This window comes from Lytechinus pictus, chromosome 9 (genome assembly GCF_037042905.1).
Source record: "Lytechinus pictus isolate F3 Inbred chromosome 9, Lp3.0, whole genome shotgun sequence".
Classification (NCBI taxonomy): domain Eukaryota; kingdom Metazoa; phylum Echinodermata; class Echinoidea; order Temnopleuroida; family Toxopneustidae; genus Lytechinus; species Lytechinus pictus.
In genome coordinates, this window is record NC_087253.1 from 3,013,676 (window position 1) to 3,085,764 (window position 72,089).

Below are 72,089 nucleotides of genomic sequence, written 5' to 3' on the forward strand. Positions count from 1 at the left end.
TCAGAGATGAATAACTTCCACATTATAGATTTCATTTAAATTAAATTCTATTAATTTGGCAAATATTACAATCCAGAAAATTTACCATTAATACAGATATGTGTACATATAAATCAGCCAGGACTAACTAATAAATGATAAAGTAAAATGATTTTTTTTCAAGAAACTTTTCAAGTCAATGATATAAACATGTGTTAGATTATAATTAGGAGTGGGCTATAAATGGGTGATTTTTGGTTTTACTGTGGGAACAGTTTTTTTGTGTTCCTTTTACCTTATCTCAACATGAAATGACAATATTTTTTGTCTCGGGTCCGAGAAAAAAGTGTGCCGGGCCAAAATCCAAAATGGCCGCCAAAACCCCCCAAAATCACAGTTTTGGCCACAACTTTTTTATTTGGTGGTCATTTTCTCTGGTTTTGGTGTCTATTCATATGTTTTTGGGGGCAGGCAATTTGTTTTTCCTATAATTAGTACTTTTAAACCATTATTTGTAGAGTTAAAAGGTAATTATACCTAGATTTTCCCATTTTTGTAACCTTTTTTCAGCCAAAAAGTGGGTTTTATCATCCTGGGGTTCTGGGATATTAGATGGTACGAGGTCAACAATAGCAAGCAGCTTCATGTAGCTATATTGCTTTTATTCCTCCACTTTGGGTTTTACGGATATTTGTGAAATATATCATATCAAATAAAAGAAAATGTCATTTATCCATAGGGGCTATACGGTGTACAATGCACTGTACATACTACACTGCATATATCCATGCATTGACCACCATGGCATATGACAAGGCCTGTATATAAACTATAGTGTCATAGAAATGAGCTTCAAAGGTTTAGAATTAGATTGTGAATTTGATTCCTTGTCAGCTGATGTACATGGTGAAACCAGTAACGTAAATTAAACTTACATGTAAATATCACATACATGTATATATACGTACATCACATTTTTAGCCATATCTTTTTTTATTTGGAGGCTTTTTTAAAAACCTGGTTCTGGTGTCTAACTGGCCTATGTTTATGGGGTCAGGTAACTACTAGTATCATGGTAACGCTGATCAACAGCCAATCAGAATAAAGGATTGCATGCAAGTTACCATTAAGTTAAGTTAACATAATGGTAAATTTTTATGCAACGGGGCCCAGAATAGCTACAATGTAAATTACCTCTCTCCGCCCCCTGAATTAGCATATTTGACAAAACATGTCCTCAATTTCTGAGACAAAACATATCTTCAATTTCTGAGGCATCTAATTCTAAACCTGAGAGCTCATTTCTATGACACTATAGTTTATACAAGCCTTGTTATCTGTCATGGTGCCCAATGCATTTATGCAGTGCAGTATGTATGTACAGTACATTGTACATATGTATACTGTATAGCCCCAATGGATAATTGACATTTTTTTATTTAATAAGATATATTTCACAAATATCCGTAAAACCCAAAGTGGAGGAATAAAAGCAATATAGCTATATGAAGCTGCTTGCGATTGTTGACCTCGTACCATCTAATATCCCAGAACCCCAGGATGATAAAACCTACTTTTTGGCTGAAAAAAGGCTACAAAAATGGGAAAATTTAGGTATAATTACCTTTTAACTCTACAAATAATGGTTTAAAAGTACTTATTATAGGAAAAACAAATTGCCTGCCCCCAAAAACATATGAATAGACACCAAAACCAGAGAAATTGACCACCAAATAAAAAAATTGTGGCCAAAACTGATTTTGGGGGGTTTTGGCGGCCATTTTGGATTTTGGCCCAGCACACTTTTTTCTCGGACCCAAGACAAAAAATATTGTCATTTCATGTTGAGATACATTACAAGGAATAAAAAAAAACTGTTGTCATATTGAAATTACAAAAAAAGTATTTTTGACCCATGTATAGCCCACTCCTATTATAATGAGCATTTGTTCTCAACATGTGAAAACTTGTACATATCCAAAAGGGTAACATTTTATTTGAAAATCATCAACATGTTTTAAATCATGAGTGCTCAAAAAGGTGAAAAAATTGCCCCTTCCAACTCACTCAATATAATTAGGTGAGGAGCAAAAGACCGCCTGCTGCTTAACATGAAATTGCTCATTTTAAAGTGTAAATGTATAGTGAATCCTTCAATTTGAAGAGGTTTAAAAGTCATAAAAATACTAGATAAGAAAATACAAATCATTTGAAATTGATATAACCTGGTCGTTTGAATGATCTTTAAAAAAAATGTGCCAACACTAAAACCGTGTCACACCTTTCATTATCAACAAAATACAAGCAACTTTTTCATCTGAGAATTGCATTTTTTATTTTTCAAAGCATCCTCGTACTGTGCATATGCAGAAAACTTCATAAAATTGCCAAAATGTACGGTAGGTTAGATCCCAACCTGTAAGACCTTTAAAAGTTTATATAAGGCAAAAACAACAACCGTGTTGCCTTGCCTCGACCCACAATCCCTCAGCCAATCATATGGAAGGATTTCAGTAGCTTATAACAGTTGCATGTGAAAATCACACATAAAATGCTTCTTGAAATGCTCCCTCAAGTCCATAACCTGATACAGGCCTCTCTACTGATTTAATTAGGTGTAATCAACAGAATGCTGCCGAGTGATGTAGAAGACATTGCCAAACTCCATTGCTGCGCTACATGTACATGTACTGTAGATGTGCAGAAGTGCATGTTTTTCAGGTATGTTTCGAACAGAATGTTCAACCTCTAACTTAATTCCAAAGGGCTTTCTCTTGAGGAATTTTTTGTGGGAGAGTGGTTTTGTCAAATGTTTTAAGCATGCTTGCAAGGCAATGATGAAAGCAGTTTGGTTTCCTATTGAACTTGAGTAAAAACAGTACAATCATTACCAATAGCGTATCCAGCATCAACTAAGACAAAGAAATGTATGGGCTCATGGACAAGCATAATAGAGTCACTATTGTCCCCAGACAATTTGGCCTATGAAATGCTTTGTAGGATCTGATGCTGGATATGCGCCTGATTACTAAATGTACGCATGTGCATACGTGTATTAAAAGAATTCTATGTCAGCAGTGTGTGGACGAGTGACCAAATTATGCGCAAAGTATGGTCTACCTACGCACATGTACATGTAGGCCAAACATGTACCTTGGCATGCCATTACAAGTTCCCCTTGGTTCCAGTAGGCATTTTTTTTTTATATCACCCTCTTTCACAAAGTTTCAGAGGGATGAAGATTTGGAGTGATTTACCACCAGTGTGGAAGAGCCGTGGTGTAGTGGTTCTGACTTTTACCTTGTAAACAGAGGGTTGTGTGTTCGAATCCCACCACGGTCTAGCGTCCTTTGGCAAGGTGTTAATCCACACTTTGCCACTCACGACCCAGGTGCTAAATGGGTACCCAGTAGGATGCGAAAGATATTGTATGTTTGAATTTTCCAGCGCCATAATGAGGCTGCGATGAATGCACGGAATGCTCCCCAGTGAGTGGAAATTGTGCACTTTTCGTGCGGGATTGAAATGAATCCAATGACCGGGGTAATAATATGCTGTAAAGCGCTTTGAGCCATTCTGGGAAAAGCACTATATAAAAATTCGCTATTATTTATTTATTATTAACAAGAAATTATGGGCTTGACAATGATTTGTGAGGAATGCTAGGTCATCTAGTAGCGTGCTTGCAATATAATGGGTTGTGACCTTGTCTAAGGGTGACCTCACCTACGCTACGTTGCATAGACCTGATCCACCATTGTGTTGCCTATGGGAAGTTAAGATAGAAAAAGAAGCCGAGTAGAAATCCCTGGTATATCTGTCAGTGGTATTCGAGCATTTCCCCACTGTTTTGTGCATGTTGAAATGGGAAAATTCATCAGGAAAAAATGCAAAGTAGGAATCCGGCTAAAGCATTGCTCACAGGTAGCATTCTACCATTGTGTTTCCTATGGGTAGTATGGGGGTTAGAAAAGAAAAGATGCTGAGTAGGAATCCTCAGCATCTCTGACAGCAAGTGGTATTCAAACATTCCCCACTGTATTGCGTATACTGAAATGGGAAAATTGGTGAGGAAAAGATTCTAATATTAAGCACTTCTTACAGATGGATTTTATCACTCCACATGATGAAAAGAGAGCATTAGTGAGTTAAAGATGCTTTATATGAAGAATACCACTTGCATTTCTCACACAGCATTCCTCCAATCATAATTGTTGTTTTGTATGGAATGGGAGGATTATCTATAAAGGAAAAGATCCCCTCTCAGCATTTCTCAAAAAAGGCCATTTACCACTAAAAATGGGAGGATACATGTATGTTGTGACACTCAACATTTATACTTTACTTCTATTTTATAACAAAATTGTATGATCACAAACGTACATGTACTCATTGAAAACCAATGAAAACACTGATCTACTGAAGATATTAACTCATTAGCTGTAAAATTAATCAAACACCAGCATGTTCCAATCCAATAGAATTGGCCCCAAAGTAAAAGGTTTATAAAATGTACATGTACCTGACATTTAACTCCGTAATTTTAGAGTGTGAAGTAAAACCCAACTCCTGAATATAAAAGTCAAATGGATGGACACAAAACGCTTTTAATTAAATGTTGCCAATTCACATTTTAAAAAAAGTGACTTTGTTTATACATATATTTTTTGACATTTTAACTCTTTGCAACCAAGAATTACATGAACAGTAATTCTGGAAAGACAATCATGACAATTTATATTTTCTTTGAATTTGAGATTTCTATATTGCATCATCAAATAGCTTTTGTGTAGATGTTATCAAAGAACTATAGCATTTTTTAAAGCATACATGGTATTAATGTCACAGATAGACTAATTTATATTATGATTGATGAATTGCAACATCAGTGTGCCAAGGATCATTATAAGACCATGCTATGATTATCTTGATACAGTAAACAACTTGTCTATTTATTAATTCACAAATGGCACGACAGACTACAGCGTAAATGTCACCGATCATTTTTAACATAATTTTTTTTCTATTTCTAATCATATTCCAGTGTGAATGCATGAAGGGTAAAGAGAGATTGATGAAGGAGATAATGTCTCCACGGAATACAAGAAAACCTACATTCATCTGAAATGCAAGATGCATGCCATCGTCATGACGATGGGGCAGGACCTACCTTCATAAGGACGGACTCACTGAGCTTCTCTTTGTTGATGATTTTTATTGCCACTTTTTTCCCTGAAACGCAATGGATTCCCAGCTTGACCAGTCCTGTAGATGTTATGGTGGGAGAGAAAAGATAAACAGGGAAAAATAGAATTTAGTTAGAATTCAGAGGAACAAAAATTTGGAAGAGAGAGGGAAACAAAACCATAGGCGAACCCAAGAAAATTTGTTTTTGTAAAGGATTGAAAGGAGTCAAGGAAAAGGTCAAAAATAATTACAGTAACATAGAAAAGGAGAAAGAGAAAGAAAATAATTGATTTTAGAATTGAGAGGAAAAAGAGTATAAAGCAAGGGAAAGGGAAAGAGAGCTCAAGATAATCAAGAAAGTAAAGTACCGTAAGAAAAAATATGAAAAAAGCGGAGAAAGTGAGGGAGAGTGAAGAAACATACATGTAGAGAAAGGGTAACATTCATGGAAGAAGTTACATGGGGGCTCAGGCAACTGCGCCCGCAAAATGCTCATAAGAGCAATCTCAATGAAACTTCTAAGCATTCCACAAAAAATGGTAACAAAGAAACTCTGGTATGTACAGTGCGTATCAAAAAACAGTTTACACACTTTGAAAAAGCCCTGGGAATTACAAAATATACAACATGTGGGTATTTTTTTCACATATAATCTTGGGTTTGGGTCTCATCTATCCAATGAAAGTAAAAGTTTTGACAGAATGTTACACTTGAGTGAGCACTGTCCATTTTTGTAAAGCTTGCAGAAATCTGTTTGTGCAGAAATGCTCGTTTTCACGCTGTGTCAAGGGGAAAGGGCGAAATCAAACTTACCCTGCGAAACATTTCTCATACATTTCCCTTGCACTTTTGGTCAATTGAAATAAAACGGATACATTCAAGCATTTTGTAATAATTTTGCCACCCAAATTTTGTAACTTTGTAAGCACAACCTTTACCTTTTTGTACCAGCTGGATCTGAGGACATAACTGAATCTGAACAAAAGTTTATATCAGAATTCTCCAGCATTTTTCACTAAGTTTTTATAATTTAAAGTGGGTTTACATTTCATTTTTCATTAATACTTGTTTCTCCACACTTTTCCCAAGCTTGACAATGATTAACAAAATGAAAGTCAAACCTAAGCCATTTCATGTAAATCACAGCTCAGTGTAAAGCAGATATCGTCACGATGGCCTCGGTGTGTGGGGGAGTGGGGTGGGGCGCAATGCACTCTTCAAAGTGTTTTGGGCAAGGAAAGAACTTAAAGAAGGTAAAAAATATCTTTAAATCAATTTTACTAGCTAAAATCAACGTGTTCTTCATGATTAAGGTCTACTTTTATTCGGATTAAAACTATTTCAAAGTTCTGCGCAAATCATTTTCACTAACTTTTCAAAAGTAAGTGGTGCTCACTCAAGCAGAAATATTTTTCGACAGTTATATCGTCATTTGCTTAAATGGATCTGTACCAATGTTGAAATGTGGAAAAATCTTCAGGATATTACAAATGTATAATTTTACAGGATTTCTTCAAAGTGTAAACTTTTTTTTGATACGCACTGTATAGGTGTTTCTTTTATTAAACTTTTACAACTTGAAATTTTCAATTTTCAAAGAAGAAAAATTATTCTTTCAGATAAGCCAATTTTCTAATTTTTACTTTTTAAAAGACCAAATTAATATTTTGGCCATTTACAGAGAACCTCTCATCCCAAAATGTTGATTGAGTGGATGATGTCATCAGTCTCCTCATTTGCATACCGACCGGGATGTGCATATAACTGTTTTGTGAAATTAAACAAAACTTTGAAATGTCATAACTTTCTTATTTTACATCCGATTTTGATTAAACTTTCAGTGTTATGCTTGTTGGATTTTTATCTTTTTATTCAAATTAACTTTTTGTTGGGGTGGACTTGTCCTTTATTGGATAGCGTGACTGCAGTACCTCCCTCTTGATTTTGAAGTACTTATATCACATTATTAAAGATACAAGGTGGTTGGGGATATTGATTTCATTCTAAATACTGTACAGTATACATCTGGGCAGTGAAAAAGTGAACGTACAGAAACAAAATATATATACCTCGATACACACTACACTGTAGGGCATGGTGTATACATACAGTGTGCACATGTACATGTACGTACATAGGGTACTTGTCAATTTTATCTATATTATGACCAGGGGATGCTTCACAATGACTTTAAGTATGACTTAAAGTCACACTTAAATGATCTCATGTTCTCTCCCCTCTCTATCTGACTATCTGTCCTTCTTTTCTTAATTTCCCTTCCCTTATCCCTTCTTTTCTCTCTCCCTCTCTTTCCGTCTTTCATTTCCACATTCCCTTTCCCTTCTTCCCCTTCCCTCTTTGCTCTCTCTCTCTGTCTCTCTCACCTCTCTTTGCTCAATTACTCTCACTTCCCCTACTTTTCATTCCTCTCCCCTTTTCTTTCTCTCCCTCTTATATCCCTCTTTTCTTTCCTCTAAACAACTTTCTTCGACCAAGAATGCGCAGATGAATACCCGAGGGTATTCAGCCATGGGCAGAACCTCGTCCTCTCCCTTCAAATGCCCTCGGATAGACAAGGGGTTCCCTTGGGTGTTCGCGAGCACAGGCGTGACGTTTCCCGTGGCCGGCACTGTAGGCCAACATGTCACTGGCGTAACCCGCAAGATAATGTTTTGAGGGGATGACTTATTGACTGTACACTTGTAAACAATACAGCCCCTGATCCACTAGGCTCGATATGCTAATGACAATATATTAATTATGTACAGTAGTCAAAGGAAACAATTTACAAAGTTTTAATTTTAATTGTAATGAACTGTGCCATGTGAACATGGCCAATGCACTACAATGGCAAACTAATCCCATGTAAACACAACTGGAAGTAACACACGGACAATACACACAGGGCTTTCAACACATGGGCAGAGCCTTTTATTACTATTGATTGATCTAGTTTTTGCTTTAATGCTCTTTAGTGCAAACAATCAATATACTTTTCTATTGAAATTTGAAGCAAGAGTAGACGCCATGAAGTGGAAAGATAATACTTGTGTTCGATATATGTCAAAGTTGGTTTACCCGGAACATGATACAATCAACATGCATTGTATAAGAATACAAAGTCTACAATGAAGATGAAATCGGATGGAACCAACACGTCTGATGAAATATCCATTTTGATTTGAACATACATGTATCTGACCAAGGCAATCTAGGGACCTACAGATGAGATGATGATAATGTACATGATGGTAATGGTGACATTGATGGTGTTGATGATGATAATACAGCAGCTGCTAAAGATGATGTTGATTAGTGTTTCTACTTTGAAGGAAATTACCGAATTCCGGGTGATCCGGCTCATTTTCGGGTAATGAAAAATTCCAGGTGATTTCGGGTAATCCCAAAATAACAATAAAAAACAATTAAACGTTGCAACTTTTTCAAAGAATTGTTTACCTCGATATGTAGCTCAAATTTTTCCGCTCGCGCTCCGCGCTTGCATTCCGTAATTTAGTTCCTATTTTCAAAGAGGGAATAAACAAAAGAATCTTAAATTTCTTGATTTTGGTCTATTGGACCAAATTTAGGCTTGCTGTATTATTGCCACACTTTTGTCAAAAAATCAAACTTGAAAATTCCGGGAAATGTCTATGAATTTCAGGAATTTTGGGATTCAGTTTTGGCTTTTCGGGAAATTTGTATAGATCTGTGGAAACACTGATGTTGATAGTGAAAGTGATGAATGATGATGATAATAATGATGATGATGATAATGATGATGATGATAATTATGGTGATGATGATGATTATGATAATGATGATGATGATAACGATGATGATGTTCATGATGATGATGATGATGATGATGATAACGATGACGGTGTTCATGATGGTAATTATGATGATGATGATAATTATGGTGATGATGATGATGACGCTGATGATGTTGTTGTTCATGATGATGATGATGATGATGATGTTGAATGATTCAATGATCCTAACAGCGAAGATGATGAAAGGTGATGACTGCTGTCATGCTTTGTCACTCAAAATTCACCTTTTAAAGATCTCTTTTCAATAAAAATCACTTAATAGTGAAAAGGCAGGGCCTTTTATTTACTATTGATTGAGTTGGTTGTTGCTTGAATACTCTTTAGTGCAAACAATCAATATACTTTTCTATTGAATTTTGAAGCAAGAGTAGACGCCATGAAATGAAAAGATAATACTTGTGTCCGATATATGTCAAAGTTGGTTTACTAGGAACATGATACAATCAACATGCATTGTATAAGAATACAAAGTCTACAATAAAGATAAATTCAGATGGAACCAACATGTTTGATGGAATGTTCAGTTTGATTTGAACATACATGTATCTGACCAAAGCAATCTAGGGAACCACAGATGAGATGATAATGAATGATGACGGTATTAATGATGATATTGATGGTGGTGATGATGATGAGTGATGATGATGATGATGAATGATGACAGTATTGGTGATATTGATGATGATGATGATGATGACAATGATGATGATGAATGATGACAGTATTGGTGATATTGATGATGATGATGATAAAGCTGCAGCTGCTGAGGATGATGTTAAAGGGATGGTCCGGGCTGAAAATATTTATATCTTAATACATAGAGTAGAATTCACTGAATTCACTGCTGCAAATTTCATCAAAATTGGATAACAAATAATAAAGTTATTGAAGTTTAAAGTTTAGCAATATTTTGTGAAAACAGTCGTCATGAATATTCATTAGGTGGGCTGATGATGTCACATCTCCACTTTCCGCTTTCTTATGTTATTTGAAATCATTATTTTTTCATTATTTCATACTTGTGTGAATAATATGTCTCCTTCATAATTAAATAAGTTGCAGCAATAAATATCTAATGCACAAAATCAGTTGTCAATCCAACTTTTCGAGTTCTTGGAGGAAAAAATTTGAATACCGGTAAACCTAATTTCATATAATAAAATACAAAAGAACAAGTGGGGATGTGACACCATCAGCCCACCTAATGAATATTCATGATGACTGTTTTCACAAAATATTGCTTAACTTTAAAATTCAATAACCTTGTTATTTGTTATCCGATTTTGATGAAATTTTTCGGCATTTTGCTCAGTGAATTCTACTCTATATATTAAGATATAAATATTTTCAGCCCGGACCATCCCTTTAATAGTGAGAGTGATGAAATGATGATGATGATGAATGATGATGATGATGAATGAAGATGATGAATTATGATGTTGTTCACAATGATAATGTTGTACATGATGATGATGATGATGATAATGATGATGATGTTGAAGGATTTGATTATCCTAACAGAGAAGATGATGAAAGGTGATGATTCCTATCATGCTTTGTCACCCAAAATGCACTTTTTAAAAATCCCTTTTCAATAAAAAATCACTTAATACTGAAAAGGGCTGAGCCTTATATTTACTATTGATTGAGTTGCTTTGGTGCTCTTTGGTGCAAACAATCAATATACTTTTCTATTCAATTTTGAAGCAAGAGTAGACGACATGAAGTGAAAAAGGAAATAGTTGTGTTCGATATGTCAAAGTTGGTTTGTAACCAGGAACATGATACAATCAACATGCATTGTATATTAAAGAATACAAAGTCTACAATGAAGATGAAATCGGATGGAACCAACACGTTTGATGAAATGTCCAGTTTGGTTTGAACATATCTGACCAAGGCAATCTAGGGACCTACATGTACAGATGAGATGATGATAATGCTGCAGCTGCTGAGAATGATGTTGATAGTAATAGTGCTGAATGATGATGATGATGATAATGACTTATCATGATGATGATGGCGATGATGATGATGATGCATGATGATGATGATGCATGATGATGATGATGATGATGATGATAATTATGAAAATGATGATGATGTTAAAGGATTTAATGATAAGTACCGGTACTAACAAAGATAATAATGATGAAGATGGTAATGGTTGCGAACTTGCTATGAGTATGATGCTAAATTTTAACCATGATGCACTTTTTAATGATCCCTTTTTTTTTAAATCACATAATAGTGAAAAAGAATGTGATCTTTACGTAGCCAGGAGAACTCTCCCCAAAATGACCAGCAAGTCTGTCTAGTACAGGTACATACACTAGATGTATGTCATTGACATCCAAGTCATTGACATGCAGAAAGCTATTGACATGCAGGAAGCTATTGACGTCACTTATTGATCAATATCGGCACAACGCTTTTTGGCTCTGATGCTTTTAATGACTTTTAGGTACTAGTGGGCCATTTTGTTGTCAATTCATCTGGACTCTAAATGCATCCAATACTATGATACTATTAATCTACTGTATGTGGAACCTCTGTGATGAATAAAAAAAATTCTAAATGACAATAGAATACAACATATTGGAGAATGCAGAAAAGTGCACATAGTATTAAAACATTTACTAGAGACATATTTAACGAGTGAAATGCCTCTGGTTTATATCACGCAATTTATGGAGGAACTGATCCAGTGGCATACGCAGGATTTTTCAAAGGAGGGGGGGGGGTTCAAGCTGCATGAAATATTGACAACCCCCCCCCCAAAAAAAGGTCTTAATCACAAATTTTAGGTCGTTTTGTACCTCAAAAAAATACTGACGCGCATAAAAAAGGTCTTCAAAAAAAATTTAGGGGGGGGGGGTTGGGTCTCAAAAAATTTAAGGGGGGGGGGGTTTGAACACCTTTAACCACCCCTCTGCATACGCTACTGAACTGATCGTGTGCATGGCGTAGCTAATTTAACTTTTAGAAATTCATAACACCATTATTCCTTGATGGGTTTCTTTAAAACTTCACCAATATTTTTTTCCCAACGTTAGAGTGTACATCAAACTTTTTTAGATTTCTAGATCTAGTTTTCCCGAGTTTTATTCAAACCGACTTATCGTCAGGGTGAACTTCCCCTTTAATGTGCATCCAACATTAGATCATGGCTCAACCTAGGCTAGATATATACAAAGGACCAACAATTTACATCCTTTCCAATAAACGACATATTCTCCAAAGTCCTGTTAGCTGTGAGCTGAGCCTGGCCTGGGATGCTTAATATTAATAAGACAAGTAGGTAGGACAAAAAAAAAAAGAAACAGCATTCCTTCTAAAAAGCATTACCTTATTTATTAGCATTGTTATCACAGACATTGCTCAAAATTTCCTAAAGGCTTATATATACTCCATAAAATGTGCCCGGAAATGCATGTAGCATATTGGTCCATCCCTACAAGCGATAGGCTAGTGGCTAAAAATATGCATCTTAAAGTCTTTATAATGCTGACCTAGACTGTTTGAACCTCTGTGAGGAGCCGTGGAAACATTTAACATTGATAGATTATCAACTTGGCTGCCAGAAAATGTGAAGATATTGTTACATTTTACTACATTGTTCACTCAAAATATAGAAAGAAAATTTGAGGCCAACTCACCTATGTCTACAGCACAAATCTAGTGTAGAAATGCCACATGATTTTTTTAAGTACTCTCAGAAAATGTTTATCTTGTGACCATTCATTTTGAAGCTTATGACTTGCTCTACACTGAAAGAGTGCGGGTTTTTTTAACATTTATCTCGAATATGCAAAATAATGCATATTAAATGGTCAAAATTTGCATATTTTTCCACTGAAAATTTTGAATATTTTTACTATTTTAAGTGATTACCGGTACATGGAGATACTGATAAAATGTGTATGTCATGACCATTCATTTTGAAGCTTGTAGGATGCTCTACATTTTAAAAGTATGTTTGTTTTTTTACATTCACCTTGAATATGCAAATTAATGCATATTTAATTAGGTGCAGTTTGCATAATTTTTTGTCAAACTTAATGAAGATTTTCTCAGTGATGAGGGGGTCAGTTTCGAGCTGTAGGCCTAAGCCCTCAAAGATAAGTTTAGCCTAAAATTACTCCTATTTTTAGTTTAATATTCCAATGAAAATCATAGGGAAAAAAAATTGAATTTTTGGGGAAAAATAAAGTTCATCATCTTAGCTTCGATCGAAGCTATCTTGCAGCCTATATCACACTCTTCATCCCTCGCAATGCATGATTGTTGTTGAATGTTGACCTTGCAAAACCGGAAAGTTAAGCCATGTTTTCATTTTACAGTAAACACGCTCTACAGCGTCACGATATGCCCAATATACGTCACAGAAAACGAAAATGACCATAGTACGATGAATTAACAGTGAAATAACGAAAATTGTAAGTTTTTCTTCTGTATTATTTTAATTAAATACTTTATACATCGCGTTTAGCCTCTAAATGAAGGCAAAATAGAGAGGCCTCAGTTGAGAATTTTTGTGTTGTCGGACGCGAGAGTTAGTGTTCCGTGGCCAGTGTGGCATCGCTATCTCGTGCCATTGCCTTACCTAACATAAGTAACACTCAAAAAGTCAACAATCATTTTTTTTTGTTAAAAGAATATTTTTGTTTAGCATGAACAGGACTCGAGCCTAAGTAACATTAACACTCTGAATTAGACCACAAGCTTCGGTCTCTGTTAAATTGGTTGTTCCGCTGAACTTCGTTGGCTCCACTCACCAATTACAGAGACCGAAGTTCTAACTCGATCTGTACAGGGACTCAATGGTCATGATGTTTATGTATTAAGTTCGGATGAACCAGGGAAGTGGGAGTTGCGCGACAGCCGAAGAAAGTCACTGTTTAAAATTGTACTCTTAAGTTTATTTTTTCCCATTTTGGTGCATTTCAGGCCAAAACGGAATAATCTTTATTTTGGTCCAGTTCTTTTTATATTTTTTTATGAAATATAATCGATGAGCCCCGTCGGGTTATTTTGCATTGTTAACTCCCTAATGGCGGCTGCACGATCGCGAGCTGTCTGTGTATGGTTGGAACTACCCCTTATCGACTACCTAATTTTCTAAGCATCGTATCTGCGAAAATATTTATCAGTTTTACCTAGTTTTCGTCTCATTTGTGCAGAAAATTGAGCAGATCAGATTCCCATGTTTCGATCGGCGACTCTGATTCAATTTGCGTATATATCGGCGAACAACGAAGACGACGATTTTACATATGCTCATTTGCACCCTTCTTTTGAAACCGACCACCCACGATACACAAAGTTTACGGCCGATTCTTGTTGCAGTGGCGAAATATTTTGACTCTTCCAAATCAGTTCTATGAGTATGATGTCAACATGATATTAAAATGATCGTCTCACTACTTTCACTGCGAGCTCCGGCACATGATTCGACGATGGATATCGGATTTCTTGGTATGAACAACTGTTTTTCGTCGGGGTTCGAGTCTAGTCAAAACAATTTGGATAAATTCTACTAAATTTTTACCTTTTTTCTCTCGTAAAAATCGATTCTTACCGTTCCTATGGACGTATCGTTTGTAATACGCAATAATTTTAATGCGCGCAAGGTGGTCGGTCTCAAAAGAGGTGGTCGATATGTAGTGGTCTCACTATACAAGGAGAATTTTTTTTTTTTCTTAATTATGTTAAAAAACTCCTTGAAACGGACGGCTGCCAGCTGTCTATATTACTTAGTATAAACTCCGAGTCTGACTCTGAGCTGCGCCGTCTCCCCAATTCTAATCTGATTGATATACAAGTGCGAGCAGGCCTAACCCCAAATTAATACTTTTTGGCAGGAATATCCACACCCACAGTATGGCAGTCACACTCACAGTCACACACACCACAACAATCACAACACTCCACAGTCAACAGCGCAGTGGCCAAGTGGATCGTGGAGAACGCCCAAACATCTGCGTGTAAAGTCAATGCAAAATCCATGGCATCAAAATCGTAATCATCCACACAACAAATTACTTACCAGTTTGACCCTTTCCAAGGGTTTTCTCCAATTTGTATGGTCCGACATATTGTGTATCTCCACTTGACATTGTGATTTCTTATTGGATTCAAATATTGTTGACCTCACTTGTGCGAAAATTCGACAAACAGGTTGCTTTTCGGCAGTATTGTATACATTAGCAGTCTACATTTTCCTTTCTCTTGCCCAGACACTTTCATCACACAAGCGCTAGATGGCGCTATAACTTTCTCTGACAACAACAGCTTCTTCTTCTTTCCTTGGTTGGCAACCAGTCAGGATTGACTATTTTTGCCACAGCTGGCAAATTCAGGTTGGCCTTTCCGAAGGACTTTTAAAAAAGTATTATAAACAAATGTTTTTTTTTCAGGTCATATTCCTTTTTCCCTGAATATGATCCGTCTTTATGTTTTGAATGAAGAATGAAAATAATCATATTTGAAGTAGCTTTACTTGGTATTGATTTTATTTATAATCAAATACATGTATTAATCCACCGTACTATCTGCTTTTTAATCGACTCACTTTAATTGTTATCCTGCAGCATTCACGAGAATATGTTCGTACAAATGCTGACTCTCATAGCCCCTTGCACACCCGCTTAAAGGATAGTCCGGACTGAAAATATTTATATCTAAATAAATAGAGTAAAAGTTCACAGCGCAAAATGCTGAAAATTCCATCAAAATCGGATAACAAATAGCGAGGTTATTGAATTTTAAATTTTAGCAATATTTTGTGAAAACAGTTATGTACATCGTCATGAATATTCATTAGGTGGGCTGATGTCACATCCCCACTTTCCCTTTTCTTATGTTATTACATAAAATCATGAATGTTTCATTTTTCATACATGTGTAAATGATGTGTTTCCATTATGATGAAATAAGTTGCGCCAATAAATAACTAATGCACTTAATCAATTAATTCTTGGTAGAAAAATTTTGAATAAACCCAATTTCATATAATAAAATACAAAAGAACAAGTGGGGATATGACATCATCAGCCCACCTAATGAATATTCATAAAGACATCCCTAGTAACTGTTTCACCAGAATAATGCAAATCTTTAAAATTCAATAACTTCAATATTTGTTATCCAATTTTGATCAAATTTTTAGCATTTTGATATGTGAATTTTACTCTATATTGAGATATAAAAAACATCCCTTTTATAGAATCTTAATAGAATCAAAGATTGAATTCAGAAGCAGCAATCATTATCTTCCTCATTTTCATTATTGCCATCAATCTTCAACATAATCATCATCCTCCTCCTCATCATCATCAATCACCATCTACATCAACATAACCATCATCATATTCATCATCATTATTTATATTTACATTATCATTATAACCACTATTATTATCATGCAATATCACAATGATCACAATAGTGATCATCCATCATTCTTTATTATAAACTTAAACATAAACTGTTGACTTTCTCCACCCCAGCTTGCACACCCTCAATTAAAAAAAAATTAAAAATTAAAAATAGCAGTCATTCTCTTCTTCATTTTCATTATTTTTTCCATCACCATTATCATTATCATCATCATCACCATCATCCATATCAACATGATCATCATCACCATTGTCATCATGATCATGATCATCATCGTCATTATCGTCATCATGATCACCATCATCTATATTATCATCCATATCAACATGATCATTTTCACCAGTCATCATCATGATCACCATCATTATCGTCATCATCATCTATATTATCATCCATATCAACATTATCATCATCACCATTGTCATCATCATTATCATCATCATAATCATCATCATCACCATCATCTATATTATCATCCATATCAACATTATCATCATCACCATTGTCATCATCATCATCATCACCATACCCATCAACATCATCATTTATATTATCACTATCACCACCATTATCATCTAATATCAAAACATCATTCATTGTTCACCATTATCACCGCCATCCAAAATTCCAATAGCCTCCTCATCATAATCATAATCATCACCATCACAATCAATTACGGGCCAACACTACCACCATCAACTGTTATCATTATAATCATCATTTATATTATCATCATCCCACTCAACATCATCAGTTACATGTATATTATCATCATCCCTTATCAACATCATCAATATTTTCATTTTCATTATAATCACCATCATCATCATCACTATCACCATCATAATCATCTTCATTATCATGAGTCTGACATCACTATTCTCATTATCCTCATCATCACAATCACCACCATCATCGCTGACATCACCACTACCACAACCATCAGTACCGTTACCATCATTTTCAACATCATTACCATTACCAGGGGCGGATCCAGCCTTCGCCAATAGGGGGGGCCCAGATTTTTTTTCAGCCATATTTTCCCCAATCAGCCGCTCGAAGATGATTTTTGGTTTCTTTGAAGGGGTAGTCCTAATAGTCACTTTTTAGCTTTATTCTCATCATGGACCTACTAGTATAGGTCCACGTTCTTATAGATCAACATAAATATATATCATAATTCTTATTTATATAATGCGAGCGCGAAGCGCGAGCTAAATTTTTTGGGAAATCTTGTGTATTTTTTCCTAAAAATTTGAACATTCTGGGGAATGTTTTTCTATCCTGAAAAAGATACGTATGCCACTGAATAATTACTACGAACGTGAAGCGCGAGCAAAAATGAACTGATGGAAAAGGTACATGTTAAAGACTGCATGCAGTTAGCCATGAAAATTCAAATAATACCTAAAGAATGGAAATTCTAAGCACTTATTGTATCTTAAACAATATATATAGCTAAACAATTGATGCGAGTGCGAAACGCGAGCAGAAAATTTTGAGATTTAGACCTACTGAAAGATACAATCTATTCATGTTTTGTAAATCATGAAAAGGATGAGTAATTGGGGATCTTCCTTACATTGATAATGCGAGCGCAAAGCGCGAGCAGAAATTTTTTGTATACGTTCGAACTGATCGAAAAGGTACCTGTTAAGGACTGCTTGCTCTTAGCCATGAAGACGTTACATATTTCAACAATCAAATAATGCGAGCGCGAACTTAACATTTTTGACATTTCTACATAAAGAATGGAAAATTTTAATCAATTTTTGTAATCGTGATCAGGATAGCTATATAACTTAACAATTTATTGATGCGAGCGCGAAGCGCGAGCGGAAAAAAATTGAGATGTAGACCTAAAAACAGGACACTCTATTCATGTTTTGTAATTTCATGAAAAAAAGAGTAATTCCTACATTAGTAATGCGAGCACAAAGCGCGAGCAGAAAATTTTTTGATATTATGATCTGAAACTGGATGATTAGAAAACAAATTGAGTATCTGAATAAACATGCGCACGCGTGGTTCATATTAATACCTAGAATCGAGGCATTCTAAATATCTTTTATCATGAAAATCAAAGCGAGCGCGAAGCACGAGCTTAAACTATTTGATATTCCGATTTGAAAAAAGAATCAATTTCAGACCTATATTTCAAGCACTTTGTAGGAAAATTGTGAGGTGGATATGGATGGCACTTAATAAAGAGCTGATTATTATCATTTTGAGTTTTGACATAGGACTGGGACATCCTTAGGACATGTCATCATATGAAAATGATGACTATCTTCCTATTCCTCTTGCTAAGTGCGAGATGAAACAAAAGGGACAATTTAATTATTAAATCAATATCCTATTCATTAATGCCTAATGAGGGTGCGAAATCTGATGATATTATGGCCTGAAAACTTGACATTTCAAGCACTTTTGTAATTATAAATATGATGCATCAAATAATACATTCTTAACCATTAATCCGAGCGCAAATTGCGAGCCAATTTTTTTAATATAAACTGTCATGAAAGGGGGATTTAAAGTAGTTTCTAGATAATCAATATTGTGACAAAAATAACTCGCCGATCAAAATGCGAGCATGCAGCGCTAGCTGATTCGTTTTGAAAATCAGACCTGAAAAGGGATATTTTGAAAACTTTATGGACTACACGACAAAAATAAGTACCTGATAAATCAAAATTTGCGAGCGAGCAGAAAATGTTAATATTCAAACTATAAAACTTACAATTTTTAAAGAGCACTTTTTAAAAATCAATTTGTGAATCACAAAAATAATGAAAATTCGATTTCCGAGGTGAAATATGTTTTGTATATTGACGTCCAAACTTGATATTTAAACTCCATATTGAACAAGATATTAAAATCACCAAACAGGCAATGCGAGCGTGAAGCGCGAGCGAAAATTTTATATACAACTGTAGTGACATGAAAGATTCTTTTAAGTTATTTTCCAAGTCTTCCCCTTATCTTATTTTATTCACTCATCTTCCTCCTCTTCTTTTTCCCCTTTTTTTTCTTACTTTCCTTTTTTTCTTTTTTTTTGCTCCGCCAATAGGGGGGGCCCGAGGGGCCCGGGCCCCCCCTGGATCCGCCTATGCATTACCATCATCATTTTCCAATTCATTATCAAGGACAACCTACAGAAATTATTTCTTTACACTTCGATATCTTTTTGAACATTTATTACAATAAATGGAAGACTCATAGACATAGTAGGATATAAATAAAAATCCATGATTCAAACAGCATAAGATGTGATGCTTGCATGTCATGATTGAAGTAGAAAGGATGTAGCATTACTGCAACCCAGAATTTCATCAAGAATGAAATAAAACATTGTTATAAATAACCTTTAAGAATTTCCTAACATACTACTATTGAGAACATTATATCCCAAATACAAGGAGTGACACAATATGATTTCTAAGGCAACAAGTATGTATACTTATTTTTAAATGATGTGTATTATCAGATAGAGATGTGAATCCCTGTTGTTTGATAAATCGGTGACAGGACATTTACTCCGGGGGGGGGGGGGTACTCGAACCAAAAAAGTAGTAGGTATGTGCCGCGGGCGAGACAAAAAACAGGGGCCTTGGAGCGGGCTTATTGTAAAAAGGAGGGTCCTCGGCCCGTCGGGGGGGGGGGGGTACTCGACCAAAAAAGTAGTAGGTATGTGCCGCGGGCGAGACAAAAAACGGGGGCCTTGGATCGGGCTTATTGTAAAAAGGAGGGACCTCGTAACGGGCTTCGGAACTACAATGTTTGTGAGAATGGGGGTCCTTGGAACGGGTGGCCTGCGTTTGAGTGCGTATGCATCCTTATGGAACGTGCATGCAGCTAGCCCGGCGGCACGGGCGCCGGGTGCCCTAGCGCAGAGGGGATGGTCGGACAGCGCTCTGCAGCCGCTTTTCACCAAAATTGCGGCTCATTGTAGCAGACCAATGCCATTCAGGCGGCCGGAATGGCATAACAGAAAATATGCGAAGCTTTGGAGCGGATTTCTTTCTTCTTTTTTTCAATAAGAAAAAAATGCTATGCCTTGGAACGGAAATTTGAGTGTAAAAATGGGGGTCCCCGCCGCGGCACATACCCACTATGCATTATATACTGAGTGCCCCCCCCCCCCCCCGGGTCCTCGGAACGGGCTTCGGAACTACAAATGTTTGTGAAAACGGGGGTCCTTGGAACGGGTCGCCTGCGTGTGAGTGCGTATGCATCCCTATGGAACGTGCATGCAGCTAGCCCGGCGGCATGGGCGCCGGGTGCGCTAGCGCAGAGGCGATGGTCGGACAGCGCATATGCGAAGCTTTGGAGCGGATTTCTTTCTTCTTTTTTTCTCGATAAGAAGAAAATGCTATGCTTTGGAGCGGCTTTCTTTATTCTTTTTCTCAAGAAGACAAAAATGCTTTGCCTTGGAACGGAAATTTGAGTGTAAAAATGGGGGTCCCCTCCACGGTACATACCCACTATGCATTATATACCGAGTGCCCCTCCTTCGCATTCACTCCTGCGACATTTGCTCCTGTTCAATATCTCAGAATGCAAAGGGTTACAGTTTGGATTGGAATAGAGTTATTGGATCAAAATAATGTAAAGATTAGGATTAGAGTTTATTTAGCTTTGGAGGTAAGGATGTGTTTGGCTTAGCGTGCCGATTTGCCATTTGAACAATTATCGCCACAGCAAATGTCATGGAACCGATAAATTAACCTCATTTCAAAACAAGTCATAAGAAAATTTTACTATTAGCTGAAGTTCATGACTGGTTATGTGAAAAATTTCAGCCAATCATTTGATTAGCATCCATAATACCATTTTATAATATCATACTACACTGCAACGAGATCGTAAATATCAGACAAAAATGGCAAATGGGCTGAAATTGGAATTAGTGGAGCGTTGTGGCCTAGTGGATTAGTCTCCGGACTTTGAAACAGAGGGTCGTGGGTTTGAATCCCAGCCATGGCGTAATTTCCTTCGGCAAGAAATTTATCCACATTGTGCTGCACTCAACCCAGGTGAGGTGAATGGGTACCTGGCAGGAATTTATTCCTTGAAATGCGTGTGCGCTGTAATCTTAGTAATTACGGCTGCCAAGCTACAGCTGGGGTAATAATATCCAAGTCCCTTGAAAGCGTATAGAGACATTATTCATAATTATGATATGCGCTATACAAGAACTGTTTATTATTATTATTATATCAAATGTGATCAGCCACCCAAAAGCCAATAAGTCGCGAAGGGAAGGTCGTCTGTAAATAGCCAAAATAGAAATTTTGTTAAAAATGAATAAAATTAGTGTATTAGGTTATATGAAAGTGTGATTTTTCTTTATAGTATCAAAACTTGAAGTTGAAAAGGTCAATAAAACATCATTTTTCTGGACTGCTTAGAAGATTCACAGAGTGCACCTACCATGCGTGAGTAAACCAAGCAGAACTTTTTACATTATTTACTTGATTTGGTGTTTTTGAAGCTCTCACTAAATTTCCCGTGCATTTATTATCGTTGATCATTTTTTACAAGCTACATGTACATACATGTATCGCTTTAAAGCTTATGGGGTGCTTTTTCAAGCTCAATAAAAAACAAAACAAAAAAATCATTTTGGGCATCTTATTTTTGGTTTTGGGGTGGCAGATCACAAATGGTTGGTAGATGTACTTCTATTAGACCATTTGGGATGAGGCCTTACTGAAAGTGGGTTAAACCAATTGGCAGGATTATTCCCCCCCCTCACCCCCCCCCCCACTTTCTCCCCACACCACCCCACCCCTCCCTCTCCCTGATTCCATTCCCATCAATCAGTGTCCTTAATCTTTTTCTTCTTTTTCTTCTTCTTGATCGGTGTTGTCTGTGATTGGTCTTCGCTGAACGATGCATCTCTTTTGACAGGCAGGTGACTAAAGATGGCGGCGATTTCATCGTTGTCAGCTGCTTCTTCATCCTTAACAAAGGAAAACAAAAGACAAAAATAAAAATATGGGTTGCATGATCTTACAATAATATTAAAAATGGTCACATTGACACTTCAATTAATAGATTATACTGGGTCCGTGATGTATTGGCTCTCAAAAAAAATTAAAACAAAATAACAATCCCCCTCCGCTCAAACACCATTGTCATTGTTCTGTCATTGTTATAATAATACTAACAATAATAGCTGGATTTATAAAGCGCTTTTAGCCAGAGGATACAAAGCGCTGCTGATATTATAAACAATCAACTGCTATATGTGTATATATGTGTCTCAAGACAAGAAATCTGCCATGAAATGCCAGAAAATAGAGATAGTATTTTTATTACTACAATTTAAAAAGTCATAACAATGTCATCCGGGATCCCGAACCAATATCTTATTCCGTCATCTCTATTTGTACTTGATTGCACGGCTTAAGATTGATTTTTGGTGGTGCATACATGCATGTTTAAGATCGACTGCAAATTTCTTGAAGTGACATGATGCTGAAACCTTACAATTAATTGCACGATTAAAAAAAAAGAAATTTAGAGGTATATTTGACTTTCAGTTCAATCACTTACCCCGACTTCATCTCCTAGTCTTGCATTCCCAGACCCAGTCAAGATAGCTATCTCCTTGGAAAGTCTGTCTTCTTCTTGGTTCTCATCTGGTGCTTTCTCTTTCTCTATAGAATGATAAATGAAGTTCAAAAATAAATGCCAGTTATGGTAACAATCTTAAGATGAGTTTGACCAGCATCTTATGAAAAGTCCCGAAAGTGTTTGTATGTATTAACTCTTTGCCCGCTTTATTCGACTAGAGTCACATACATAAAGCAGACTGCCAAGTTCGACTCAAGTTACATTGTATTCACAATATACAGAGTGCATTAAGTCTATTGTTCTACAGACATACACAATAGTGATGCGTGTATCGCATATTAATGTGTACACACATAGCTTTCCTTTACAATAAACCAATGAAAAGCTAATTGCGTAATTGCTGAAAAATTGACAAAACAATCATGGAATTTCGGCCAGATGTGGGGTATTTTTCCAAACAATAATACAGTGTCCCACATGTGCTTATCTGTCTTGGTGATCTTTAGTGTTATCGTTTTTCAGCAAAGATTTCATGATTCCACAAAGTTCAGGTTATGTTAATAAACTAAATCCAGATTCACAATGCGATGGTGACACTTAACCTTGATTTCAAAGAAAACCCAAACCCAAGAAGAGAAACAATCTTATTGGAAAGAGGAAAATGAGAGGAGCATTTGAAAACAAGTTTCGTCAAAATCGGTTATAAAATAAGAGAGTTATGAAAGTTTGAAAGTCTTCTTCTATTTCTTTGGGGATCCTCAATAGGCAAACATGCTTCAAAATGGCTGATTTTGTAGACAACTCTCCATTATTTTTTCAACAAATTTTCAGATTTCCCCATTATCTTTCAAATCAAATCTTGCCTCCTTCTGAGCACAACATGTGTCACACAAAAACATGACATTGTGTAAAATATATTTAATTATTATTATTGATAATAATAATAATAATAATATTCATATTCTACACAAGGTCAGGAGTAGACAATAAAAATCATGTACTGAAAGTAAAGGATAAAATCTGCAAATTAGTGACAATGGTCTATTATTCACTTTGTATACCGATCAAATTGCACTAATTTTCAAATGAAAATTTGATTCATGAGCACTTCATCTCATCATAAAAATCAGCTGGTGTTGGAAAAAATGAATATCAGGTGCCTGTTTCATAAAACTTGTTATAATATTAACAAATTAGCAACAGCAGCTAAAAGCTACTGAAATACTTCATTCTGATTTGCTGATTGTAAATCTGTTATAGAAATTGTGCATTTGTTACTAGACATATTATAACAAGTTTTTATGAAATAGAACCTATGTGATGAGTTGGTTTGACGAGGAGAGTTGGGTTGAGGGAGAAGGATAAACCCAATAGAGTAAAGTGGGGGATGGGGTGAAGGGGATCTCTGGGAGTGCGAGGTGAATTTGACCTTCCCATACTTGGGGACTTAACTGGATTTAAAACCTTAATGACTGATTTGGTTTTGAATGAAACTGAAACATTTCAGAAAATGTTGCTGACAACAGATTTGAAGGGTGAACCTCTCCATTCAGAGGACAAACTGTAACAAAACTAGCAATAAATTTCTTACTTGATGGTTCCTTGCCGACGATATCTGCAAACAGTTTTCTCTTCTGAGCCTCCTTCATCTGAATATTCTTCCATTCTTGTCTCCTATTGCGTAGATGACCAAGGGAGAGGTTCCGATGGACGAAGCGGCCGAACGTGTGAGATAGAAGGTGGGTCTCGCGTTCGGCAAGGGTCTCCGCGATGACAAACTTGCTCTTGATGGACGATGCCTTGAAGATGCCCTCGATGGTTCGCGAACCGTTCTTGTTACAGGCGATCTGGAAACAGCTTCCCTGCAAGATTTGGCCAAAAAAAAAGGTTTTTAATTCAGAATCATTTCCTCATGCCTGGCTGGACGGGTTGGCACATTTATGATGAATTTGCATACATGGTAGTTATTTTTGTATTCAATTTAGCGATATCGGTATGCAATTACCCCTTTAAAATCACATGCAATTCAACACATCTGTTGTACTCTTTCTGTTGTCAGCAATATTTTTGGAGGGGGTGTATAGATGATAATTATATTGGATGGCTTTATTTCATGAAATACCAGAAATATTCCACACGTTAGGGCCAATATTCCACTCATCTGCGATTCGTGGAATATTTTCCCAAACTCTTGGAATATTTCTGGTATTCCATTCTGAGCCATCCAATATATTATAATTATATAAATAAATAAGAAATGAATTAATATGAAATTGAATATCATGTAGCCCTACATCACTACCCAATCCATTTTTAGAACCAATCTGCTTGTTATTCAGTATTTTCTTCTATTTTTTTTTTGCTTCTTTCCTAATCATAAGCATAATTGATACCAATTTAGGATTATGTTATAGGTCTTAGTTGCAAGTCTTAGTTTTTAAATGACTTTAAAAATGATCCTCCACATACTACATATTACATCATATGTTTATCTTCTTGTCTTACATGTATGTAATGAAATGTAAATAAATTTTTACATTAGAATATTGACATATATTGTACTTTTTACTAATATACAATTCATGTATTGTTTGTTATGTTCTTTTATTTTAATGAAATGTGGAAATGAATTATTCAATCAATTTATCAATCAATGTTTGTTTCTTACAATAATGAAACAATGTTTATGCTTTGTTTTATAATGAAAACCATAACTGAAGAAAGACCAGGGCTCCCTAACACAAAGGTAAGCGATTAATCGCTAAATGAAATAGCCTATCAAGATCATCGTTGCAAGCACAATTTTCTCTGTGGACTGACTAAGAACCAATCAAAATTGTTCTTTCAACTTAGCGATTAATCGCTAATCTTTGTGTTACGGAGCAGAAATTACCAGTCTTTGGCCTCTGTTGACTTTGGCAGACAATATGGAAATCAAAAGATATTTCGGCAGGACAAATCTGTCTAGAAACTGACAGAGCTGAAAAGGGGAAAATAACGCACAACCTAGATAAAGAAACATCTTCCAGATGCAATTGCGACAAAGCCTGACCACCACGTAGCGGTATCTCCAATGTTGATCTACTTCGCTTGATAGACGCAATTGAAGGGAATAACTATGATTATCTTAAACTTATATACAATTTGGGAAGAAAAAAGATCTATGGGTGACACTTATATCACTCCAGTACTACAGAAGTTTTCAATCTTAGCATGAAGCTTGCATCAATACCAAGGTCTTGGAAGCTAGCTTACGTGACTCCACTCCACAACATTGATCATGTGAACATACCTGTACCCAGAACGTACAGAGGCAAGAAGCTGGCAAAGGGGTCAAACTCTAGTCTCACTTTTGCAGTTCTGGTGGCTGCTGGTGTCATTAATCAAGAAATAGCCTTTGGTTCAAGCAATTCCTGGCTTCTACAAAGTACAGTACATATTGAGAGCAGAGTTGGCTCAGTCGGTAACCGTCTGCCCGTCGAACCAAACATCATGGGTTCGAGTCTACCCCGGGCGGATGACTGAAGCCAGTGCATTGTGTGTAAACGTCTCTCTCATGTTTCATAGATGCAGGCTATGTTACAATGAAAAACACTCCGTCCCTCGGATAGGACATTAAATGGAGGCCCCGTGTAGAGGAGAGTCACCACCTTTGCACGTTACGAACCCACTGCACTATTTGTATAAGAGTAGGGGGAAACCCCGGTGTAGAGGTCCACCTGCACTCCCCCCAATCAGTTATATCGGGAGGAGAGACCTGCGGGTCACAGTGATTCAGTTCGCTTTTCGCCTCCCAAGCACAGGTGACGCCAAACAAATAATAATAATAATAATGTTCAGCTCTATGACATTCCAAGATGATGAGCTAGCCATATCAATTCATGAAAAAGCTCGGCTACATGTGAGAGCCAAGTAACCAGCGGATGTTGACACTCTCAGGGAAACAAAGTTCCTACCTCCAGATTCGCGATTCTTGAAAATGACTGTACATTCTCCATTCACAGACATGACTGCTGCTAAAAGAGCTGAAGTCAACATGCAATAGTGGCTGTGCAACATTCTGAGAGAAGTTACAAAGATATTCTTCATTCAAGAGTGAAGTAAAGAAATACCTGGCAGAGCCCGAGTGGCAAAGTCATGTCCCTGACATCGTTGCCGCTAAAAGAGCTGTCGTTACCATGCAATACCGGTGGTGCGACATTCTAAGAGAAATTGATGAATGGTGTACAGGCCCCATTACTCCCCTAAAAGCACCCAGTGGTTGATCCATACTGAGGTGTCTCAGGTTTTTCAAAATGGCCAGGACATCAAAGGATGAAACTGAAGGGAGTCAAGAATCTCAAAGAAAACAACAAAACAATCTTTTTTGAAGAAAGGATAAAGAAAAGCAAAACAATTAAAGAAAGATTAAAATATATAAGATAATCTTTCTTTAAAAAATATGACTTTGTTGAAACTTTCAATGGTATGCTTGTCCGATTTTTTTCTTCTTATTCAGATCAACTTGTTGGGGTTGGGTTAGAATTCATTTAATAATTCAAGAAAATGATACGAACCTTCAATTTCTCCACAAATAGATCTTTCTTCTTCTCACCGATCGCGGTGCTCTTCATGAACGCTTCCAAGAGATAACTACCTGATGGATGGGTTGCCATGGAAACTAGGGTATCAGGGGGCATGGCCATGAAGCTGTTGAGAATGGTTCCATTCTTGGAGAACTTGAGCATCTCCTGAAGCAGCAGTGAGCCCTGGAGCTGGATGGGAGGAGGCTGGGATGGCTGCTGGGGAAACGGGGAGGAGGGACGGGAGGGAGATAAAGGAGAGGGGGAGATGAGAGGGGGAGGGGAGGGAGAGGGCAAAGGGAAAGGGGGAAGTGAAGGGAGAGATGGAAAGGATGGAGGGGAGGAAAAGGAGGAAAGAGGGGAAGGGGAGAAGGAGGGGAGGAGGAAGAGGGGAGAAGAGAAGAGGAGGAAAGAGGGGAGGATAAATCGGGCAAAGGGAGATGGGGAAGAGAGAGATGAGATGGGAGAAGGGAAAGGGGGAGTGGGAGGAGGGGGAAGGGAGGAATTCGAAAAGAGATATGGAAGTGGGAGGGAGAGAGGAGAAGGGAAAGGGGGAGTGGGGGAAGGGGGATGGAGGAGGGGGAAGGGAGGAATTGGAAAAGGGATATGGAAGTGGGAGGGAGAGGAGAAGGGAAAGTTGGAGTGGGAGAGGGAAGGGAGGAAATGAAAGGGAGGAATTGGAAAAGGGATACGGAAGTGGGAGGGAGAGGAGAAGGGAAAGGGGGAGTGGGAGAAGGGGGAGTGGGAGGGGGAAGGGAGGAAATGAAAAGGAGGGATTGGAAAAGGGATATGGGAGGGAGAGGGAAAGGAGAAGGGAAACGGGGGAATGGGAGAAGGGGGATGGAGGAGGGAGAAGGGAGGAAATTATAGGGAGGAATTGGAAAAGGGATATGGAAGTGGGAGGGAGAGGAGAAGGGAGAAGGGGAGGGGAAGAAGGGGAAGGGAAGATGGAAGGGAGAAGTCGGAGGGAGGGAGGGTTACAGACATAACAAGAGATTAGCATGATAAATGTCAATATGGGCATCATCGTCACCCATTGCATATTGTGACATTTTCAGCCCATTTCATGTAGGAGAAGGCGTTTAAAAAAAAACTAAGACAAAAATATGTAAATATAGTTTACTATGATGAAAAATCAGTTAAATCAATAAATCAGGTATTAATTCTAAATCCTTGACATCATAACAATTCATACCATCTAGTAATGAATCCGAATACTGACATGCACATTAAGGGGTGATACCAAAATTAAAGACAGGTTTTTTCTTCCCAAAACAATGTACCTTTTCATCATCCTTCTCTCCGAACATGACTTCGTAGGTTACCATGGCAGCTAAGAGAGGCACGCAGGAGTTTTGCCTCTCTCTCGGCTCGTAACAGTGGAATGCTTTCATCAAGGATTGAAGGAAAGGAACTACATGAGAAGAAAGAGAAAAAAAGAGATCTGTTTAAATTTGATTTATAAATTCACCTTACCAAAAGCGGTCCAATATACATGTTCTGTACATATGTCGTAAGAAATGGATTCTAAATTCTTGATTCTAGATTCTTACACCTTTGGCAGGGGAAAAAAATTACAGACTGAGGGCTTGGTGCGATTTCAACCCCAAAATGCTCATAAGGGCACAAAAACAAGTAGAACGACTCTGGCAGATTCAATACAGCAGCAGTGCTGACTTCGGAAACAAATAATTTGTCACAAAAAATGCCATTCATATGATAATAACATACTACGTTCATTGACCTTTAATGACCTTTGGCCTTAATCATGTGACCTAAAACTCATGCAAAATGATCAGTGATACACCTGTACTCGAGAACCCTTATGTTCAAGTTAAATGCATGAGCTCCATTTACTTTCAAAGTTATGATAACATTTAAAAAATACCCCCACCATCATAGGCATCATAAAAGAATTGAATATTGCTATTATTATTTAAAGTGGACTAAAAAAAATAATAGCAAGTATTTGCCTACCTTGTTTGGAGGTGTGGCTTACACAGCCAGCAGCCAATCGCTGAATGACACCAAGGTGATTGACAGCCAATACACTCTCAATATCATCAATGATCTCGTCAAATAGCTCCTCAAACTATGGTGGAGAAAAATACAGAAATATCAAAGGAAATTTATGGAGAGCAACACAAAAATAAAGTGATGGAATTTAAAAGTAAACCAAACTTATATCTGGAAAGTAGATAAGTAATGATGTATATATTTATTAATATGCAAGAGGGTTATTAGCACAGTCAATCTCATCAAACAGCTCGTTTAACTATGGTAGAGAAAATAACACAAATATCAAAATAATGAGAGAGCTGTGAAATTTCAAAGCATGATAAACTAATGAAATACCTAATAAATTGATAAACATCAATATAAGTTGATTATTGGTGGCAGTAGTAATCCTAGAGGGTTTTTCACAAAAATAAGTATGACTTACAGTTATCCTTAGTGCTGACTCGAACATAATAATAATAATATTCCGCATTTATTTTCAGTAGTACGATCATCATTTTAGGGCCCCGTTGCATAAAAGTTACTATTATTGTAACAATGCAATGCTAAGCAGCAAATCAAAATCAAACTACTCTTTGTGTAATCAAAATAAAGGATGCCTTTGACGTTAACATTGGATAGCAAAGATACAATATAAGTAACTTTTATGGAACAGGGGCCAGATATGAAAAAAACGATTATCATCAGCAATTCAAGGACAAGTCCACCTAAACAAAAAGTTGATTTGAATAAAAAGAGAAAAATCAAAAAAGCGTAACACTGAAAATTACATCAAAATCGGATGTAAAATAAGGAAGTTATGACATTTTAAAATTTCGCTTAATTTCACAAAACAGTTATATGCACATCCTGGTCGGTATGCAAATGAGGAGACTGATGACGTCATCCACTCACTATTTCTTTTGTATTTTATTATATGAAATATTCACATTTTCTCCTCATCGTCGAGTGAAACAACAATTAATTCCTCCTTGAACATGTGGAATTAGCATTGTTTACTACTATATGGTTCAGTCAAGTTGGTCGTTATTGTCAAATCTGTAAAAAATGAAATATTGTATAATTCAAACAATAAGATACAAAAAAATTAGTGAGTGAGGGACATCATCGACTGTCTCATTTGTATGTCACTGAGTTGTGCATATCACTGTTTTGTGAAAAAAAAGCGAAACTTTAAATTGTCATAACTTTCTTATTTTACATTCGATTTTGATGAAATTTTCAGCACTGTGCTGATTTTTCTCTCTTTATTCAAATCAACATTTTTCTGGGGTGGACTTGACCGTTAATCATCCAACAAGTCCTCAAATTATGGAGGAGAAAATACACAATCCCCAACCTAGCAGCAGCTTCATTTATGTTTTGTGCGATAACTGATTAAAAAAAAAACTTAAATCAATTCAAACATTAGCAATGAACACCCATTCTGTAATCACCCAATGACAATTAACTGTGCTCTTAGCCAATGAGATGCAAGGATTTCAGTAGCTTATAACAAAACAGGAGCTTACCACAGGCAGGTTTTAGGTTCTCTCAAGCAACCGCTGCAGGACGAAATTGGCAACACCATGCATGGCCAATTTGATGAGTTGACCTTTGAAGCTCCGACCTATGACCTTTAGCAGGAGGTCATCATCAATGACCTTCAGGATGATCTCCAGTAGATGGCTACTTATTGGGTGGGTCATGAGCTGTGCTAGGGAACTGCATGTAGAAGAGTAAAATTGAAAAGATGACCAAAAATAATTATCAGATATTCTTACCACTGGATATCATGAATAGAATAACAAAAAGACATTTTCATCATCCATTAAATATGCACAATGAGGCCTGCATGACTCACTTTTCATATCAGAGTACATCGCATAGATTGTTTTCGCAGCTGGCATGTAACCAGCACTTTGCGTGGTCTCTCATTATATACTGTGTGTTATCAATAGCTTGTCTTAAAATACACCTTTGGAGATAAATAAAAGTATTATCAGGGAATAATTTTGCTCTACAAATTTGAATAGCATTTTTGGTCATAAGAGAAAAGCTCTCAACTATAAAGGAAAGTACAGTCCTCTGTAAAATTATGCTATACAAAAAAATGTATGCATAGCAGTCTTTCAAAAATGTGGAGCAAACTGCGATGCGATACCAGGAAAATTATTCCCTGTATTATAGAGAATAAATTAGCATATAATTTTTTTTATATAGAAACTGAAATGGTTCGAAAGGAAAGATACTTGTTAGGCTACTTTATTGCTATGACAGATCAAGTTGAGGAAAAATTGTTTTTTTTTTATTCAAGTGGGTTATATTAAGACTACATTGCTTAGAATATTGCATTATGTGTTGAAATACCTGGCCCGAATCAAGTAGTTGGGGACACTGGCGGATCCAGGGGGGGGGGGTCAAATCCGGTTCGTGCCCCCCCCCCCATTGATAGGCATAATCGAAATTTGTAATGTAAATTTGCCATTCTAACACAAGTGTGCCCCCCCCCCCCCATGGATGCGAGGACCTTTTTTTTTTGCTTGTCAAATTTTTCATGGACGAAATGACCTTTAATTTTGGGTGAAAACCTTCAATTTTAATAATAATAAAAATTGTGATATCTTGTTCTTCTTCCAGAGATGCTCATGGCGCTAGCCCAGCAACAGTTCCTATGGATATACAAACAGCAACAAATATAAACAAATAAAAAAGAGATCTTAACAAATACAACCAAGTACATAATTAAAAAAGGAACAGTTTTGTATCACCCACCGGAATTCCTAGCTAGATCCTAGATCCTTGTCGGGAAAATGTGCCCCGCCTCCCTTTTGGAAAATCCTGGATCCGCCCCTTGTTGCAGTCATGAGGCGGTGGTACATGTATATATACAAGCTGCTGGTTCACATTTGCTTTCATACAAAACTCTTTCTCTTACCTTTCTTGTGTTTCTGCAGCATCTCCTTTGCTTAAAAGTTTGGCTTTCTTGAGAAATATCTTGGTGAGTCGTTTACAGAGATCTTTGTTGGTATGGTGGAGCGAAAGCAATAATACCTCCAAGACGGGACCACCTGTTACGCTTGTGAAGTACTCTGTTCAAAGAAATACAGTTTGCTTTAATTCAACTCAATATTCAACTCAATGATTCATTCGAATTCTGAGTCGATTATTCGCTAAATGGAATGGCCTATCATGATGAATGAAAGCAACACAAGATACAAGATATAAAGTAGTGGATTTGGGTAGTCATAAATACCATGTACTGTACTGGTGCTAGAAATCTTCAGACTTGAGTCATCCTGTAAGAATATTGTGGGCATGACTGGAGAGTGGAGACTACATGTATATCTGCAAGACAACTGGGGCCTGTTTCATGAAGACTGAAAGTAATTGTAAATTCACCATTATTGTGGAAACCCTGATTGTACTTGGCTGCTGAGCCCTGTTGCCATGGTTGTTTCCATCATGGCAAAGTTACAATAGTTGCAATTCTTTATGAAATGGGCCATAGTACAGCGATTTGAGGCACCTTTAGATGTTGGTTGATTTGGAACTTACCGTTTAAATTATCTGCATCTGCAATGTTCTCCGATATGCTTTCTAAACATGATAGGAAGTCTTTTGGTGGTGAGTTCATTATGATTCTGGTTTCCAACACCAAATCTGTAAAAAGATAACGACATTTAACGATTTGGTGAAATAACCCAACATTTGCTATTCATACGACCAAGCTATTAATAGATGCAAAACTGTCAGAAAAAAAAACTTTCAAGATGACAACAGTTTACTTTATTGGATAAAACACAAATACATATTGCGCAGGTATAGTACAGACACAGGTGTCTAAAAAATGAATAGTAATTTTGAAGCTATTCTTCATTTCATTTGCCCATTCTGAGCCTACACAAAATGCCCATCTTTATACTCATACATTTAGAAAAGATTGGATCTTCCCCAATTGTGGGAGTTAATTTTGATATTGGAAATATTGTTAATACAAGAACAACCCAAGTCCATGATAGTTCACTTCAGGTAAATCAAGAAAAGCAAAATGATTTGTGTGGATCTCCAATGAGAATTTGGTCAGTTCACCATTCATTTTGGGCACTTTGGGGTGAAATTCTGGGATATCATTTATACACAACATGGCGTCATGTATAACCAACAATATCTTGTTTGAGCTCAATGGCACGTATTCTAAAGTCAGGTTTAACTTTCATGGTCTAACTCTGTGCTAAAGAAATGGGGAGCCAAAAACTAAAAAAAAAGTGCTTATAATATACTTCTTATATTTACTATTTTGTTTCCCTTTGCTTTCGTAATGATAAAATATTTCAGTTTATTATTCTGAGACAGTAATAAATGATTTGAGTGTCTTATGAGTTGATTAATTGAACATGTACTAATAGAGATTTATGCCGCAATTGGCTCTCCGTAGTTAAAGGAGAATGAAACTCTTGGAGCAAGTTAGCTTTTGTGAAAGCAGAAAAATCAAAGAATAAGATCAACAAAAGTTTGAGTAAAATAGGACTAGCAATAGAAGAGTTATGAGCATTTGAATGTCGAGATCACTAATGCTATGGAGATCCTCCCATTGGCAATGCGACCAAGATCTATGATGTCACAGATGAACAACTCTCCCCTTTTGGACACTGAAAATATACCCCAAAACATCTCCTTTTGCTCATTCTAATCATATGACGATTCATCAATGATATAATGTTGTGAAACCTCTGCACTTGTCCTCTCATAAAGAGAACACCTCACCTTGTGATAGACTCTATAAAAGTGAGAATATAAGTGAAATAAGTACTAAAGTAATGAGGGAGTTGTACGTGTGTGACATCACAGATCTTGGTCGCATTGCCAATGGGAGGATCTACATGGCATTATTGATCTCAATATTCAAATGCTCATAACTTTCTTATTATTCATTCAATCTTCCTCAAACTTTCAACAATATGTTTCTTTGATTTTTCTCTTTGATATGGATTCAGCTGGTTTCAAGGGTTTCATTCTCCTTTAAACTACAACTTAAACACTTAAACCCAGGGTTTAATTTAAACCTGAGTTCAGAATACATGGCTAAGAGATGGACTTCGCTCTGCCTTTATAACAATTAACATGCTCAATTGGTAATGAGATAAACATACCACGTTGTGTGGAAATCCACCTGTTAATAATTCTTAATTATTCTATGTCACTTTTCTCCAAATCAAATTTTCTTCAAAGTTTTAGGATCTTCTTTTTTGTCAACCTTAGATCATCCTTAAAGGTCAAGTCCACCCCAACAAAAAGTTGATTTGAATAAAAAGACATAATTCAAACAAGCATAACAATGAAAATTTCATCAAAATTGTGTGTAAAATATCATGACATCTTAACCCTATCTAGGCCGGGGAGGGCCTCGAAGGCCCCCCCTCAACGATTCGCGCAATATTTTCGCTGTGCGAAATTTTTAGACCGCGCTGCTCACTTTTAACTTTTAAGTCTTGCACAACTTTGCTCAAAAATGTGATTTTGTGTACAAAGTCAATGCAAATTTTGTTTTCAACCAAAAATCATAAATGTATGATTATTTTTAGTTTTGCTGGTCTAAATGTATTTATTTTATGCTTTTTATGATCTCAGAAGAGTCCCCAACAAATTTCATTGATAAAACAATGAAAAACGAAAGGTAAAAAAAACAAGGAAATACATAAGAAATTGCAAAAACAATATATATACATAAGAAAATTATTTGATATCGCAATTTTTTTCATGTACACTTGCTAAGAACACCACAAAGAGTTTTCATACTACAAATTAGAAAATTTGGAGCTTTATTTAGGGAGTAAGAGGAAAAAGTATGATTTCGCATACTACTTACGCATAAATTAGCATAATCACTTAACAACGATTCGCATGAAATAAATTACTATACAATTTTGTAGATTATGTCCCAGACAACCAGCGTGCCAATTTTCATCGCGATCGTGCAGTTGACAGCCGAGATTTCAAGGGGGGGCCTGGGATAGGGTTAAAGTTTCGCTTATTTTTCACAAAACAGTTATATGCACAACTCAGTGTATGCAAATGAGGGAGTCGATGATGTCCCCCACTTACTATTTCTTTTGCTTTTTATTGTGTGAATTATACAATATTTCAATTTTTACAGGACCAAATTGACTGAACCATAATAAACAAAGGTAATTTCAACATGTTCAGAGAGAAATAAAATTTTGTTTTCCAGGGCAATGAGGAGAAAATGAGAATATTTCATGTTTCATATAATAAAATACAAAAGAAATAGTGAGTGAGTGATGTCATCAGTTCCCTCATTTGCATACCGACCAGGATGTGCATATAAACTGTATTGTGAAATTATGCGAACGTTAAAAATGTCATAACTTTCCTATTTTACATCCGATTTTGATCAAATTTTCAGTGGTATGCTTGTTGGATTTTTCTCTTTTTATTCAAATCAACTTTTTGTTGGGGTAGACTTGTCCTTTAAGCAAGTAAAAGGGCAATATGACACGACTGATTGCAAATAAAAAAAATCCATACCAAAAACATTAGAATATGTAAAAAGATTAAATATTTTGCAATAATATCGGGCATATTGACCTTTGACCTTCCGAACGACAAAATATACCTTTGTGTTGTTGGCCTCGTGATAATTTGCTCCTGGAGACATTTTCTGGAACCTGGATACCCGCAAGGCAAGCTATGAGAGTCCGTAAAACGTGGCTAGCGTATGTATCCATTATAATCTACCAACAAAGAGAGCAGTGTTTATTATCATTTGATTGATGTACACAGTTACAACAACAAAAAAGGTCAATGCAGCCTACATAATTACTTTTGATCACTTTAAAGGGTCATCATAGTTTATGACTAATTATTTTAAATCTTCAAATACAAACTATTATCATTACTATCATTAATTTGACGAAATCATAAAAATAATACAAAACCTTAATGACTTTCACATGGCATGACATTGTTGCATAGTGCAATACAATGTAAAAGTGGTGATCAGGTGATCAATGGTGATCAGGGGTGGTATTCTGAAAACGTTCTTATCTTTGTTCTTATCTCAATGAGATAAGAAGACGCTAAAATCATTGCAAATCGGTATTCTGAAAATCTTCTCAACGCGTTCTTATCTCTGTAAGGACTGCCTCCTTCTTATCTTCAACACGCCCATTTTTAAGATATTACCAATCAAAATGCGCTTTATATTGGCAGTTTAACCAATAAAAGCGTTCCTTAAAGAATATCATGGGCGCTGCGCGTGCACTGTTTCTTGCGCATTGCGCGAAATAGGCATTTTATACGCAATGACTGATTATTATTTCGAGACACGTGCACAAAATAAAGAAAGAAAGAAAGTAAAGAAAAAAGGTAAAGAAAGCAGTTACGAATAAGAATAAAACAGGAAGAAAAAAGTAAAGTAAGTAGGTAAGTAAGAAGACAGAAAAGGGTCAGAATGAAGCAGAAATTAAAAAAATAAAAGGATCAATGCAAAAAACAATGAAAGAAAGAAAAGGTAAACGAAAGAAAACAAGCAAAAGAAAATTTTAAGAAAATTTAAAAAATGAAAAGAAATAAAAAAGGAAAGAATACAAGAAAGAAAAAGGAGGAATAAATAGAATGATAATCAATTATAAAAAGAGGAATATAAAATTGAAGGAAAAATAAAGAAGGAATAGGAAAAAAAACTTAAGGGGGAAAAAACGAAAAAGTACAAAATAAACAGATTAAAAGGGATAAAATGAAGGAATAAAGAACCAAAAAAAGTTAGAAAAAACGAATGAAAGTAAAAAAGGAAGGAATAAAAATATGTAAAAAGTGAAGGAAGAGAGAAAAAGGGAAAATGAAACAAAGAAATAAAGAAAGAGAGGGAGAGAAAGAAAGAGATGAGAGGGAAGATAAAAGATGAAAGGAAAAGTAAAGCAAAATTGAAAACTAAATAAAGATAAAAAGAAAGGTAAATTCAAAGAAGGAAGGAAAAATAAAAAGGCAGGAAAAATGAAGAATGAATGAAAAAACGAAGAAAGATTAATGGAAAGAAGAAAATGAAGTATAATTTACCCTAAAAAATGAAGAAATAAAAAGATTACAAAAATTAAAAGTGAAGGAAGAAAGGAAAAAAAACAGAAAGAAAGAGAGAAAAGGTGAAAGAAAAAAAGAAAAAAAATCGGAAAGGGAAAATAAAAAAGGAAGGACCCCTCGGTAGACCAGCAGCACCATGATTGATGTTGCTGAGCAGGGCCATCCTCCCGTTTTTCATTTATCAATTCACATGTATAATTTATATGTATTGTTATTTGTTTTTAACGGAAATAAATTCAGTTTAAAAAATGAAAAAGAAAGAATAAATAAAATAACGCAAAAGAAAAATAAGGAAGAAGTTAAAAGATTCAAAAGAACAAAACAAAATGAAGAATGAAAGAAATGAAAAAAGACAAACAGATAGAAAAGAAAAAGCAAAAAGAAATAGGCCTAAATGAAATAAAGAAAGACAGAACGAAAGGAAGGACGAAAGAAAGAAAAAAAGAAAGAAAGAACAAAACAAAATGAAGAATCAAAGAAATGAAAAAAGACAAACAGATAGAAAAGAAAAAGCGAAAAGAAATAGGCCTAAATGAAATAAAGAAAGACAGAACGAAAGGAAGGACGAAAGAAAGAAATAAAGAAAAAAAGAAAGAAAGAAAAAAGGGATAGAAAAAAGAGACAGGCAAAATAAAGGGTGAATGAAAGAAAGGTTGGGAGGAATACTTGTTACTACCAGTGGCCATCGATTTTTAGCAAGAAAGAAGGCGGACAGCGTAAGATGTGATAACCCTCTAGCTATCTTAAATATTATCATAAATATCGAAAAGAGATAAGAAAGAAAAAAGATAAGAATGTTTTCAGAATACCACTTATCTTTATTTTGTTCTTATCTTTTAGCGCGCTTTTGTATCATATGCGCGAATTATAAATTTACGCGCTCAGCATCGATGGAAAGCAAGATAAGAAAAAGATAAGAACGTTTTCAGAATACCAATTTGAGAACGTGATAAGATAAGAACGTGATAAGATAAGAACAAAATTAAGATAAGAACGTTTTCAGAATACCGCCCCAGGTGACTAATGGGGATCAGGTGACCAATGGTGATCAGGTGATAAAAGCATCACATAACTGTTGCCAAGAAGCATAGCACCCCGCACATAGCATTGTATACAAATATTGAACATTGATGCAAATTAAATATTATAATTATATATTAATGGCAAAAAGAAGCTGCTGAAAACTGCTTATCTAATAAAAGAGAGCCAATGGAGTATATTAGAAAGTCAAAAGGGGCCTAAGCTTTTGATCCTAGCAGAATCTTCGTCGGAGGCAAAATGACAAACATATAAGGTTGGCTTGAGGTCTTTTACTGGCCTTACTTACACTAACTTCCCTTTGTGTCTGCCTACTCCTTTTCTTTCATCCCCTTCACTAACCTGATTGGTCTTCTCTACTCACTAATGCCCCTTTTGTCTCCTTGTTTCTAGTGTTGCTGTAGCTTGTCTGTGTTCTATATTATGGTTGTTCCACCTTATATGTTTGTCATTTTGCCTCCAGACGAAGATTCTGCTAGGATCGAAAGCTTAGGCCCCTTTTGACTTTCTAATTATGTATTAATTCAGATAAACTATTGGTACACTGTATTATGCTTTGTTTTAACTAGAGGATAAGTAGCGCAGAAGAGAAGACACATAATCCAATTCTGTAACGACTTTATTACAGCAAAAGGGTATTAGCAAAAGAGTGGATCAAATAATTTTTTTTAATTACTGTAGGTATTCAAGTGCCAATTGAAGGTGACCTTTGACCCCTTCAGTACAGTACCTTTCACATCCCCTTACCTCTTTAATGTTCTCAAGCATTTCTTTACAAATCGCACAGTAGATTCCCAGCAGATCTTCCACTTCCTCTGTACCGACATAAGGCAAAGCTGTGATCATCGTTGACTGTAGAACATGGCTGGTGAAACGATCCGTGGCCGAGGTTGAAAGGTCAGAGGTCAATCCACGGAGGAAAGCGGTCAGCTGCTTGGGTTCAGAAAGAGGGAGGACCATCTCTAAAATGCGGCTTACAGTCTGGTTCTGGGATAATCTCACTTCACTGCCTTCCAGTTCAGAGTACACATTTCTCAGAAACATTGCTGAGATTTAGGAATAGAAACATGAATAATAACATTAAAGGAAACCAAAACCCAAGAAGAGAAACAATCTTTATATTGGAAAGAGTAAATTGAGAGGAACAATTTAAAAAAAGTTTCATCAAAATTTGTTGTGAAATAAGCAAGTTATGGAGGTTTTCAAAGTCTTCTTGTACTTTCTATGGGGATCCTCAAATTGGCAAACGTGCTTGAAAATGGCTGATTTTGTGGACAACTCTCCATTTGTTTTGTACACACATTTTCAGATTTCCCATTTTCTCCCCCTGACCTTGGCATATGTGATGTGAATTATATTTTCCCATGACATATGTTGTGCTCAGGAGGAGGCAATATGCAATTTGAAAGATGAGCAAAATCTGAAAATTTGTGTTCAAAACAAATTGATCACAGATAGTCTACACCATCACCACTATTACAAAATCTTTTTCCAATAAGATCTATGTTTCTTCTTTTGTTGTCTGAGAGCTTCTTTTGTCTTCCAGACTTTCTTCTTCTTTATAGTCCAGTCAATCTAGCCAGAATAGGGGGGTAACCCACCACTAATTGCAACACGAGATATTCCACTGAAATGCTTTCCAGGAAGGTCCCCTAAACAACATACTAAAAGTCCCAAGAAATCCAAGCAGTGGAAATTTATGAAATTTGCATATTATGCAAATTAGCCATGAAAAATTAGAAAAAGAAGGGAAATAATCCAAAGATTACTAATTAAATGTTCAAAATAATTTGATTTGAATGGAAATTCATGATAAATAACTGAATTCAATGTTTTCAATCAAAAGTGCAAAAATTTCTACCTCATTTGCATATTATGCAAATAAGCATCCTTATATGGAAAAAATGTCAAGATATTGTGATTTTTCTCATATAGACTGCTTGAAAACATGTCATTAATGTTGACATTAATATGCTACTATATCACTAAGCATGAGAATTCATCCCAATGCCTGAAAATTAATTTGCATATTATGCAAATTAACCATTTAAAAAAATAGAAAATGAGGAAATTAATCCAAAGATTACAAATTAAATGTCCACAGCAAGTAATTTTGAACATGATGAATAAATAAGTTCAATGTCTTTATTTAAAAAAGCTAGCAAATCTGCCTCATTTGCATATTATGCAAATAAGTATCCTTATATGGAAAATGTCAAGAAATTTATATTCTTATCGCATTGACTGCAGTGAAAACATTTTAAGTTTTTCAAATTAATATGCTGCTATCACTAAGCATTCAAATCTATCCTAATATGATTTATATTCAAGGAAAAATACTGGAAATATGTCCTTCGCTTCCTAAGCGTCAGTCTGGCAAGATGATATGATGGTATTGGCAAGAACAAAGCACAGTATTTGAATTGGTGTGTAGTTTGTTAGAGTTGACAACCCTTTCTTATATGGATAGGAACGACTTAGACTTTCTTGAAATTTCACCGCATAAACATGATAAAGGGAGGCCAGGAAAAGCAAACTTATGGCAGGTAAGATCTGATGAGAAGTCTCATTAAGAAGTGCAGCGGAGATTCCGTCTGGCCTAGTAGCTTCATGCAGGTTGTTTTCTTTAACAATTTCTTCAGTAGTCTGGCTACACCTGCTTGACTAAACAATATGTTATCTGGCCATATCTGGGTCAGGACTGGGTCCCAGGACTTCAGCGTCATCATCATCATGATCAGTGGTGAATACTAAGACTAAAAATCTTTGCCTTCCTTTCTCGTTATTCTAATGTAGTCATAGCGCATGATATTAAGGGCTCCCAACATGCTAATTGTTACAACCTGGATCATTGTCAATCCGGTCAACAAGTTATGTTTTATAGGCTTGTCAACAAACCCTCTTATGGTCCTCTTTAATGCATTGTAGCAATTCTGAGCTTTACCTTACTGATGCTTTTGGAGCTCTAAAATGTGCAAGCCTTCCTAGCCTTTCTCTAAAACTCTTGACATCTTCCGACACAACTTATGTCCATTCTCTCATTGAGGCAACTTGTGTCGGAAGAAGACATGGTTAATGGTGTGTTCTTGTTAAAGTCCTCTTGATTGGCATTCAGTCTCCTATGCTCGACTTGTCGGATTTCAGTACAGAGAGTTGTATGATTGTCCAAAGTACATCTGCATGACACTATTAAAGTCAGTATTCCTCCAGAAGAACATCCTTAGTCGTACCATAAAATGTTTATTCCTCTGGATAACCTCACAGTATACCCATGAGTAGCACATTGTGGCAAATAAATCTTGGAAGTGGTACACACTGTCTAATCAATGTTGGATGGTATTTGATTGTGATGTTAAGGGTGTTCCATTATGTTGTGTCCTCTTGTTGGAAAGGCAATAATCTGGCTTAGTTCTCCATCTGGTTTGTTCATTGTCTCACTGAGGAATTTCTGTTTACCATAAATATCAGGAAATTAATATTATTATTTGCATACGACTTACTTAGAAACTATAGCTTTAATATTTGGAGATGGTTGCCATAGGAGATTTATTAAAGAGGAGAGAACAGAAAATGGATGCTTCATCATGAAGCAGCAACTGGATTCAGCAAGAACGTCTAATTACGATTCCTGTATCTGAGAAAGATGCCTATAATGCACTTTAAGCCTTCATCATGAGTTTATGAATGGTTTTCATGTCGCTCGTATAGGCAAATGCCCATTGTTACTCTTATGAAGCATGCCCAGAGATCTTGTGATCCAAGCAAGTACTCATATTCACCACCAAGACAAGTGATGATGATGATGATGATGATGGGTTCTTGTAAAGCGTCGGTATCCGCCTCAGCTGGGCGCTCATGGCGCTTGCTCAAAAATAGGAAATATCTCACAAATTTCAATGTCTTCAAACAGTGCTTAGGATCATCATTCAGTTCAAGTACTGTCCTAGTAATGCTACAATTGAGTTATTCTTGTCTTGTGATAATGTTGGAGTGGGGAACAGAAAGGTCTTCAGGTAAGACTCAAAAGTTGATTGGGTCTCTGCTCTCCTGATAAATTGGGGAAGGCAATTCCACAGCTTTGGTCCAGAGATGCAGAAGGCTCTGTCACCCCAGGTTGTGTGGCTGAGAGATTCCCTCAGCAATGCTTGAGCTGCTGATCTGAGACTGCGTGTTGGTCTATGCTGAGATAAGAGCTCTGAGATGTAGGGTGGAGATTTATCGTTAAGCGCTTTGAATACAAGGACCCCAAGTTTATAAGCTAATTGGTGTGCTACAAGGACCAAATATTCGAAGCTAATGGGCTTTTATTTGTACGGGTGTGACATCTTGTGCTGATCATTGGCAATCCAGGAGTTGCTAGCGTGGACTGTACTCGCAAGAAACGCAAAGTCTCTACAAAGTCAAGAAGAGAGCAAGACTTGGATGGAAATAATGAAGCATTAAAGCAGTGGGATCCATGTAGAATGGACTCATCATTGTACCATATGAGTTAAGGTAACTGCTAGTGACAAAAGTCAATATCAACCAAGCAAGAAGTGTAGGGAAGGTCATCATGGTTAATACACATAATCTACATGGAATTTTAGAGGAAAGTATCACTTATGTGTTTCCTTGTATATTTATAACATGTCGGATGCTTATTTGCATAATATGTAAATTACACTTCAGATATTAAACTGATTATTAATGTATTTGCCATTCTTAGTGATCAAATCATATTGATCTAGACTGAAATGTTTTCATAACTGTTTTTGTGAGAAAATCAAAATTTCTGGATTTGTCCATATAACGATGCTCATATATATGCAAATGAGGTAGATTTATTTACGATTTTTTATTTAAAACATAAATAAATTTGTAAAACTTGTCATGGGCTTCAGTTCAATTCGTATTGATTGCACTTGATTTCCAATATTTGGATTATTTTCCTTATTTGTAATTTATTATGGCTAATTTGCATAAAATGCAAATTTTGTGATTTTCCCATATGCTTGTATATTTAAGGACTTTTAATATGGTGTTTAGGAAACCTTCCTGTAAGGTATTGCCATATTCCAATTTCAATAGATAATCTACTTGCAATTTTTGAGGGAAGTATCACCAGTGTGTTTTCTTGAATATTTATAACATGTTAGATACTTTTATTTGCATAATATGCAAATTACACTACAGACACTAAGCTGAATACAAATGTATTCAACGTCCTTAGTGATAGCAGCATGTAAATTTCAACATTAGTGAAATTTTAAAGCAGATAATGAGAGAAAAATCACAATACCTACACATTTTTCCATATAAGGATGCTTATTTGCATATTATGCAAATGAGGTAGATTTTTTTGCACTTTTGACAAAAAACATTGAATACAGTTATATATCATGAATTTTCGCTCAAATTAAATTGTTTTGGACACTCAATTTGTATTCTTTGGGCTATTTTCCTTATTTTTTAACTTTTTATGGCTAATTTGCATAATATGCAAATTTCATAAATTTCCACCGCTTGGATTTCTTGGGACTTTTAGTATGTTGTTTAGGGGACCTTCCTTGAAAGCATTGCAGTGGAATATCTCGTGTTGCAATTAGTGGTGGGTCAAACCCTATATTGACTGGACTATTAGTCTAACCCCTACATCAGACCTGCCAACCTCTGGGAATGAAAAACTGTATTCTGTGATTAAAAAAAACTGTATTTTTCCCGAAAAAAGTGTATTTCATAATAAAATGCTTGGCGCACTCTCTCATCGCGGCGCTCAAGCTGCATGCAAGCTAAAATGCGCACTGCTCTTGCAGATGAAAAAAAACACATTAAAACATGTGTATATCTTCACCCTGGTTTGAACAAAATGATTGAAAAAAAAAAACAAGTTACCTGAAATTACATTGATCTAATAACCATATTTGTGCTCGTTTAAAAAAAATAGAGACATATAGAGATTATTTTTCTCAATAAATTACGATTTAATTTTTAATTTTCTTTATTTTTTATTTTTTTACAAAAAATGTATTTTTCAAAGAAAAAACGTACTGCCGTATTTTGGTTGCAAAAACGTACTAAATACGGCTAAAACGTACTGGTTGGCAGGTCTGCTGTGGTCTTAGGGATGTGGCGGTCTATTGCTGCTTGATAGATGATTGAGAAGAAGTTCCACGACTCATCTACATTCATAGACTCTAGTTCGCTATACCAATCTATGTCAATGATGGCATAATTTATTGCCTGGTAGTCACCTTTATGGTATCAATACTTTTCTTCTTTTCTCAATGTTTGTTCTGCATACAAGTTGAAATGAATAAGGATACACTGATGATCGCTTAAACCTTGGCCAGGCAGGTAAGATATATTTCCAATCATTCCTTCCTCATTGCTGATCAAAGGTCCAGTATATATGTGGCTGTTGTCCTGTCCAGTATCGTGCGTATTCATCTATATGCTGATGGAGGAAACAGTCACTCAAGCAGTCAATAAACTTCTGTTCATATGAATGATGGGATGTCCAGTTCTCCCAGCTGATGTTTGGGTAATTAAATTCGCCAACGATGATCAGGTGCAAAGGATTGCTATCCGCAACTTTACACAGCAGCTCAATCACCATGTCAGTGCTCCAACTATCTCTGTTTGGAGATGGACTGCGGTAGATGCCTCCCAGAGTTAATGAGTCCATTCCTTTCAGCCTCATATTTACCCACACACATTCATCGAAGTTTGACTCAAACTTATTTCCTTGACCAAACTAGCATAGCGTTTGTGCACATACACCAAGACTCCTCTTACATCTTCTTTGTCAATGTTTGAAAATTTGACATAGTCTTCAAGCTGATAAGTTTGCATAGTCGGCTTGATATCATAATTTTGGGGTAGGCATTCACAGATGACAATGATATCAATTGTAGCCTGCCTACATTGTTCCAGAAGCAGGGAGAGTTCATCCAGTTTGCACCTCACCGAACTCTTCTTCAGTTACTCTATCATCATTATTCAGGTGCATCTCATTAGATTCGTCTTCAGCTTCTGTTTCAGAATCATCCAAGTCAGTTTTTCCTTCTGTTTCTGAATTATCATCAGTTTCTCCATCCTCTGTATCTGCTTCTTCAGAGCTAAATTCCTCATCCTCTGTATCAGTGTTATCTAAGTCAATTTCTGTTATAACTTTATTTTCAATATCAGAGTAATTATCTCCCCTTTTTTAACCATTTGAGACAATTTCCTCAATATCTCTGTCTGCATCATGGTCATCTAGATGTACATCCGCAAGGTCCGAGTCTATTTCTCCAATTTCTGTGTTTGGAATGTCAGAGTAAAGATCTCAAGTTTCTGCAGTATTTGCATGAATATCTCTATCATAAGAAGACTCAACAAATGCATCATGTGCAGTACATGCATCATTTGAAAGGATTTCATCAATATCTGTGTCTTTGAAATCAGAGTCCATATCTCCTTTTTGAGTCCATTTCCTTAGTGTTTCTTTTTGCATTAGATTCCTCTATATCTTTCTCCATTTCTGCATCAGTTTTGTCTATTTCTTTCTCATTTTCTGCATCAGACTCCTCAATTTCTTCCTCTGTTTTTGCATTACATTCCTCAATTTCTTTCTCCATTATTTATGTCTCCACTTTTGCACCAAGACTCTTCTATTTTTGCATGAGTTTTGACTATTTCTTTCTTTACTTCTGCATCAAATTTGACAATTTCTTTCTCCATTTCTGCATCAGACTTCTTCATTTCTTTCTCTATATTCCTGCATTGAGTTTGTCTATTTCTTTCTCCATTTTGGCATTGGATTTGTCTCTTTCTTTCTCCATTCCTGCGTCAGACTTCTCTATTTCTTCGTCCATTTCTACATTGGAATTGTCGATTTCTTTCTCCATTTCTGTGCCAGAATTGTCTACATGTATGTCTTTCTCAATTTTGGCATTGGATTTGTCTATTTCTTTCTCCATTTCTAAATCAGACTCCTCCGTTACGTCCTCCATTTTTCCAATGGATTTGTCTATTTCTTTTTCCCTTCCAGCATCAGACTCCTCTCATTGTTTCTCCATTTCGGCATTGGATTCCTCTATTTCTTCCTCCATGTTTGCATTACATTCCTCAATTTCTTTCATTTCGGCATTGGATTCGACTATTTCTTTCTCTATATCTGCCTTAGAGTCCTCTATTTCAGCATTGGAATTGTCTATTTCTTTCTCAATTTCTGCATCAGATTCCTCTATTTCCTTTTCCATCTTGGCATTGGATATGTCTCTTTCTTTCTCCATTTCTTCATCAGTTTTGACAATATTTTTCTCCATTTCTGCATCAGGTTCCTTTATTGAATTTGTCTATGTCTTTCTCCATCTATGTGTCAGATTATAATAAAAACTATGTGCATATATTCTACTGCGCTGCAATTAAGAGCTAGTGAAATGCTTGAGAACAAACTTAGAAAAGGGGAAAAATAAATGTATGGGAATCATTTGAACAGATAAGTTTTTAGTCTAAGTTTGAATGTTTCTACTGATGAACAGGATCTTATAACATATGGCAAACCATTCCATAATTTGGGAGCTGCGCAGGCGATAGCACGATCTCCAAAAGTTATCTTTGTATATGAGTGGGGATGTGAAGGAGCAAACTATCATGAGAACTGCGCAGGTTGTGAGAGCGTCTTTGAACTTTTCTTTGTAAACGCTCAGAAATATAACTGGGGGCTTGGCCACTTAGTGCCTTGTATACGATTAACAAAATCTTTAAAAATATTCGTCGGCGAACTGGAAGCCAGTGCAAATCTTTTAAGACAGGGGTGATCCTTGAAAATCTAGATTGACTACAAATCAGCCGTGCACATGTGTTCTGTACTCGCTGAAGGCGCTCAATTTGAGAAGAGGGGAGCCCAATAAGCAAACTGTTAATCTAGCTTACTAATAATGCATGCATGGACAATTGTTTTCATGCTTTCATGTTCGAAGGATTTTTGAATACGTCTGAGGTTGTATACCATTTCGGCATTGGATTCCTTTTTTTTCTTTCTTCCCCGCCATGGGGAACCCCTGCGACGGCAATTGCAGATTTCTTTGCAATAGATTGAACATGTGCAATCTCAGCGGCGATATTTCTTGCAGAAGTCACTTCCCCCTTACGAGATTTATTTGGGACATCGATCTATTGGAGCCCATAATTAGCGAGGGTCATAAGAATCTCTGGAAGTCAAAATCATGGTCATGGATTTTACCCTGGAATATATTTTTTTTCAGCAGCAACTTGGATCTACTGTGTGTGCAGTTCGATAGCAGGTATGTTCATGTACCTTTTGCCTGCAAGTCCCCTGCCAGTGCTGGTCCCTGTAGTTATGGGGAGGGAGTTGAAGTCATATTCGTCGGATATTTGGAACCGTCCAATGTTTGGGAGCTAGTCATGACTACACGTTTTCCAACAATTATTGTGGCAAAGATGGATTTCCTAGGGAAATAAATCATTGTTTTGATGTCTCACTGAGGACAATATGGGCAGGGTGTCAAGGCTCTGTGATGTAAGTATAGATGTCAAATTATATTTTAAAAAACATCATCAGAGTCCTCAAGGCTTACTTGGATCCACTCAAGGGTTCATTACCATCCTGCCTGTGGGGAATCTACAGGTAGGACTATGGTATGCCAATGCCACTCATTCAATGAACAAGGTTGGTCAATGCTGCACACAGCACACAATTCAAAAAATCATTAAAATATCACTTTTGTAACCAAAAATATCAATTTCCATTCAGTTTCAATTTATTTTTCATTAGTAACTTGGGCATTGGGAGTAATTTTTGTATTCATCAGAGCTGAGCGCTCGAAAACTCGACTTTTGGGCATATTTTTGTGTATGCCCTCTAATGGTGGAAAGGAATACGGCAAGACAATTGTCAATTTTTCAATCTCTATATTTAATTAAGAACAAATAATTTAAAGAATCAAATTAAAATTAAGAGCCAAGTTATTAATTATTATGATGAATAGCTTTAATGGAAACTGACAGTGTAAATAAAATCAAGCATTTGTCCAAAAGAAAAAGAGAAAATAATCCAAACATTGTCAACCTTATTTTGCCACACATAGAGATGTAACTGAGAATAAGGTTATATCATAACCTTGTTCATAGAATGAGTGACTTGGATCACGATAATGGCCGCACACATTACTCACAACAGTCATTCAATGAACAAGGTTATGATATAACCTTGTTCTCAGTTATATCTCCATGTGTGGCAAAATAAGGATGGCAATGTTTGGCTTATTTTCTCTTTTTCTTTGGGACAAATGCTTGATATTTTTTACACTGACAGTTTCCATTACACCTATTCGTCATACAACTTGGCTCTTAAATAAATTTGATTCTTTAAATTATTTTTTTCTTAATTAAAAATAGAGATCAAAAATGAAAATTTTCTTGCCATATTACTTTCCAACAATAGAGGGCGTACACAAAAATATGCCCATAAATCAAGTTTTTGAGCGCTCTGGTGAATACAAAAATTATTCCCAAGTTACTAATGAAAAATAAATTGCAACTGTATGGAAATTAGTAGTTTTGGTCAGAAAAGTGATATTTTAATGATTTTTTAAAGTGTGTGCTCTGTACAACATTGGCATACCATAGTCCTACCTGTAGATTCCCCACAGGTAGGATGGTTGCAGTCACTTGTTCACTGCAACCACCCTGCCTGTGGGGAATCTACAGACTATGGCATGCCAATGCTGTACAGAGCACACACTTTAAAAAATCATTAAAATATCATTTTTGTGACCAAAATTACTAATTTTCATACAGTTGCAATTAATTTTTCATACGTAACTTGGGAATAATTTTTGTATTCACTAGAGCGCTCAAAAACTTGAATTTTGGGCATATTTTTGTGTACGCCCTCTATTGGTGGAAAATAATATGGCAAGAAAATTTTCATTTTTTTATCTCTATTTTTATTTAAGAAAAAAATAATTTAAAGAATCAAATTTACTTAAGAAGTTAAGGGCCAAGTTGTATAGTAGGGAGGACAACGAGCATCCTGGAACCCCGCGACACTGCCTGCGAGGAAGCCGCAGCTCGCAAATGGTCCCAATGTCAAAGTATCTTTGCCAATGTTGATGCAAAATGAAAAAACGATAAATACATTAAAAAATCTTTTTAAAATACAAATCTTAACATCTTCAAGATAAAAACAACACTCATACTCACAAATACTATACTTGTCCCTACTATTATCGTTCGTTATCTAAAAACTGGCCGATGCCGAAGATTTCAGTGGATTTTGTACCCAATTCCTCCCGAGTTTTCTCTCTAACGCACGGCGAGACCAATGCGGAAGTGACCGTGTTTTTTCCACATTTTGATCATTAAATTGCTTGCGATTGGCAACTGGTAAGTCTAAGAAAAATGTGGGCTAACTTCAGCGAAAGAACTTTTGATAGAGATTCTGATGTCAAATGTGCATAGGCCCCGCCCCCTCAATCCAGAAATAATGATGAAAAAACTAAAAAAAAATATGATCCCGTGCATTTTTTGAGCTGCACATTATATGGTCGTTAGAAAATCGTATTCTAGTGTTATTCCTGTTGGTTTCATGCCAATACCTATCCGGGTTTTGGATTCCCAAGCAAAAAACTAAAAATGACGTCATCTTGCGCTGTTGAATATTCACGTTTCCGACGATCTTTTCGATCTAGTGGTTACAATTCCTCATGAATATTGATGAATCAGTAGCGTGGCGCGACGCTTGACTTTTACGTCTAGTCTAAAAAACAGTCCTTTTTTTGAAAATATTTAGAGAAATACAGTCGCTGCCATGTAAAGTGAGGAAAATCAATCGAATGAAAAAAATAAGACTGGATATTAGTCTAAATTATTTATGAATGGAATTTTCCACAACTTGAATGGAAAGACCGCATGCGAGAGATCAAATGGCACATGTTCGACCCCAAGCCTGTCAAGAGACCCAGGGAATTCCCCTGATTGACGCAGAAATTCAAAGCTTGATCGATGGGCTTCAACATTCTATTTGAAGAAATAAAATTCAGAGAGGATGAGAGAGCGTGAGAGAGATAGGGGGGGGGAGAAAAATATCTGGGATTATATTGCTGATAATACAATGAAACTGTTCCACTAAAAAGCTATTTTTATTATTTAGCTCTAAATTAGATATAATTGTTATTGGTTTAGGCCTGTTTTTATTTCTTTTTCTACTTCCCTTTATCAAAGATTTTTCCACTGTTGCTGTTACTCTGCTTGACTCATTATTTATATTTTATTTTCTATTTATTTATTTTAGTTTTTTTTTTTTTTTGGGGGGGGGTGTTGTTACCTAGATGTATGCAAATGTTGGTGTGTCTTCTACTATGAATCTTGACCAGCTCCACCATTCAGCTTGTGCAGCTTCCTCGCTGTCTTGGAAGAACATGTAGAAATCTTCGTGAATACGAAAACTACAGCTGTTTATGTTGTATACAAAACAATATGCTTGTAATGTCCAGAAGACATTTAAGTCTTTACAAAACGCCACAGCAGGCATGGTCACTGTGTTCCCGACTGTGTTGCACCGTACCGTACCGTATTTGATTTGATGAATGAAATGAAAATAAGAATGGGTTTCATGACATGAACCAAAGGGTACAGAGTAACTTGTAAATGGGGAAATTCCACTCAAACATAAAGAGTATTCTAAGCATAAAACTGAAATAATTGATATGTTTGATACAGTGCTATATTGTTATGGATGTTAATGATTTAGAGGTAAAATTAATGTTAATGATATAGAGGTAAATTATGTTTGTTTCTACTGATAATTTTACCGATGTGTTCAAGTCACCCCCATTAATAAATGAACTATCCAACTTTAACAATGAAAACAAGACCCAGCTCGTCTGGCATTTCTCATCATGGATCTCCGTAACTTGCATAAAAGAGCACAAATTTCTTCAATTTTTTATAATTTTCCTATCAAAGGAGCACTAATCACGAGTTCAATTTATTATATTAGTTTAATCAGTACATTTTCCAAAATACATAACATTAATTATCTGCATGATTTGTTTCAGGAAGTTAATTTCTTTGTTTTTTTTGGAAATTTTGATGTGATTATAAATGTAATCAATGACCAAGGACCAGGACATGAAGGTAGTCTGCAGGCACAGACCCTGATTGGAACTATGATCAACAAGTGTGCCTCCACGCAAAGACTAGCACATACAAAACTTGCTGAGCCTTCAGTACACAAGGCATGAGTAGGCTGCACATTCAGACCCTTAACTCGAGCGAAGGGTTTGCCCAGCAGACTACTGAGCGAGAGAGCCTTCAGTACACAAGGCATGAGTAGGCTGCACATTCAGACCCTTAACTCGAGCGAAGGGTTTGCCCAGCAGACTAACATGAAGGTGCCATCGGCACGTGCCAAGTTTGTAAATTTTAGGTGAGTACTAAAAATAGTTCAGTGGGAAGCAAGTTTCAGGGCATGTTGCTGATGAAATAAAAATGAGGTGTAATGAGGCTAATCAGTATTATAAATATAAAAAAAATAAAAGTAGACTAAATTTATTCATTTTTAATGGCTGTTACGTTTAAAAAAGGGAAAAAAAATATTTATAATTACTACAAATAATATCCTGAAATTGGCATCGGCATGTCATGACTGTGTGGATTGGGAAGCTAGCTAAGGCCGGTCTAGTACCGTATATGCAGTGCATCAGTACCGGGTGCGCTGCCCGTGGCATGTCCGTGGCTACGTTCCGAGTTCTGACGGAGAAGAAAAGATGGAAATAACTTCCACCAAAAACATGATCTAGAAGTCGGATATGTCAAATGATCATCATTTTATAGGTATAAAAAATATGAATCATCGTTTATTTTCAAAGTAAATCGTAAATTTCTATTTATGGGGAGAGTTTTACTTTTTAGAATGCATTTTTCGTAAATAACGTCTCGTGCACAAGCTACCACAGACTACGAGCCGGGCTGCAGCGGCAAATTTAAAATTGAATATTAATTTAAGGAGGTCGTTCGAAACTAGCTATTCATCGACCATTTTACGTGACAACTAGCTTCAGGGAACTTACGGGGCTGAATCGGTTATCGCTGTCCCTTTCTGGTCTCACAAAGGCCATAGTTTGACACTTAATATCTTCACTTTTTGGAAACCTTTGGAACTGGGAGTTGGTATGTTCAATTCCATTCATTTATTAACCATATAAAAATATTCAAATACAATGTAAAATAACATAATATATAAATGCATAAATGTATAAACAAAACATAAAACAAATAAATATACAACAAATAAATATAATTTATACATTCATGTAAAAGAAAAATCAACATATGGTAAGAGGCAACCAAAAAGATTAAAATCTTGTTAGGCAGTTGCCCCTTTACAGGTATTCAAATAATCATTAATAATCATAACGTAATCATTATATATTCATACATCAAACACAGAATCACCCACACCCAACACACATCCATGACCCATTGCACTCAAACAAAGGAGAGAGAGAGAGAAAGAGAGAAGAGAGAGGGGGGAGGAGGGTACATGTATGTTTAGAAAAGGGAAAGGGAATCAAGATGAATAACCACTAATTAATTGTCTTTTAAGTAAAATTTTAAATGAGGAGGCAGTTGAACAAGAACAAATTATAGGATCTAAGTTGTTATAAATTCTAGGTCCTGCATGTTTAAAAGAATTATGAATTTGATTATTAGAGGTCAGTGGAAGATGAAAATGAGAAGCTGAACGAGTATTATACTGGTGAAAATCATTATTATAATTGAAAAAATTCATTATGTTTACAGGTGCCATTTCCTGTTTAATATAATACATAAAAACTGCAACTTTAAATTCATAAATATGATAAATATTTAGTGTTTTTAATTCAAAGAAGAGGGGGGCAGATGATGCATAATAGGAAGATTTAGTACAGATACGTAAGGCTTTTTTCTGCAATTTATGAAAGGGTTCTAATTGATTTTTTCCTATGTTTCCCCAAGTAATATTACAATAATAGATAAAAGGAAGTACAAGTGAGTTGTACAACATAAATAATTGTTTTTCGGGTAAAATAGAACGTAATTTACTGATTGGTATGTTTGCTTTGATTTTGTTTTCTATTTCATGTCATTGTAAATAAAAATGTGAAGACGTTCAAATAAAAAATTTTGGATTTCAATTTGTCCCGCCTATGTATAACGTCCATGCGCAGTGAGTCGCCATCGGCAGTCTTCAACCTTCAATTTTGCAACAACAAAAAAATTCTTACCCAAATCTTTGTATGAGATGAAAGTATCCACAAATCCTCTCAAATATATGATAAACTTTTCTCCTGAAATTGCTACAGTTTTTAGTAAGAACATTATGAATTACACACTTCCGGAACGGCGACACAATGATGGGTATAGTTTGAGTCGCCGATTCGAAAAATCCAATACATTTACTACACAGACATATCGCGCATGCGCACACACACGCACCGATCGTACACAAAAGTGCATTGACTCAGCTGCGTTGTTGAAACCTCTCCGTGGGTTGAGATGTACGTTGAGTCGCCAACCCCTCTTATTTTGATAACAATTGTCACCCCCACCTTCAAAATGAAGTGATCGTGAGCATTTTTTTATAATCTATATTTTGATACCAAATATTGGTAGGGTGTCTGGAGAAAAAAATTATTTTTCTTATTTCAAGAAAATATCACATTTTCTTTGTGAATTTGAAGAGAAATGACCTTCAGACTGACAGAAATGTAACATTTTTGAAAAAAATCCAATTATTGGCTGCAAAAAAGAAGAATGAAATTAGGTCAATTTTCAGCATTTCTCTGCCATAGACTGTGTAGTTAAGAAATGGACACACACAAATCCAAATTTTTTGCTTCCGAGAGCTGTTATAAATTTATCATTAATGCCAAAAACTTGTCCATAAAGAGTCCAATAGGATTTGTTATGCTCTTTCTGATGGTATGATTTTTATAAAGATTTGGAAACCAGATCACAATGAAAAATTGTGACAAAGTGAAAAAAATTGTGCAAAACAGACATTTCATTTTCCCATAGAAAACACATGGGGAAATGGCAATCTCAACACACACACAAATAAGGGTTTGCAATTTATCTTTAAATCCTTATTTCAAATGATCATATAAACTTGTCCTTACTGTCAAAAGAAGCCCCTGAATTTTCTCTTTCCATACATGCCAAACACAAGTTAATAATCAATTCAGATCACATTTTTCTAGTAGCCTGAACTTCCCCGAAAAAATGTGCCATATTTTCCCCTAAATTAGCCTGTTTTATGCTGACACTTTTCAGTGTGGCTTCAGACACCCTAATATTGGTAACTTGAGCGGGCAGTTTTGGAAACATCGATTGCTTAGTGTGGGCGTCTCAAATCGTCGCCCGAGAAAAATGGCAGCTTAAATTCACACCGTACGGATCCAAATTTGCAAGCTGACTTTGACTGCGCTAAGCTCCTTTGTCTTTTGCTGGATCTTTTAATTTAACCAAACGTTGCAGCATTTCAGGGAATTACTGAGGATTAATATCAGATGCCACAAGACACTTTTCAACATTGCAAAAGATTTCTAGAACCATTGTAGTCAGGCAGTGACAGGTGAGTGGCGCAACAGTAAAAAATTTGCACATGGCGACTCACTGCGCATGGACGTCATTGGACGTTCACTCTAGGCGACACCCCAATACTTACCCGTGCTAATAAACTGGGACTCCACTCACGCGCATTTGGGCCGCCCTAGCTTAGAACTAAGCTTTGTTTTACTAAAAAATAAATCTTGTAATGATTCAATAAATGTTACTTAATAAATTAGTACTGTTAAATCGGTACTCACCGGTTCTTTTCTTGAATTTTCCACGCTTCTGGCTTCAATTCTGCGGCTGTTCCTGTCGCGGTAGACAGCTACATATGCAACTTTATTTATAAATAGAGCGCCCCTTACGATAGTTGTTAAGAACGCGGCCAAATTGTTAGGTTTTTTGCACTGTGTCCAAGGCGTTTTTATTTTGTTTGATTTTTTATTTTAATAAATATTTTGTTAAATAGCGATTTTTACGTCAAATATTAAATTCATATCACAAAATATTTTTAATTGTAGAAATATATATAATATCATGCAATTATTCATTCTATATATATTTTATAATAAAATTTATAATTGTTGCGGTCTTTAAAAAAGGATAGTCGATTGATCAGGTGATGACCACACGTATCACGTGATCTGAAAATCAGCTTCATACCGCTTTGATCGCACTCGACGGTGACCGGACTGACTGCCAAAAAAAGATCGAAAAATGACTCAAATGTAAGTTTCCCTTGGCTTTATTTTATTAAATTCAAATTAGGAATAGGAATATATTTAATGGGCAATCTTTTAATAAATGATAAACAAACGAGGACAAAACTCATATTTTGGGAGTAATATCATACTTGGGTGCAGGAAACAGTACGTTTAGAAGTTCTAACCTGTTTTTAACGCATTGTCGCCTATGAGGTCCATACATGTTAATGTTTGGACCTCATTGGTACTACTAGGCCTGACAAATTGAAATCCTAGAATTTTTATTTGAACGTCTTCACATTTTTATTTACAATGACATGAAAGAGAAAACAAAATCAAAGCAAACATACCAACTCCCAGTTCCAAAGGTTTCCAAAAAGTGAAGATATTAAGTGTCAAACTATGGCCTTTGTGAGACCAGAAACGGACAGCGATAACCGATTCAGCCCCGTAAGTTCCCCGAAGCTAGTTGTCACGTAAAATGGTCGATGAATAGCTAGTTTCGAACGACCTCCTTGAATTAATATTCAATTTTAAATTTGCCGCTGCAGCCCGGCTCGTAGTCTGTGGTAGCTTGTGCACGAGACGTTATTTACGAAAAATGCATTCTAAAAAGTAAAACTCTCCCCATAAATAGAAATTTACGATTTACTTTAAAAATAAACGATGATTCATATTTCATACCTATAAAATGATGATCATTTGACATATCCGACTTCTAGATCATGTTTTTGGTGGAAGTTATTTCCATCTTTTCTTCTCCGTCAGAACTCCGAACGTAGCCACGGACATGCCACGGCCAGCGCACCCGGTACTGATGCACTGCATATACGGTACTAGACGACCGGCCTTAGCCACAGTCATGACATGCCGTTGCCAATTTTAGGATATTATTTTTAGTAATTATAAATATTTTTTTCCCCCTTTTTTAAACGTAACAGCCATTAAAAATAAATGAATCTAGTTTACTTTTATTTTTTACATAATATTTATAATACTGATTAGCCTCATTATACCTCATTTTTATTTCATCAGCAACATGTCCTGAAACTTGCTTCCAATTCCCACTGTACAATTTTTGTTAGTACTCACCTAGAGCTAGTAAAACTTAAAAACTTGGCACGTGCCGGTAACTTCTTCCAATCCAGGTCCTTGGCCATTGATTAAATGTATTATCACGTCGAAATTTTGAAAAAAAATGAAAAAATGAACTTCTTGAAACGAATCATGCAAATAATTAATGTTATGTATTCTGGAAAATGTACTGATCAAACTAATATAATAAATAGAACTTGTGATGAGTGCTCCTTTTACGGGAAAATTAAAAAAAACTGAACAAATTTGCGCTCTTCTGTCTAAGTTGCGGAGATCCATGATGAGAAATGCCAGACGAGTTGGGTCTTGTTTTCATCGTTAAAGTTTGAAAGTTCATTTATTAATGGGGGTGACTTGAACACATCGGTAAAAGTATCAGTAGAAACAAACATAATTTACCTCTATATCATAAACATTAATTTTACCTCTAAATCATAAACATCCATAACAATATAGCACTGTATCAAACATATCAATTATTTCAGTTTTATGCTTAGAATACTCTTTTATGTTTGAGTGGAATTTCCCCATTTACAAGTTCAAGTTACTCTGTGCCCTTTGGTTCATGTCATGAAACCCGTTCTTATTTTCATTTCATTCATCAAATCAAATACGATACGGTGCAGTGCAACACGTGCAACAATGCCTGCTGTGGCGTATTGCAAAGATATCAATGTCTTTATGACATTAAAGGCATATTGTTTTGTTTATCATATCAAATGCAGCAGTTTTTGTCTCAACGAAGACATATATTTATTATTTTACTCCAACGAGGAAGCTGCCCAGGTGGAGTGGTGGAGCTGGTGCAAGTTCATAACAGAGGATACGCCAAGATTTGCATACCTCTAGGTAACTATTTACACCCCCCCAAAAAAAAAAAAAAAAAAAAAAATAGAAAATAAAATAAAAAAAATGAGTCAAGCAGAGTAAAAGCAACAGTGGAAAATCTTTGATAAAGGCAAGTAGAAAAAGTAATAAAAACAGGTCTAAACAAATAACAATTATATCTATTTTTTTTAGAGCTAAATTATAAAAATAACTTTTTAGTTTAAATAACAGTTTCATTGTATTATCAGCAATTTAATCCCAGATACCCCCCCCCCCTATCTCTCTCACGCTCTCTCATCCTCTCTGAATTTTATTTCTTCAAATAGAATGTTGAAGCCCATCGATCAAGCTTTGAATTTCTGCGTCAATCAGGGGAATTCCCTGGGTCTCTTGACAGGCTTGGGGTCGAACATGTGCCATTTGATCTCTCGCATGCGGTCTTTCCATTCAAGTTGTGGAAAATTCCATTCATAAATAATTTAGACTAATATCCAGTCTTTTATTTTTTTTCATTCGATTGATTTTCCTCACTTTACATGGCAGCGACTGTATTTCTCTTAATATTTTCAAAAAAAGGACTGTTTTTTAGACTAGACGTAAAAGTCAAGCGTCGCGCCACGCTACCGATCATCAATATTCATGAGGAATCGTAACCACGTGATCGAAAAGATCGTCGGAAACGTGAATATTCAACAGCACTGGATGACGTCATTTTTAGTTTTTTGCTTGGGAATCCAAAACCCTGATAGGTATTGGCATGAAACCAACAGGAATAACACTAGAATACGATTTTCTAACGACCATATAATGTGCAGCTCAAAAAATGCACGGGATCATATTTTTTTTTAGTTTTTTCATCATTATTTCTGGATTGAGGGGGCGGGGCCTATGTACTTTTGACGTCAGAATCTCTATCAAAAGTTCTTTCGCTGAAGTTAGCCCACATTTTTCATAGACTTACCAGTTGCCAATCCCAAGCAATTTAATGATCAAAATGTGGAAAAACACGGTCACTTCCGCATTGGTCTCGCCGTGCGTTTAGAGAGAAAACTCGGGAGGAATTGGGTACAAAATCCACTGAAATCTTCGGCATCGGCCAGTTTTTAGATAACGAACGATAATAGTAGGGACAAGTATAGTATTTGTGAGTATGAGTGTTGTTTTTATCTTGAAGATGTTAAGATTTATATTTTTAAAAGATTTTTTATTGTATTTATCGTGTTTTCATTTTGCATCAACATTGGCAAAGATACTTTGACATTGGGACCATTTGCGAGCTGCGGCTTCCTCGCAGGCAGTGTCGCGGGTTCCAGGATGCTCGTTGTCCTCCCTAGTACTACTACTAGGAGTGTTGGACGTTAGGTGTAATGAAAACTGTCAGTGTAAAAAAATCAAGCATTTGTCCCAAAGAAAAAGAGAAAATAAGCCAAACATTGCCATCCTTATTTTGCCACACATGGAGATATAACTGAGAACAAGGTTATATCATAACCTTGTTCATTGAATGAGTGGTTGCAGTGAACAAGTGACTCACAATAGACCTACACCAAATAACACGCATGGGACTTAACTAAGTATTCATTTCAGGGCTACATTTCCATGGCATTGACTAACACACAATATACCTTTTTCTTCGGTGTTTTCGAATCCTTCCTGAATCTTATCGGAGACTCGCCGATAGTAACCCATTGTTTGCTCATCAAGGCGTCCAATCCTTCCCGAACTTTCATCTTCCTCTTCTATTTTATTCGATTTTCTTCCCATACCGGTTGACGATTGCCACAGGACAGGCACATGCACAATAAAAAGCACTAGCACCTTACCAACGTAGAGGGCAGCAACACACATCAGACATCAGTCATCAGTCTGAGTAGAGGTGCCGTGGCCGAGTGAACTAATTAAGGCGCCTGGCTATATATGGAAAGTCCGGGGTTCGATCCCCGGCCGCAGCACCTATGCCCGTGAGCAAGTCATTCAATCTGCAATACCCTTTTATCATGCTTTTAAATAAATGGAAATGCTATATTCAATTCAATTATTTAATTTTTCACTTTCAATTTCATATTTACAATTATGATACAATTGACATATAGTAACATATAATCACATTTGAAGTACATACAAAAATTGATAACATTATAAAATTACAATAGACAATTATCAAATCGAAATATAAATAATTGAAAGGGAGGGAGGGCCAACAGAAAAGCAGAGCTTGTATAATGTAGGCCCTCCTAATATTGTAATTACGTGTTTATAGCAACTGAATTGCTCTTTTGTAAAAAAAAAAAAAAACAATAACAATAAACATAAACATAACAATATTTACATAATGTAATATATACATTATGATACAAATCATATGCATCATATTAAAAAAACTATATATATAAATCATTCATATTGTATACAAATCATTAAAGGTTTTCTACTTGGCACTAAAGGCTTAATTTGTAATTGATGAATTAAATATTTAGTAATAATTCAGGAGAAATGATTTAAGTCGTTTTTTTAACATTTGAATAGAATTACATAGGACCCATAAAAATAAACGTTTTTTGAGCAAATGATGTTTTGTTCAGTGGTAAATGAAAAGAGTTTGCTTGGCGAGTGAAGTGACTATGAATCGAACTATTTTTAAAAAACATATCAATTAGAGGCAAAGGTACTTGAACATAAACTGTCCAAGTCGAAAAGTGTACAGTTCTTTAATTTTCAGAATTTAATTTTTCAAGAATAGATTATTTGTATGTGCCCGGAAATCTTTCTCTTCTTCTTTCCGTTAATGCCCACAATCATTATATTGATTATTATGGCATAGGCCTATGCACGTCAAGATTGACTTGACCTGAATTTTGCCGGGACCGGCAGGTGCAATACACCGGGTGAACACCCTACTCTTTGACGAATAGTGTATTGGTTTTAACGTGCATAGGTTGTGACTCTCCTATACACGGGACCAACATTTGCGTCCTTTCCGATGGACGGAGTGTTTTCCAACTGCATTCACACCTGCACTGAATACAGTGGTGAGGCACGCTAACACACAACGCTATAGCATCAGATTTTTTTGTCAGACGCGTTTCGGCACGAGCGGGACTCGAACCCCTCACGTTGAGATCTACGATCTTATCCGAAAGATGCGCGCTAACCGACTGAGCTACGCTGCCTCTGCATTATTTATTACACGAATAGCTCTTTTTTGCAATATAAATAGTCTATCGATCAGCCAATTTGTTTCATTACCCCAAGCGATAAGTCCATAATTTAAGTAAGGGAGGATTAATGTAGAATACAAGGATAACATATAAGTGTGTGGTAATAATTTTTTAATTTACCAAGGATGCCAGTATATCGAGCAATGATTTTGCAGACATTGTCAACGTGCGGTTTCCAAGTAAGCTTGTCATCCAAGGAATCGAGTTGATCGGACCCTTTGGATGACAGTACCATAAACATTACATCATTTGGTAAAGCTTCAAATTTATTACTAAACAGCATATAACTAGTTTTATCAAGGTTTAGTGATAATTTGTTTGCTTTTATCCAATTTGCAACGTTTTCAAGTTCTATAATTTAACATTTGCGTCAATTGTTTTGGATCATGATGTGAGAAAAATATTTTTGAATCATCAGCAAAAAGAATGAATTGAAGTAACCTAGACGACTTTTCAATGTCATTTATATAAATCATAAACAAAAGTGGACCAAGATTACTGCCCTGCGGAACTCCGCAAAGGACAGGCTTGTGTTCAGAGAAATTGTCATTTAGTGAAACGAACTGGGAGCGCCCTTTAATTTATGCATATTTTTGGTAACTAGGTGTGCACTTGTAAAAAAAAGCAATTTCCGTGGTCATCAAGGTCCAATATATACATATTTAGGCCTAGACACTGTAGGGGTGGGCAAATTACAATTTTTTTTAAACGTGTGGATCCTTTGGCGATTTTTGCTGCTGAGCACAAATCCGACAACCATTTTGACGTACGATGTAGTTTTATATTGGTTCCAAGCGATTTTTCAAAATGGCCGCCAAATATTCCTTCCAAATCAGTGTTTTAACAGGTAAATCCTTTGAGGTAAAGTCCACCACAGAAAAAAAAGTTGATTTGAATTAAAAGAGAAAATCATACTAGCATAACGCTGAAAATTTCATCAAAATCGGATGTAAAATAAGAAAGTAATGACATTTTAAAGTTTCGCTTATTTAAAACAAACACGGTATGCACAACTCATAACATGCAAATGAGACAGTCGATGATGTCCCTCACTCACTATTTCTTTTGCTTTTTTATTGTTTGAATTATACAATATTTCATTTTTTTGTACAAACTTGACAATATGGACCAACTTGACTAAACCATATGGTATTAAACAATGCTAATTCCATATGTTCAGGGAGAAATTATTGTTGTTTCACTTGAAAATGTGGAGAAAATTAGAATATTTCATATAATAAAATACAAAAGAAAGAGTGAGTGGATGATGTCATCAGTCTCCTCATTTGCATACTGACCATGATGTGCATATAACTGTTTTGTGAAATTAAGCGAAACTTTAAAATGTCATAACTTTTTTATTTTACATCCGATTTTTATGCCTTTTTTCAGTGTTAGGTTGGATTATTCTCTTTTTATTCAAATAAGTTTTTTGTTGGGGTGGACTTGTCCTTTAAATATCTATACAAATAAGTTTGTCAATAAAATTATGTCTAAATATATGTTTTCATGGCCACTGAGCACAAAATCAGATAGGTTGAGTCATTTAAATTGACGATTTTTGTTGAAAAACAGCATTTTGGGGGTAATTTTGTTGTAAAAATTGCCTTCAAATCACAATTTATGTACATAAAACCTCATTTATCTACTCATCTCTAGTTTGTTATATGTCTAAATATTTGTTTTAATGGCCTCTGAGCCCAACAATAGATAAAACAGACATGTTTGGTCTTTTGTTCTGTCCTTTTTAATAAAAAGTCAAATTTTCTGTAATTTTTGGTCAAAATTACTAAATACAGACTGCAAATATTCAACTACAGCTTGTAATCTGTCTATAACCTCGTTTTTCTTGCTATTTGTTAGTTACAATATATCAATTCTATTGTCTGAATTAAAAGAATGTGTATTTTAGTGGATTTTCATCAAAAAATTAATATAGCCGCAAAGCCGCATAGCCGTTTTTCCACATCATTCATAACAGAATAAAACAACAACAACAGAGGACTAGTGTACATATTTCATGTTGTCAAACATTAGGGAAAACAATTTCCCGCTATTTTCACAAAAATAGCATTTTGGTACTATTTTCACATCAAACGGCATAAAAGGGTTGTGCAATTTGTCTTTTTAAATATTTTCAAGAGTGCTGAGTTCAAAATAGAGATTAGAAGCATCATCATGGTGACAATAAAAACAAGAAAAAAAATAAATTAAAAAATATATACAGAATACATATTTTGAGCCTGTAGCATTCTGGGGACGCGTTTCTTTTGAATTTCCATCCGACAAGTTGTCAAGTCTGACAACTTTCTTTGAGAATAATTGACTGAGACTCACTGTTACCATGGTAACAGTCGGATAAAACAACACTTGTCTGATAAACTTCTGGAAAGTTCTTTCATGAGACCCTGGGTGGCAGAAGATATAATTCAGTACAAACGTTTAAAGGGTTCATAGCCACTAGATTCAGTACTTGCTTGGGAGTTTTTGTTATGGCATGATATTTAATAAAAATATTTCATCAATTTAGTTTATATCAAAATTCATAGTCTCTATAATGAATCAGAATGAATGCTGTTTTATACTATCTACAAAATGATGGGTTATCTTGTAATATTTCCCATGATAATGATGATGGAACTGATGGGCATCAATGAAAATGGATGATAAGGATACTGTAGACAAAACATGAATAAGAATGAAAATTTCCCTTTATCCTTCATATATACATGTTCATGTAAATCGAGTTTAAGAAGATATAGATATAATGTATGCAGGCTAATTAAGGCGACCGCACACCTTACGACTGGTCTGCGACCCGATTTTGGAACAAATCGCATTTTGCTCATTTTCTGAAGATGTGAATTGAACATATCATTTCATTTGAGGTTAAATCAATTGAAATAGTAATATTATAACAATTTTGAAAGATTGCAATTCCTTATTTTGGAGTAAAGTCCAAATTAGTTTCAAATCGTAGCCAATCGTACGACTGCTATGACGTCATTAGGACTAGATATTAAATTCGCTTTTATTCTAAGAAGGATGACAGCATAGTCACGAATTTTATCATAGGTATTCGTACGATGATTTAGAACATTACACAGTAAGATATTCCAAGTCTCAATATTAGCATCAAATTCTATTACATTTTATTGTGAAATCGGGTCGCAGACCAGTCGTAAAGCCCCTTTCACAATTGACGTACGACCTGTTTACGACCACCTGCAACAGTTTTTTCTTGTTGTTGCACGATCGATCTCTTGGTGTCTTGCGAGCACTCGCAGTGGTTGTAGACGAACGCACGAATTTGAGGTGGTCGGAGGTGGTCGTGACTGGTCGCATCTGAATTTGAACATGTTCAAAATCCAAACGCGATCAAATACGATTGATTTACTCGCATCAGGTCGTACCATCGGTCGGGCGATCATCGTGTGAGTGTTGTTCAACGTTGTACGACTTGGTGCGAGAGGTGACACAACTACGTATATTCGCATTTAGTCGACTGGAGGTCGTACAACACTTGCACATGTGCTAGAGACCTACAGAGACCAGTCTTGCGACTGGTTGCGATAATATAAGACTGTTGCAAGACCGATCGAAATTACGGCTTACAACATTCCACTACCGTTGCAGTCGCATGTATTCGACCGTACAGCCCCTTTCACAATTGACATCCGACCAGTTTACGACCGCCTGCAACAGTTTTTTCCTGCTGTTGCACGATCGATCTCTTGGTGACTTGCGAGCACTCGCAGTCGTTGTAGACGGTCGCACGAACTCGAGGTGGTCGTGACTGGTCACATCTGAACTTTGAACATGTTCAAAATCCGAACGCGATCAAATACGATCGATTCACTCGCATCAGCTCGTATCCGGGGTCGCACCATCGGTCGGGCGATCATCGTGCGAGTGTTGTTCAACGTTGCACGACTTGGTGCGAGAGGTGGCACAACTAAGTAGTCGCATTTACTCGACTGGAGGTCGTACAACACTTGCACATGTGCTAGCGACCAACATGTACAGAGACCTGTCTTGCGACTGGGTGCGATAATATGATGGGCCATAAGACTGTTGCAAGACCGATCGGAACGGCTTACAACATTGCACTACCGTTGTATGCGACCGTTTCCCTCGCAATCCCTCGTGCAACACTCGCATGTGATCGCACGAGCACAATAGGATCATAAGCGACTTACTCGTGCAACGGGTTTTACTGGTTGTTTGTGTTGTACGACAGCTGTTGCAACTGTGAAAGCCTCTATGCGATCTTATGAGATGACTGGCGATTGATGCCTGTTGCAGCCTGTCGCACGACCAAAAGGTCGCAAATGGTCGTACGTCAATTGTGAAAGGGGCTTAAGGTGTGCGGTGGCCTTATAGACTTGCTAAGAGTCAGATTCCCAAGACTGACTACTTCTGAAAATCAGACAATAATCATGACAATGGCAACAAGGCCTATCTGTGTATTATAGCTTGGGGTACGATTTGTAACTTTTTAAAAGCTGGAGTAACATAGTTATTGATGGAACTCTTTCCAGGAAGAATATACTTATAAGTCAGTAAGTGGTGAATTTAAAAAGCAAGGAGGTATGGGATCTACATATATAAATGCTTAGCTTACTGTTCTGCAAAGGACAATACAGTCGAATCACTCTTTCTTGCAACTATATTGCTAGTACTGTACAAGAAGAAGGAAAATCTGTACGTATGGTCCACTGACAAAAATATTAGCAATTCTCACAAAAAAATCTGCTCCTGGATGAAATTGTTAATCTTTGGCCCATAATAGCTCCAGATATTCTACAGATAAGGAATGTGAAAGCAGCAGATGAAGTTTTGTTTACAGTTGAAGAAATCTGTGAAGGACCTGAATCATCACCAAAAACACACCTACATGTATATCAAATCATAGTATCGCTGATGACATCAGCACTCTGCTACCAACATGACCAAATGTAGTGTAAATAATGCTCACTAAATTATGAGTAAGTCTACATGTAGATTGCGTGGCAAACCATACATTTCATGAAAACCCTAATTTCTAAAAGCAATTTGACAATGTTTACAAACATGTAAATTGTTTTCCCTTATGTTTTGACAACATATGATATGTACATAAGTCTGGTATTTGATATTATTGTTTTTATTTTGTTATAAATAATGTGGAGATATTTTAAGAAAGACGGAAATATCCATATATATATTTATATATATATTTATTTATTCCATAAAATGATCAACCTTTTTGTTCGTCCGACCCCCACTTTTCTAGAGACTTACTTCACTTCATAAATTGACCAAGTCATGGTACTTTGAGAACATTACAGACTGTAAAAAGAACAAGAAATCAGAGACAAAAAATCATATATATACACACACACAGAGCAATAGTTGCATGACTTGTATGCATCTGAAATCCTGCATTGAAACTATTTATTTATTTGGAGGGGGGGGGGGGGTAATATTTGACAAAAATCCACTAAAATACAGATACTTTTCAGACAATACAACTGATATGTGTAACTGTTTACCAAATCACATTAAAAAACGAGGTTATAGAAAAATTACTAGTAGTAGTTACATGAATATTTGCAGTCTATATTTAGTAATTTTTACCAAAAATACAAAAAATGTTATTTTTGACTGAAAATGACAGTACAAAAGACCAAAACATGTGTTTTATATATTGTTGGACTCAGTGGCCATGAAAACATGTATTCAGACATATAAACAACTACAGATGAACATATAATCAAGGTTCTATGTAAAAAATTGTCATTTGGGAGCAATATTTACCAAAAATGACCCCAAAACGCTGTTTTTCACCAAAAATCTTCATTTTAAATGGCTCAACTTATCTGATTTATGTATTTTTGTGCTTTTTTACCATGAAAACATATAGTTGGATACATTGCAGCCTTATTTGTATCGATATTTAAGGATTTACCTGTTAAAACACTGGAAGGAATTTGGCGGCCATTTTGAATAATCGCTTGGAACTAATATAAGTCTACATCGTAGGTCAAAATGGTTGTCGGATTTGTGCTCAGAAGCAAAAATCGCCATTGAATCCACCCGTTTGAAATTGAATTCCCCCCAAAAAAAGGTTTTATTTGCCCACTAGACAGCATGCAGTGTTGCTATATTACAAAGGACCACCGGATACGTGCACACAATAGAAGTGCGCGAACAATTTGGTAATCCCAGGACAAATTTCCAATTGAATATCCATATCACAATTGAATACCAGTTGAATACCAATACTAAGAAACCTACATTAGTTACCATTACGGCAGAGAATAGCATTCAAAGTCTTACTTATTGTATGCAAAGCACTTCTTGTTCAAGCTCCTGGCTACATTACAGAATGTTTGAGGTTTAAAACCAGTAATCATGGTCGCAATTTGCGCAGTTCAACGGATCCTCTGCTTTTACAGATTCCATCCTTCAAAACAAAAGTAACGCTAGGTGATCGAGCATTTGCTTGTGTAGCCCCCAATCTCTGTAATATCTTACCCCTGGAAGTTAGGAAAGCATCATCCATAAACAATAAATCAAAGCTCAATTTAATTAATAACAAGAATTCTAGGAGTCCCATAAAGCGCAGTGAAATATATATGCTTTATGGAATAGTTTCTGTGCTCTATAAAATTATTATTATTAATATTATTATTATAATTGGCAATTGGTTTCAATTTGGAGTATGCCTACATGGAAAGTGAAACAATGGGTACCCAGTTGAAATCAATTAGTCCCCATTGAAACCAATTGACTATTGGTCCCAATTGGAACCAATTGGTTTCAACTAGAAATAAAGCCAATTGGTCTCATTAATTGGTCCCCAATTGGTTGGAAGCAACGGGAACTTCAATTGGAACAAGTAAAATTAGTAGAACAATATTCAGTATAACAATGTACTACATTTGAAAAATAAAACGTTTACTAGATTAATGTCTTATTATATTTAATCTTCAGTAAACAGAATTGAATTCTGTTATAAAAAAAAACAATCTGCTATTAACTTCCGAGTAACCCGGATTTAGCCAACCTCATTTTATGAGTCTTGACTGCAGCTATACAACGAGGTGAGTTCGAGTCCCAAGCAAGGTAAGAAACATCCATAGAAAAATCTGAAGTGAACAAACCGAAAGTCTCGACAATCTTTTGTTATTTTTGGTGGGGGTACATAATTATGGAACTCCTTCCCTAATTTGCAAGTTTTTGACATTTTGACATTATCATTACCAAAATCCAAGTTCGTGATAGATTTTAACATAATATTTGAAAAATAGTATTATATTTCACCTTTATCCCTTTCCTTTTTTTTCTTGGTCGTGAATTTTTTTTTTTTTTTTTATTTATATATATATATATATATTTTTTTTTTGGGGGGGGGGCAAAACACCAATGTCTTAACAGTCATTTATTAGGTTTATTCTTAAAAACAACATAAATGTGTAATTATCTCATAAGCCATATTCATATAGTGTGACCGCGAAGTGCGAGCTAATTTTTGTTGTTGAAAATTCATGTATTTTGTCCTGAAAATTGAACAGTCTGGGCAATGTTTGTGAACCTGAAGAAGATGCGTATGTAACTAAATAATTTTTAATATGCGTTCTGGCCTTGTCGAAAAGGGGCCCGTTAAAGGACGTTTAGAAGTTAACCATAAAGACGATACATATTTGAATGAATAAATAATGCGAGCGCAAAGCGCGAGCTAAAACTTTTCGATCCATGCACTTTTTGTAATCATGAACGGTATAGGTATATAACCAAACAATTGATGCGAGCGCGAAGCGCGTGCGGAAAAAAAATAGATTTCAAACCTAGAAACGGGACACTCTATAATAATAATAATAATATAGGGTATTTATATTGCGCACATATCCACCTTGTTAGGTGCTCAAGGCGCTCCTATATTACCCGGCTAAGCTAGGCGTTCATAGCGCACACAGCTTTTTAAGGAATTACTTCCTACCGGTACCCATTTACCTCACCTGGGTTGAGTGCAGCACATTGTGGATCAGTTTCTTGCCGAAGGAAATTACGCCATGGCTGGGATTCGAACCCACGACCCTCTGTTTCAAAGTCCGAAGACTAATCCACTGGGCCACAACGCTCCACTATTCATGTTTTGTAAATCATGAAAAAAGATGGGTATAATTTGGTATCTTCCTACATTAATAATGCGAGCGCAAAACGCGAGGAGAAAATTTTTGATATTCTGAATAGAAACTGGATTATTTTAGCACATTTTGATTAAGGATCCAAGTTGCCTATTTTAATAAACATTGGTACGCATGTTTAAGAGTTAGACAGAATCTAATTACATTTCATTTTTATCATGAAAACTAATAATGCGAGCGCGTAGCGCGAATATTTGATATTCCGATATGAAAAGGGTCCATTTGATAACTATTTAAAGCACTGTGTAGGGAAATTGAGAGGTGGATGTGGATAGCACTCATTAATGATGCAAGCGCGAAGCGCGAGCTGATATCTTATAATTTTGACCTAGGATCAGGACATTCTGGGCTTAAGGACATTTTGTCATCATATGAAAATGATGAATATCTTCCTATTCCTCTTCCTGAGAGATATATAAGCGAGTTACTTGTCGATATTCCTTTCTGAAAAGGGACAATTTAGTTTTTAGGAATTCCTTTAAAAAATATCATATATAAGCCTTATGAGTGCGTGAAAATTGTTAACATTGAGGCCTGAAAACTGGATATTTTAAGCACTCTTGTAATCATGAATAGGATTCATGGGTTGAAATATTTTAACAAATAATGCGAGCGCAAATCGCGGGCCGATTTTTTTTTTTAAACTGTCATGAATGCGGGATTTTAATTAGTTTGTTAAAGAATTGATATATATGTATACATAACTCACCAATCTAAATGCGAGCGCACAGCGCTAGCTCATAGGCCTTCATTTTTTTTACAATCAGACACCTGAAAAGGGATATTTTGAGAATATTATGGAATACACAAGGACAATAGGTAGGCCTACTTGGCAAATCAAATATTGCGACCGCACAGCGCAAGCTGCAAAATGATGATATTCACACCTTTAAAACAGACATTTTACAGACAATTAAAAAAATTTAATTGGTAATTCAAAAAAATAATGAAAGCTCGAAATCCGAGCTGAAATATGTTTTGTATATTGACTTCAAAACTTGATATTTTATGCTACATATCAGTCAATTGAGCAAGATATGAATCCCATCGAACAGGCAATGCGAGCGCGAAGCGTGAGCTAAAAATTTGATAAAGTGACTTGAAATATAAAAAAATATATATTTCCAAGCCATCCCCTGACCTTATTTTATTCACTCGTCTTCCTCCTCTTATTTTTCCACCTTCTTTCCCCTTTTTTTCTGTGAAAACGATGTTGATGATGATTAACAGTAAATTTCAGCAATCCATGGGTTGAAAAGCGTTCATTGAGACAGGTTGGTGATCTCGATGAGAACTGAGAATTCCTCTCTCAAAGTAACTGCAAACAGTTCATTGATGGCGTGCAAATAATTCCACAGAAAATAAATGTCGTATTCCAGTTGGAAATAAACTATTCTCTGACATAAAGTCTGGTGTGAAACTCTGAGTCCTGATCTGACATGATGTGATGAAGAAACTGCCCGCTTATATATATAAATTTCCACTATTCTGGAAGCTTCTACTATTGTCTACAAAAAGAACATTATCCTTCTTTCTAGAATAGTCCACTTCTAGAAGACTCTTGAATGACCTCAGTCAAATTAACAATGTAAACAACATAGCTAATCCTATTTTTCTTTTCACTGCCACTGGGAATCTATTGTCTAGCAATCTCTATTAAGAAATAACAAAGATTACTCAGCCTATTAAAGAACATGCCTAACAAAGCTTTACTGAGACATTCTTGAATATTTCTAATCATTCTATGCTAGTGGTTCAGGAGCTACCTCATGAATAGGAAGCAATATGTCTTTTTAAACGGTTGCAATTCTCAAATGAAAAAAAATAATTGTGGAGTTCCACAGGGTAGTCTTTTAGGCCCGATTTTGTTTATAGTTTATATCAATGATTTTTGTAGATCATCAGATGTTCTTTCTTTCATTCTCTTTGCGGACGACCCCAACTTATTTTTTTCACATAAAAATCCTCTTCACCTTGCTAATATAATCAACTCTGAACTAGAAAATGTCATCGAATGGATAAGAGCAAATAAATTGTCACTAAATCTTCAAAAAACAAAATATATGTTGTTTAGCAACTCTATAAATACACTTCCTGTTCATATTATTTTTGATGGAACTCCCTTGGAAAATGTATCCCATATTAAGTTTCTTGGAATAATAGTCGATAATAAGCTCTCATGGAAATTTCACATAGATAACATATGTAAAACTATTTCACGCAACATTGGTATAATTAACAAGCTTAAATTTTGTTTACCATTATCGTCTCTGCTGACATTATATTCATCCCTTATATTGCATTATTTAAATTATGGAATTTTAGCGTGGGGTAATACACAACAAACACTCTTAGACAAATTACTCCTATTACAAAGGAAATCTCTACGTATTATATGTCACACGGCATATTTGTCTCATACTGACCCATTATTTTTTTAAAATAAAATATTGAAAATTAAAGACTTATATTTGTTTAATCTCGGTCAGTTTATGTATAACTATAACAACAACAACCTCCCAAATGTATTTAATTCAATGTTTCCAAAAAATCACAACTATCCAACAAGGCGATTGGGTGAATTTCATTTACCACTTTTAAGAATTTTGCGGGCTCAGAACACATTTATATATGATGGACCGAAGTTATGGAACTCACTTCATAATGATATGCAACATCTTTGAACTCTTTTAAGACTAAATTCAAATTATCTCTATTAAAACCTTATAATATACTCCCAAATTAAGTTTAATTCATCATCTCTGTCAAGTCATCATTATTA

The 72,089-nt window shown here is 35.9% G+C and overlaps 1 protein-coding gene across 1 annotated transcript; it reads right to left on the reverse strand.

The window, feature by feature from the left end:
* Positions 1 to 22,211: 22,211 nt before the first annotated feature.
* LOC129268435 (nucleolar protein 9-like) lies at positions 22,212 to 46,284 on the reverse strand. Its single transcript, XM_064105029.1, is given in 13 exon segments — positions 22,212 to 22,371; positions 22,968 to 23,071; positions 24,580 to 24,850; positions 27,545 to 27,766; positions 28,834 to 28,964; positions 29,528 to 29,642; positions 31,081 to 31,273; positions 32,487 to 32,640; positions 33,107 to 33,211; positions 36,186 to 36,303; positions 39,434 to 39,732; positions 45,632 to 45,814; positions 46,263 to 46,284. Coding segments are annotated over 13 exon segments (2,064 nt in total). The 3' UTR covers positions 22,212 to 22,224.
* Positions 46,285 to 72,089: the final 25,805 nt, after the last annotated feature.